We start from the raw sequence: 72,089 nt of genomic DNA on the forward strand, positions 1-72,089 counted from the left end.
CAGAGATGTGCCAGATGACTGACAATGTCCATGTTGTGTAAAAGCTGGTGTTCCTTTAGGAATCAGATTGAATGTTGTTTTCATCAGGCTGCAATATTCTTTTAGGCAGCAAAGCCGCCATTTTGTTTACTGTCCTTTGCGATCATCTCTGGGTACACTTTTAGAACACGGCGCTCGCGGTGGATTGGCTGAGACAAGCAGCAGACACACTTTAGTCTCACAAGCTGTATTTGAGTCCCTGTTATACACCGAGTTAGCTACAGTGCACTTAACAAGCAGCATTAGCCACAGGCATAGTCCAAAGGCACACATACAAACCAACATTTGATAAACCCTAGGTAATTCTGAATATGTATTACTATCTTAAATGCTTTAACCAGCAATATACGCCACACTAAGACCCAACAAATATTTCCATGGTTATGAATAGGCCTAAATATATTTACATCTATGCCTATTACACTGACTAAATATTATTGTGATAGGAATGGCATAAGAAAACAATGAAGTATTGCAGACATGCTTGAAGGCTTTTTCCAAATTCTTAAAACAGCATTACAGCATTTCAGAGATGGGTTTTGCAAGCCTCCCACAGGCTGGGGGGATATTCATGTAGGCGATCATTTAAAAACATACCCATGTAAGGCGTTTCCGAAAATCAGAGAGACATAATTATTATTAACAATTGGTAACGTTCAAAGAGTACCCATTGCGTTGCACCCTGCAATGGCAATTCTAAGAAGGCGAGTGATGTTGGAGCATACCGGTCTTCTGAATGGAAATCGAGGACGGATTATACAGATTGAGCAGGCAAACAAATTGGAAATCAATAATGTTTCATTGCATGCTTCAAATGTGTCTGCACGGAATTGCGTGCAAGGAAAAACCTGTTTAAATCAACCCTTCATTAAGGCTTCCAAATGTTATGTTTATGTTTGAATGCCATCCAGCTTTCTATCTCTCCTCTCTCTCTCTCTGTCTCTATCTGCCTCTCTCTCTACTTCTCTCGCTCTGTCTCTCTCTCTCCTTCTTTCTCTCTCCTTCTCTCTCTCCCATCCATCTTTTCCTTTCTTTCTTGATTTCTTCCCGTCCGAGCTTCCTTCCCACTTAACTTCCTTTCTTCTGCGCTTTTGTTCTATTATTCCTGTGTTAATCCGTTCTTCCATTCTCCTCCCTCTCTCCACCCGTTCCTTCTTTTTTTTTCATTCGTCCTTACTTCTTTACCTACACCCATCGATTTTCCATTTTTAGCTATGAAACGTACAGGGTTGCAATTGTATGAAAAGTTAACTTATTGGTAGTTTGCCATGCCACACCCGCGGATTCAACTTTTAAATCAAGCATTGGCAATGCCAATAAATCTGGATTATGAATGGATGTACCTCTTGTGTCACTGATGGGTATAGGGTTCCGATAGGTCATGCTACATGTATTTTGGCCCTCATCTTTACACTCATGCCTCCATCCATTGATTCATTCCTGCATTCACCTTTTTACACAATTGCAATTAAACATAAATTCAACAACGTGCTCAATAAAGAAAAAGAACACAAGTGGAAAAAAGAAAACCTGCTTGCAATATGAAAACTAAACATAGCAGCATCCAAATTCCCCGCGGTGGAATTTTTCTCCTGCGAGGCTCCAGAAACGTGAGCTGGCCAGTGTGAGCCAGATTTGGCATCCCCCACCTCGATTTTCTAATGTGGAAAAAGTCGTGCTCCTTCTCAAGTAGATTTGCTGCAGCTCGAGTCCATTTTCTAAAATTAACTCAAATGGCCACGTGCTCCTACACACCACATGGTGCAGTTCAAACTGATCTTTCAGCACTGCTTGTCCTACGGGTGATAATTTGCAGTTTTTGGAATGCCATGGAGTTTAAACTTCGTGAGTTCCGTCCACCCCTATTTATCATATGCTTTTCACAACTAAAACTCTTGGCCTCCTGCCTTTATTGTAATATTTCATAATAAGCAATCAGGCCTATGGCCTTTATCATTGGCATGTCACCATAACCAATGCAAGCTTATTGTAGTGAGCGCAAGCTTTCTACAAGGCAACTATCAGGCATACAACCATAAAAGTACAAACGTATACAAAATTACAGTTGGCAAAGCAAAATACTATTTCTACAAAGAAAGTCCAACAAATCTATGCATATCTCTTGCCTCTCACGGTTTAGGCGAATCATCAATACCAAAACCCTTGCATAGAATCCTAATCTGTGGAATCCCATGTAATAAAATACCTTCTTACAGGCTTTAGCAGAGTGTAATAACAATCCATTGTTAAAATCCTGTTATCTTTAACACATGCTTTTCACAATAAGTATGCTATTGGCTTTCTTATAATGGTTCATTACAAACAAATCAAACATATGAAATCTGGAATTACTTTTTACAATTAACTGATGAAGCCTTTACCCTTTACTATTGGTAAGACTACAGTTTACAAAACAGCATGCAATCCTTCTCAACAGGGACTAACAAGAGACATCACAGTGAAAAATCCCAGGGTTTTACAGATTGGAGGCTGTAGGAAAGTGCCCCTTTATGCATAGTTACTCCATAACTGTGCAGTAGTGTGGCTCACTGGTTAGAGGCGGCAGACCCGAGAGCAGAGGACGGCCCGGGACCAGGGTTCGATTCCCGACGCGGCAGGTTTCTGGACCAGGGTCAGCGGACTCGATAATTCTCTCGCCTCGGTGCCCACTCTGATCAGCGATCACACTCGGCAACTCTGGGCATAAGCTTGCCTCATCTGCACTAACGGCCCCACCAGACCGCCGGGGATGCCTGGTCTCACCCTGGAGATACCCATTAAGGGACCATCTCTCAGGGAAGCCAGGAAGGGTTTCGCAGCGGTCGAAGCGCGGAGATACTCCTCCGGGAGTCTATCCTAGCGCTATATAAACCCACAATTAATTAATTAATTAATAACTTTTTTTCCAGATCCCTTATACCAACTTGACTGAGTCAATCAATCAATCATTTGTAAAGCGCACTACTCACCCGTGAGGGTCTGAAGGTGCGGCAGGGGGTGGGTTGCTATTAATGTTCGAATAGCCAGGTCTTGAGTAGCCTTCTGAAGGACAGTAGCTCCTGGGTCTGCTGTAGGAGGATGGGGAGGGTGTTCTAGGTCTTGGCGGCGAGGTGGGAGGACGATCTGCCATTGGTGAATGGTCTTCGGATGCGGGGGACGGTGGCGAGGGCGAGGTCGGCGTGAGTCATTTTTCATTTCATTTATAATCTTTATTTCGGCACAATAGAGCCATAAAAGATACATAAAACAATCATTGCACAGTACAAAATCTATATAGAGGAACTAGTGATTTTTAAATATGGATACAGTTTGGAAATCAGTACAATAAAATCTTAATATAAATTAATTAAAAAGGCATCAATTTATAAAAAAGCACAATGGGAACATTGTTTAAATTCATATAATTATTTCCAATTGCTAATAGCTTTAAAATTGTCGATATATATAGAATATTTGGCTAACCCAGAAATAGCAGCAATCATTATATGTTCAAGATACAAAAAGAAAATTATATTGCATTTCCTTTTATAACTTCAGGCCCACTTTGTCTCGTACAAAGCTTATTGCAAATAGGAATCTGCTAACACCAAAAACTATCATCTGCCTAGTATCAGTCTTGATAATCCTTTCCGCTTCCTTATATGAGCGCATTCCTAAATTAAGACAAAAAAGCTTAATTCATCTTTTCCTGGCCGCCTCATAAACTGAACAAAAAAAGAGGATATGAGACTTATCTTCTTTTGCATTGCTTTGGCACATAATTCATTGATCACTAATCTTACCTATACAAGTGCTTGTCCACCTCGCTATGGTCTTGTTAGTTTTCAAAGTTCCATATCTAAATTTCATATATAGAGTTTTAGCCAGGGGTGGTTGAACCTTGTCTAAGAACTGTTCAAAACAAGGACTGTCTTTAAAAACAAGAAAGTTACATGTCAAGGTTCCACCCACTTGGGCATTTGACAAGCTATGATCGATGTATGCCCAAAAGGCAGTTTTCAACAGTTTTTTTGAGTTTTGTGTTAAGCTCAATGGCTCTCCTCAAAACTGTGCCTACCCAATCCTGTTTAACCAAGAACGCACGTGTTTAACCAAATATTAGAAGTATTCAAGTCTAATCTCATTATTTCTTCGAGGCCATTTTTAAAATCAACTAACTCTGGTGTACACCAGAGTCTCACCCATAATGATAATGGTCTCAAGGTAGCATAATGATCCGTGCGCTTCATGTTTAGGTCAAGCATTAGAGGTATTAGTGGTGTACTTGTCGGCAACCTTAAAAGAGTCCTATAAAATGAGTCGTCTGTTGAGGTATGCCGGTCCGGCGTTGTGGAGTGCCTTGTGTGCGTGGGTGAGGAGCTTGAAGGTGTTCCTCTTGTTGACGGGAAGCCAGTGCAGGTCTGTCAGGTGGGGTGTGATGTGGCTGTGGTGAGGGATGTCGAGGATCAAGCGTGCAGAGGTGTTCTGTATGCGTTGTAGCCGTTTCAGGAGTTTGGCCGAGGCTCCTGCATAGAGGGCATTTCTGTAGTGCAGCCTGCTGCTGACGAGGGCCTGGGTGACCGTTCTTCTTGTTTTGGTGGGGATCCACCTGTAGAACTTGCGGAGCATGCGGTGGGTGTTGAAACAGGAGAACGAGACGGCGTTGACTTGCTTGGTCATGGAGAGTGTTGAGTCGAGGATGAACCCCAGGTTGCCTGTGTGGTCGGTGGGGGTCAGCGCTGCTCCCAGTGCGGTCGGCCACTAGGAGTCGTCCCCGGCCAAGGGGGAGGAATCGAGGATGATGTCCTCTGCCTTATCCGAGTTCAGCTTCAGATGGCTGTTCTTCATCCACTCGGCGACGGCTTTCATTCCTTCGTGGACGTTAGTTTTGGTGGTGAGGGGGTCTTGGTCAGGGAGAGGATCAGCTGGGTGTCATCGGCATAAGAGATGATGTTGAGGTTGTGCAGTTAGGCAACGTGAGCGAACAGTGCCATATGGACGTTGAACACCATCGGGCTGAGAGATGATCCTTGGGGTACGCCGCAGATGATCTTGGTAGCTTCGCATCGAAAAGGGGGAGGCGGACGCTCTGGGTTCTGCTGGAGAGGAAGGATGTGGTCCGTTCCCGAGCCTTGTCTCTGATTCCTGCTTTGTGGAGGCGTGTGTGCAGGGTGCGGTGGCAGACAGTGTCGAAGGTGGCTGATAGGTCCAGGAGGATGAGGGCCGCAGTTTTGCCGTTGTCCAGCAGGTCCCTGATGTCATCAGTGGCGGCGATGAGGGGTGTTTCGGTCCTGTGGTTGCTGTGGAACCTGGACTGGGATGAGTCTAGTATGCTGTTCTCCTCGAGGTAACGGGTCAGTTGTCTGTTGAAGTTTTTTTCGATGACGTTCGCCGGGAATGGGAGCAGGGAGATGAGGCGGAAGTTCTTGAGGTACTTCGGGTCAGCCTTGGGTTTTTTGAGTAGAGCGTTGATCTCGGCGTGCTTCCAGCTCTCCGGGAAGGTCGCAGTCTCGAAGGAGATGTTGAAGGCCTTGCGGAGATGGGGTGTGATGGTGGCGCTGGCTTTGTTGAAGGTGTGGTGTGGGCATGGGTCTGAAGGAGAGCCGAAGCGGATGGTGTTTATGATTTTGATGGTGTCATCGCCGTTTATGCTGTTCCAGGTGAGCAGGGGGTCATTGTGGGTGGTGGCCGCGAGTTCAAGGGTCTCTGTGTCTGTCGGGTGGTCAGATTGTTGAAGCTGTTGTGGATGTCTGCAATCTTGTGATGGAAAACGGTGGCAAGGGAGTCGCACAGGTCTTGCGATGGTGGGATGTCGTTGTTGTTGGATCTGGGGTTGGAGAGTTCCTTCACGATGTTGAAGAGCTCTTTGCTGTTGTGCGCATTGTTGTCTAGGCGATCCTTGAAGGAGGCCCTTTTGGCAGATCGGATGAGGTGATGGTGTCTGCAAATGGCATTCTTGTGGGCTGCGTAGTTGTCCGGGGTCTGTTTGCGGTGCCATTTCTTTTCTAGTTTTTTGCTTGGAGGCCTGGAGGTCTGTGGTGAACCAGCTGGCTTTTTGTTGGTGCGTCTGTTGGAGGGTTTCTTGAACGGGGCATGAGTGTTGGCGATCCACTGTCTGAGGTTGCGGGTGGTGGTGTTGGTGGGTTTGACGGGTGGGCTTCGGGGGAGGGTTGTGTGTAGCTGGTCTTAGATGACTTTGCTCCAGCTGTGGCGGGGGATCTGTAGAGTGCGGTGGTGCATGGTGGGTTTCCGGAAGGTGAATTGGATGCAGGAATGGTCGGTACAGTGGAGTTCGGTGGTGTGGCTGAAGGTGACGTGGGAGCTTGTGGAGAAGATAGGGACAAGCGTGTGGCCGGCGGAATGGGTGAGTGTTGTGACGAGCTGGCTGAGTCCGAGGTTGGCGAGGTTGCCAATCAGGGTGGGTGAGTTGGTGGTGTTGTTGTTCTCGAGGCGGAAGTTGAGGTCCTCGAGGAGAATGTAGTCTGTGGAGGCAAGGGCGTGCATACTGACGAGGTCGGCTATAGAGTAGCTGAACTGAGGCCGGGGCCTGGGGGGTCTGTAGACGAGGGTTCCTCTGAGGGTGGTGCTCAGATCATTTTGGATCTAGAAGTGCAGGTGTTCAGAGGTGCTGAGGGTGTCGTTGGTGCTGGTCGAGACCCTGAGGGTGTTCCTGTGGATGATGGTGATTCCTCCTCCTGTTCCGTTGGTGCGGTCCCCGCGGGTGATCTTTTAGCTGCAAGGGATGGCTATGGCAATTTTGGGTGCCGAGGTGTGGTTCATGCAGGTTTCCGTCAAGAAGGTGACGTCTGGGGAGGTGGAGTCGAGTAAAATGCATTTGAGGTGGTTGCGTCCTTTCTCGGGGGTGGTTTCGCAGCTTGAAGGCTGGTGAAGCTGCAGCTCCAGCAGGAGAAGGGTCCTTGGGTGCGCTTCGGGGCAGCCAGGAAGCAGGTGTGTGATTGTCTGGTGTTGAGTGCATGGAGGTTGCTGGCATCGTAGCGTTGTCGTGAGTCGTGGCGTTCGCAGGGGCCAGGGGGTCTAGCGCTGGGCGCGGTCCAGGCCCAGACAGGCTTGCCTTTGGTGTGCCTTTGGCGCACCAGCGGCGCGGCCTCGCTGCGGCCGCCAATGTAAGGGGAGGTGGGAGGGAGGAGCAGCTGGGAGTCAGGAGCGGACTACGAATGGGCGAGCAGGGGGCGGGCCGCAGGGTTGGCAGCGGCAGGAAAAATGCACGCAAACACAGGCGCAGGAAGGGAAGGAGCAAAACAGTGGGGACAAGATACTAAATACAAAAATACAGTTGAAAATACAGTTAAAGCCAATTACAGTGAAGACAAACACTAAATACCAAGACAGTGAGCAGATGTGAAATGCAAAAATACAGTGAGTGAGGCAGGGTGCCTCGAACCTACGGCACCTCTGGAGGTAGCAGAGAGCAGAGGGACATGGCGCACAGGTGGTGCTGTGCAGCGTGGGGGAGCGACCTGCCTGCATCAGGGTCAAGTCAAATGTGTGTTGGAATCACGCTAACCAGGCCCCAGCATCTGTGTTGTTCTCTAAAACTGTGTATTTGTACACACAAGGGGCATCCCTCCGGGCCACCTATAAGTCCCTTGTAAAAGGTACCCCTGGTAACAAGGGCCTTGTAACCAGAGAGGGCCTCTTAGGGCTGCTGCATGTATTATGCCAACCTCAGAGATCCCCACCTTAACACCCCCACCCTGACAGTGTCGACTGGGTGTTTTGGTGCTGACCAAACTAAAGAACTGACATGGCACACATCCCTGTGTGAATATAGAGGTATTCAAGTCAAAATTTGTCTGAAAAACCTGTGTGCACAGCTGTATGTATTTAACATCATACATAACAGGCAGCTGGAACAGTAATTTGTCAATGTTTTTACATGCTATATTCAGAAGAATTTTCAACCACAATTTCTTAGATTGTTCATATGAATATATTTAATTCATATCAATATCAAAAAAATTTAATTAAATTTACATCAATATCGTTATTACAACATCATTCTGTTATCAATAATACATGCTTGTGTCTTCATCTGTACGGTCCACATTGAAGTTTATCGTTGCCCTATGCATTTTGGGATCCATTATCCCTTCTTCAGGGGACACTGTATTTATAAAAATAAAATAATCAAACGATTCAACAAATTAGACGACTACCAACATAAAACACAACCATCAGTGACACTATAGAATTCACCATGTTGAAATGAGTTAACTCATGACTACCTCCAAATGTAATGCTAACGGATCTAAAAATAGTGCACTAAGTGGAAACCACTCATGCACAAGAATGAAAAGAAACAACACTGCTTTGATCTTAAAAATTCTGCTCCACACATCTATCCACAAATACCCATATTGATCCATTATACTCACACAGAATGTGAACAAACATATCCTGAAATAATAACAACTACTAAATTATCCACTAAGTGCTCCTGTATGCCCTGTGTTATGAAACTGCTGGCATAACTCAAGGATGATCACACCTGATGATTCTTCTTAATCGTTTTGAGTTAGCGTAGTTCCTATACAACTACACCCCTCTGATGCTGTCGAACAAGAACAGAAAGTAATCAGTAAATAGTAGCCCTACTCAGACATCTTTGCAAGTAACTGCTGCAAAGTGCATAGTGACTCGTACCTGCAAGTTTTTTCTTTTCGGTACTTCCCAAACCGATGGGATCAATTCACTGTGCCAACTGACAGAAATAAGTGTTTCCCTCAGACTAAGTACATCGTACGTATTGCACCTTCCTCGTGAAATGCAGAAGATGGACATACAGACCAGGAAATCACCTCAATTCATATGGCCTCCTTCTTAAAACAGTGTGAGACAGTGTAACAGCGAATTACATTTCTAAATCAGTTTGCCCCGCTCCTGAAGAAACAAGTCTGAATGATCTTCCAAAGCTTTCTTCATACTTCATACAAGTTAACTGCTCACAAACGAATGCCGTCTTCCACGTGTATGTCCAAACGACATAATCACACCACTGGGCATTTTCATTGAGATGCAAAACCTGCGGTGTAAGAATTTAGGTTGTGCTTGACAAACACTCACACCCAGTCAGATGATCTCGGTTTAATCCATCACCGTTCTTTAGCCCACAGTCCAGCCCGAACTGCCAAGCCATGTCTTCCCTGGACCGGAAACAAGCCTCCGAGGACTGGTTTGCATATAGCAAAGTCTGTTTGATTGATTCAGATGCTCCGTCCATCACCACCCCCTTTTGTATCGCTTTTGGCCGTCATAAGTGTGGCAGGGTATGCTCAGACGTGAGTCCCTTGCTCACTTTGCCACTGGATTCAAGCAAGCCGGGCTGAAGACGGCTGGAATGCCAGAAACCGGTCCTCTTAAGCTTGTTTCTGGTCCAGGGAAGACATGGCTTGGCAGTTCGGGCTGGACTGTTCCCATGAGGCACAGGGTCAGACTGATTTGCATATAGCCATGTCTGAACTGGGGTGGCATAGTGGGCTAAAGAAAGGTGATGGATTAAACCCAGATCTTTTGACTGGGTGTTTGTGTTTGATTGATCCAGATCTTTTGACTGGGTGTTTGTGTTTGATTGATTCAGATGCTCCGTCCATCACCACCCCCTTTTGTACCGCTTGATTACATGTGCATTACTGCACACTGGGTCTCTTTTGCAGGGTCTTTTGCAGGGGTTAGAGACAAGTCAAGTGCAGTTGTTGACCTGGACACAGTTTTTCCAGCTTCTCGGAAACATGCAACATTAGCCATGTTTGCCATGGAGAAAACTCATACTGCAAAAAACATTTTGGATGAGTTTAACAGTAAGGTCTCTGAATGGCTGAAACCAAGAAATCGCATGGTTGGTTATGTTTCCACGGATAATGGCAGTAATATAGTTAAGGTCATGCAGGACGGTGAATATTTCAGAGTGCTGTGTTTGGCGCACTGTATAAACCTGGTTGTTCAAGATTTCTTGAAAACTGGAAGCCAAGACAAGAAGTTACTGTCTACCTGCCGAAGAATCTGCACACATTTCAGCCATTCTTTTAAGGCCCGGAAACAGCTGAGGAGCATTAAACATGTACGTAAAGTGCCAGTCAAAGGACTCATCCAGGAGGTGGCAACACGTTGGAACTCAAACTTTTAAATGCTTGAGCGTCTGTTTGAGCAGTGCATGGTAATCAATGACTATATCTTTACAGTAGGTTCTATTGACCCGAGGCTAGAGTTGGAGGAATGGCAGCTAGTTAAAAGCCTGACAGACATGCTTCGTCCCTTTGAGGTCTTCACGCGTGAAGTCAGCAGGGAAGACTGTTCTTTGAGCAAAGCTATCCCATTGTTGCACATGCTAGAGCACCAACTGAAGGCGGTGTCTTCAATGTTGATGGTGGAAAGCATGCTGCATATCTGTTGGCGGAGAACTTATTAAGCCGCCTAGTTGCCAATGAAAGGCTTCAAAAGATACATACAGAACAACATTACATTTGTGCCACTATTCTGGATCCACGGTACAAAAAGGCAGTGGCCAGCAAAGCATTCATTCCTTTTGATGAGGCAGATGTTTCAAAGTACAAACATTGGATAGCTGTGTCAGCCAGTCGGTTCGAAAAAGATCGGCAGAAATCTCAAGGAGCCGTCAGAAGTCCAACTGAATCAGCAGGCGATCCAGTGTCAAGCTCCACTTCTGAATCTGTGGGCGAAGGGAGTAACTTTCCCTTACAGCCGTTAATGACACCAGAAGCAACCCTATCATCATCATCATCCTCACCTGCACCAGGCACCAGGCCCAGCCATTATATTGTCGGAAGTGGAATGGCTAACTCATCAAGGGTTTGTTCATTCCAGTGCTGAGAAGGCCACAGATGGTAGGCAAAGTGGAGCAACCGTGGAGAACCTTGAGTTGATGGTGCAGGCCTATCTGGATGAGCCAACACAGGTCTTTGTTCATACTAACCCATTGCTGTATTGGTACAGGAAAATGGCTCTATGGCCACTGATCAGCAACCTGGCTCTAAATTATTTGTCTTGCCCACTCGCAACTGTATCTTATGAACGTGTTTTCAGTGCTGCTGGTGCCATTGTAACTTAAAAAAGGTCCAGCCTCTCGGCCAAAAATGTGGAGAGGTTAACACTGATCAAGATGAATCAGCACTTGATACCACCAGATTACAAAGTACGTGAATGCACGCAGGAAGAAAAGGATACCGACTTAGGTGACGGAAGTTCTTCTCTGTTACCTGACCTACTCCCGTATCAATTCATGGAGTTGGAGGACAAGCTCTACTTCCCTGACACCGAGCCCTGAAAATTACTTCCTTTTTTCCGTCCTTCTTCACTTTTATTCCTGTGTGTCTGTCTTTGTTTTGCAACTTTTACCACAACAAAACTCTAATCACCTAATCACAACAAGTCCATCAGCAGCACTGTCTCCCTCTTATATTCCTTATTGATTTGAAGGGGCCGCCGTCTGCATTCCTGAGGTTCACAAGTTCACAACTCAATCATGCTCCTTTATACTCCTCCCCCAGACTTGCCCTATCCATTTCCCTCAAGGCAGATGGATGGATTACGACGAGTCTCCTCAAGTGGGACTGAAATTACTGACTGACTACATGCTTGCTGATTGCTGACAGAGTTACTTATGATATTGACAGGAGAGGCTGCCCTGTGGGCCCTCACTTTCCTAAGAAGATGCGGACAAAAAATAGAACAGGTGATGAATAATTGAGAAGATGGCATGCACTGGACAGCAATGGCTGTCTGGCTCTGATGAAACCAATTGCTGTTTGTTTTTTTGTGCATGAAATGATGATTCATATGTTTTCTTGTCTTAGTTATTATCTAATCGTTCACACAGTAATTGTAACTCATGTCAACAACTCTTTTTTTTTACCTTGTTTAATTAAAATTGTACTTCAAATTCAGGGGCCACTATATTGCATTTCACAAAATATGCAAAATGTCCTTGGAGCGGACTCACTTGCCAATATACCATGATGATTGATTAAACAATATATCTTTTTTCTTGACTGTCACTCACTGGGATGGATGGATCATCAGCGTTGATTAACGGAAGAACTATGGCCAATTTGTGAGTGGCAAACAGGTAAACCAGTCTACAACAACTACTACAGCAGGACTACATGTCTCTCTATTCGTGGTATGTATTGGTCGAGGGCGAGGCTGTGTACTGTTGTTGTTATGCCAGGCAGAGTCCACTCCAGACAGCAGTTCATGTAAAATTGGGGCTATGTGGCTTGCTGCATACAATTAGATATGCTTTGTCTGTCTGACAAAGAGTCTATGTATGCTACATCAGGTTGCTTCACTCAGTGGTGCCTGCCTTGACCCTCTGCATGGCACTGCCTCAAGCTTGGGCCAAACATCCGTTATGTTTGCAAAATTTGCTGTTTTTTGGTATTTCGCAAATCTCGCAAAAGTACTGAAAAATCGCAAATTCTTGAGCGGAACGGATTTTTGGCCCATGCTTGTGGCAGGGCCATGCAGACTGTGAAGGCAGGCACCACTGAGTGAAGCATCCTCCTGATGTAGCATACCTAGGCTCTTTGACACAGACAGACAAAGCATATCTACCGTTTAGGGTTCAGTGCGTTTTACTAGGGTTTTTGGGTTTAAGTCGGTATGGTTCACGCTGATTCTAGGGCTCGGGTCTAATGCAGGCTCGTTCATAATGATGTTGGCAATGTTTTGGGGGTTTTGGTGTTCTTTGGTCCAGAATTGGCAGAATTTTGGCCTTTTCAGGTGTTTTGCGGGCGCGTGTGTTTGGGTGAAAACTAAGTGAAAACAAGTTGTATACCTTCTTCTTCTTCTTCTTCAAAGAGCGCAGTGGTTCGATTTTGTTCTGCCTTGCTGAGATTCTTGTGAATCGCTGGAACAAGTGACTGTCCAGGTGAGTTTCAAGAGGATCAAAGTAGTGGAAGTGCTGAAAACAGCAATGTTTTGTGAACAGCGCAATTTGCCATGTTTTGAATATACCAGTATTGCATGTTTTTGGGGAGCTGTTTGGGGGTGTTCTAGATTTGTGGGGGAGGGTGTGGGGGTCTGGGAGCACTGCTGGGATAGCATAGATTTTATTGGAAGTGATGTGAAGAAAATCCATGGTGGGAAAGAGGAGTTAGGGCCTAGCTGCAGAGCGCGTTTGGACCGATGTTGACTGGTTGGCTGAAAACGTTCTAAGTATGAGTTATTGCATTTTTGGTTTTTGCCTGTTTAGGGGTGTTCTGCTTTTTTGCAGGTGTCTGCAGGTGTCTGGGGGCATAGCTCGGAAGGTCTAATATCGGAATCAAGTGTTTTGGACCAGATCCATAGTGAAAAAGTTTTTGCGTTTTTGCTCACTTGCCTGACTTTGGGCTGCTGTTTGGGGGGCTTCCAGGTTTTTGTGGATGGGTTTTGGGGTCTGGGAGCACTGCTGGCACAGTCTAATGTTGATTGCATTTGTTTTTCAGGAAATCCATGGTGGGGAAGGGGAGTTAGGGCCTAGCTGCACAGCGTATTTGGACTGAATTGAAGGTAGGCCCATTTTTGCTTTTTGCCTGTTTGGGGGTGTTCTGCATTTTTTGCGGGTGGCTGCAGGGGTCTGGGGGCATAGCTCGGAAGGTCTAATATCGGAATCAAGTGTTTTGGACCAAATCCATGGTGAAAAAAGTTTTGCGTTTTTGCTCACTTGCCTGTCTTTGGGCTGCTGTTTGGGGGGCTTCCAGGTTTTTGTGGGTGGGCTTTGGGGTCTGGGAGCACTGCTGGCACAGTCTAATGTTGATTGCATTTGTTTTTCAGGAAATCCATGGTGGAAAAGGGGAGTTAGGGCCTAGCTGCACAGCGCATTTGGACTGAATTCCAGGTAGGCCCGAAATTTGCTGTCTCACTTTTTGCGGTTTTGATTTTTGCCTGTTTGGGGGTGTTAAACTTGTTTCCGCCCTAGTTGGCGGGTCTGTGGGCATTGCGGTGAAGGTCTAATAACGGATAAAAGTGGTTTGGAGAAAATCGGAGGTGAAATAGTTTTTCCATTTTCAGGAATTTCGCTCACTTTAGCGTTTTCGGGGGGCTGTTTGGGGGGGTTCCTGGTGTTTGTGGGTGGGTTTTGGGGTCTTGGAGCAACGCTGGGTATGGATACTTTTGATTGCAAGAGTTTTGACGTAAATCCATGGTGGCAAATGGGAGTTAGGGCCTAGCTGCAGAGCGCGCACGGAGTGATTTTGGAACTAGGGCTAAATATTTTTAAGTCCCCGTTTTTCTATTTTTGCTTTTTGCCTGTTTGGGGGTGTTAAACTTGTTTCCGGCTGTGTTGACAGGTCTGGGGGCATTGCTGTGAAGGTCTAATACCGGATAAAAGTGGTTAGGAGAAAAACGGAGGTGAAAAAGTTTTTCCATTTTCAGGAATTTTGCTCACTTTAGCGTTTTTGGGGGGCTGTTTGGGGGGGTTCCTGGTGTTGCTGGGTGGGTTTTGGGGTCTTGGAGCAACGGTGGGTATGGATACTTTTGATTGCAAGAGGTTTGTCGGAAATCCATGGTGGCAAAGAGGAGTTAGGGCCTAGCTGCAGAGCGCGCACGGAGTGATTTTGGAACTAGGGCTAAATATTTCTAAGTCCCCGTTTTTGTATTTTTTGCTTTTTGTCTGTTTGGGGGTGTTAAACTTGTTTCCACCTGAGTTGACGGGTCTGGGGGCATTGCTGTGAAGGTCTTATACCGGATAAAAGTGGTTTGGAGAAAATCGGAGGTGAAAAAGTTTTCCATTTTCAGGAATTTCGCTCACTTTAGCGTTTTCGGGGGGCGGTTTGGGGGGGTTCCTGGTGTTTGTGGGTGGGTTTTGGGGTCTTGGAGCAACGCTGGGTATGGATACTTTTGATTGCAAGAGGTTTGACGGAAATCCATGGTGGCAAAGGGGAGTTAGGGCCTAGTTGAAGAAAGCGTTTGACACTATTTTTAACTTAGGGTTCGTTAGGGTTAGCATGTGGTTGGGGGTGTTCGAGATTTTGGCAACTGGGTTCTGGGGTCTACTCTTGGAGCACTTGTTGAGAAATGTCTAATTTTGGTTGCAAGTGGTTTGAAGAAAATCCATGGTGGGAAAGTGGGGATTTGGGCCTACTTTACTTTCAAAGTACGTTTTGTCACCATTTTCCACTAGGCCTCAGACAGGTAGCAGTATCGCACGTTTTTTGTGGTCTGATTGGTGGTATTCTACATTTTAGCGTCTGTGTTTAAGGGTCTGGGAGCACTGCTGGGAAGGTCTAATTTTGTTCTAAAATCATAGTTTACACTACACCTATCTTGAGGGGAAAGATCCGCAAAATTCGTCCATACTTATTTATCCATGAAAAGGAGACACAGAGTACGCCCTTTCGAAACTATTGTACTGTCGATTCTGAAACTGAAAGTGTGACTTTTTACACTACACAGCGTACGTACCTTATATTTTATTCTCAGTGGTGTTTGAATATCACTTCCTGTTTTTCCATCAACATTTACAGGGCGGCTTTCACCCTGTGCAATGGAAAAAAGGATGAAGTCAGGCTTCACTTTAGCGACCGGCAATTCAGCATCCGCCAGTCAGGCAGTGGACAGGGTGTCTTCTGGTCACCAACATTGATCGACGGAGCGTCAGATGGAATGGAGGAGCACCGCAAATAAGAGGAATGGCTTGATGCATGCAACTTCCCAAATTCAACAGGACAAGTACAACAACAAACAGTAACAGTATCCATTCATTTCTACTTATCTTTTAAGTAATGTTATTGCTGTGAACTTCTATGAGTGTGACTCTGCATTTCTTTGCTCTCTGCTTCTAAATTTATCCCTCCAGCCATTGTATAGTTTTACTTTGCTATTTTTCAATCTAATTTAATGAACAAAGTGTTTCTCTGAGTGCTGAGATAGGCAAAAATGCATAATTACTGCAGGCCTGTACTGTCGCATTCTTGCATTCATTAGAAAGTACTACTTAGTTTAAGTAACCTAACCATCCATTGAGCAATCAACTTCATGCCTGCAGAAGTGCATGCACTTCCATTATGTCCCTTAAAATATTTAAGGATATCTTCGTATCCAAAGATTTGTTTATCTTCATTTGTTGTTTCTCCATGCTGTGTTTTTTTTTTGCCTCTCTCTACAAAACTTTCCCCAAAAACCCCATTCCCATCCAATTTCCAAACCCTAACCCTCTTCCCCCGGGCTGTGTGGTTTTCATTGATGTGTGAGTAAATGACAACAATATTCCACACACTTGCTGGGGAGGATAATGTCATAGCAACTGAAAAAGAACTACATTTCAAGGCTAGTGAAGGAATCGAAGGATATATTCTTACTCAGCTTGACACAGACCAATGACTATTGGCAAATCAAACCAGATTTTCATGGGCGTCATCAACTGGATTGATCATGAAGAACATCTCCCTCCTACACGTGGCAAATGATTACGCTGCTGTGTCCTTCACCTTCAGTACTATTTCTTGTAGTAGTAGTCAAATTCCACGCAAGTAGTAGTTATACTTTAAATACTTTAGCATTTGTAAGGCTACCTTTTGGCACTGTTCTAGTGTACTGTCACATGCTATAGTATCTATCGTACCGTTCTAATGCTCCGCTCAGGCCAATCAAGGTTTCAATTTCTTTTTTTTCATATGCTGCAACTGCCACTGTGTACCACCACTAGTACCACCGCAATGATGCCATTTCAACCGCCCAGGAATGCCATCCTTAATCGCCATTTGCCATGCAGCCAGCCCTGTGTCTAGCCCTATTTTCATACACGAATTACAGGTAAGATAAGCGTTTGGGGGGAGGAAGAATAATGGAGTAGTATGAGAGACGAGAGACTGGCGGTAGTACTAGTAAAGTCCTAGGACAATTGAATTCACTGACTCTGTAAGAGGCACTTACTGTTGTAACCATTTGGGCAATTACTTACACAATTTGAATCAAGGAGCCACTTAATTTTCAGGAAAACAAACTTACAGTTACCCCCCCCCCCCCCAGCCTCAACTGCAGCATAAACACGTATGCTATGTTTAAGTTGAAAGTAATAATTATTTATATCCCTAACAAAAATAAACTATCCCGCAAGACCCGACCCACCCCCCCTACCTAACGCCAATGAATGTACATGAAATAAAAAGTCCCCAAAGTACAAAAAACCCAACTCCCAATTCCCACCCCCCAAAAGTCTTTAAAAAAGGGGCAAGGGACAGTCTCTCCTTCTCTAATGCCGCCGGCGGCATACTTTTTGGGCCTGGTGGTCATGCTCATTGCGGAGGTTCTTGAGCAGGATTCTCAGTTTCTTCAGCTCCTGCTCCAGGTAGGACACCCTGAGGGTTAGGCGGTGCACGCGTGCCTTGCACCTGCTGTGGGGGGGGCAGCTGATTTTCTGGCTGCTTGGTGGTGGCGGGTGACTGCGGTACCACGGCTCTGTACGGCTGGAGGCCTGCGCTGACTGGCTGACCCAGGGAGCGCGGAGGAGGATGCAGCTGTCCCTGTGGATGTTGTGGTGGCTGCAACTGCGTGTCCTCCTCCTCCTGGGCCACCACCCGCCGATATTCGGCGTTAATCATCTCCAGTTTCCATTGCCGGGCCCGTCTAGCCATCTCCTTCCTTGACAGTTTGGAAGGAGCATCTATATAAAGAAAAAAAACATAGTCTGTAACCAATGCTCTTTAAGATTAACACAAAATAATTCAGCAGAAAGTTGTGTCACAGTAGAACTAGCAACTTGAAAGCACAGTACATAACATTTGTGGCCTGTATCTATCTAACCACCCACTTCTTCAGCCTTGCTCTAACATTAGTGGGAGTTTCAGGAATCAATTCTATGAGCACTATGGACTCAGTACATTAGAGTCAACTATGACAGTACACCAGTCGTATTCTTCTTCTTCTTCTCTCTTGTTTAGCGAAATTGGTACGCAAACTTCTGGAAGCCGGCATAATGCCAGCGTAGTCAACTTGCACGCCATGATGACACAGGCTTGCATTACTGTACCAGTCCAGTACATGCAGGTGGTGAAGCTCTTACTTTTCTATTATGGGTGGTACTGAGAATACTCTGTTACAAGGGCTAATGAATAATTAATTTAACTCTCACCCTACCGTGACAATGACTACAAGAATAGGAAAATGAAGAAGATAAATAATATGATTCTCTATCCCTTCACAGGATATGTATTTGATTACATATGGGATGACTTTAGGTGCTTTGTTTTTTATTGAGTGAACACTGATAGGCCACACATGAATGACAGAGTTGTACTAAAATTATTAACAGAGGTAGTGAGTGGCCCCCGTAATCGCCGGATATATGCTGTGCTTGCAATACAAAGTATTGCTACTATTCATGGTAGTATTCGGAAAAATGACAACTTCTTTTCCTTGCCTTTCCTACACTGGAACGGACGTGCGGGTGCGGTGTCACATGCTCTTCAAAGTAACACTTAGTTCATTCAGTGACCGTCTACTCTCTCTACATACACATATGCTATTTATGAGTCAGATAGTACCATGATCCAGGCATCCATCCATTCAAAGTAAATGTCAATCATTCATCTTAATGTCTCAAGTGGACAAACCTTACTTTTTCTCATGGGAAAAGAACATTTTCATTTTATTTTGGAAACCGCAAGCCATGCATCCGTGCTTGACTTGCTTTTGAATTTCAACCAAAGGATATATTACGCACACATACAGTTTCTGTTTCACCCATCCAGGCAGTCCTCTTTCCTTTCTCCTTCCACCCATCCTTGCTTCATCCTTCAACTGGACATGCATCATATTCCCAGCCACCTCGGGCAGCATTCAAAAACACGTATCATTCTTTGCCAGTCATCATTACTTTTAACTCGCTCGTCCTTCCACACTTACTTACACCCTTCTTTCCCTTTTCGTTCATACCATCCATTAAGTTCATCTCTGATCTGACTTGGATTCTCGAAAAAACTTTCACAGCTGAGTTGAAGTCAATTTAGAGGAGGCTACTACCTGGTTAATAAAAACTTAGTTCTAAATTTGTAAGTCTTCTTAACAGTATAGTATACTTGTACTGTACAACATATACTACACCCGTGCAGAGAGCGCACTCTGCAGTCTGCTATCTCAATAAGTAAGGTATAGAATAGCTTACCACTGTCCGCCACTACCGTGGCATCCCCCACAGCAGCTTCCGCTGGCTGTTGCACCGCCTCCGCCCCAGGAGTGCCCACCTCCGCACTGGCCCCGGCACCGGTGGATGGTTGTGCTGATGTTCCGCCTAGAAATTACATTTCAGATTCTTAGATGCCATATACACCACTCCCTAGTATTTTGTCTAAGAATGAAAAAATGTCACTACAACTACACAAACAAATGTAATAATTTGTGACTGTCTAGTCAAAACTAAAAATTGCACTTTTTTTCAGGGAAGGGTGTTGTCTTGCTACACTTTTTGGCACAACTGATGAATACTTTCTTTTTAACATGCACCGTTTTTCTCATAACAGACAGAAGCTTCCCTTCCAAGAACAAGAGCAACATCAGATCATCATCAGTAGGACAGAGTCAGCAACGATTCAGCACCACAAAGAAGACTTGAAGTTCCAACCAGGTGAGGGCTCAAACAAATAAAGTGTGAGATCACTAAGCACTTTTCCATTTTCAATCCACCGTTTATATTGTATGATGAACTTGATTTTAATAAATGTTTTTACTTTTAATAATGCTTTAAAACTTACGTAGACTCTGTGCTTTTTAGTCATGAGTGAGTGAGCGAAAGGGTTTGCAATTTGCAAGCATGAGTCCGTGGCTCTGACAGTTCAGGACTCTGACTCCATAGTCTTATGTCCTGGGTTGGATAATCATCACTGGGGATCAATCAACGATGAATTAGGGACCTAAATCACTCTGTCACACTAGTTAGTCAGTACGGAGATTGGGGGTTCAAATTCTGTTATGACTGAGGTATGTGGAAAGTCTAACTGCGCCTATTATAATTGATAAACAATGCACTATTTAGTGTCCATAGTTCTGTTTGTGCAGAATTGTCCCTGCAACAATAGTAGTATGGATTGTCCTCCTATCCAATCAAAAAGTAAACTTGTATCTTATTTTTTCTTGGTGGTCATTGACAGTTTATTGTTGGGAATTGTCAAAGCATAAACATTTAGAAGACTTCAAAAGACATTATGGACAACCCAGAGGACTGCACTCAGTGCATAGAGCTATTCCTGAATAGAATGGGAGTTTCGTTTAACACCTTTTGCCAACTGTGCAAGCTTAGTTAGCTACACAAACAGACTAATAATAATAATCTAGTAGTAACACAGGGAGTCATAGTAGAGGCAGTATAACAATTTAGAACAGTCTACAAGAAGATCAAAGACGATGTAGGAAAAATCGAATGTGGAACGTTAGTAAAAAATAGGTACTCTAAAAGATAGGGAAGAATAATTATTAATATTAACATGAAAACTTACTGGGGCCCGCAGAGGAGCCCTCGCCTGACCGATCCTGGCCTTCCTGGTCCTCGTCCGCCGGCACCGCTACCTCCTCTGCTGTCCTCTTGCCCCTGGGGGAGCTGATGTACAACATGAAAGAAAGACCCAAACATGGATGATTGTTGTCAACAAAATCAAACATTTCAAAATAACAATAACAAATTATTTCGAGGAAATAGCAAATAGACAACAATTGCACTACATTTATTAACCTATCTGATGTGGTCTACAAGGATATTAGTATTGCTGGATTCGCGGACCGTCGACTTGGAAAGTTATGTAACTCACTAAACAAACTACAAAAAGTTTCGACTAGGACTGGCAGGCAGCACTACGCAGCACACGAAGTGACAGACAAATTCCATTGTGATTGCAGACCAGTGAGAACACTAAAAAGTAAGTTTCCTACTATATAACCAGTCATTAGAATACTCAAACTATCAATCCACCCCCACTATCTCTTCTTAGTGGCAGGTGTACAAAGGAAGGACTGGACTTGAGTCTCTAGGGGCAGATTTACAAGTCCCTTACGGCTCTTTTGCTCCATCGTTGCGTGATGTTTGTGACGCAGTGGCAGCACTAAAGAGGCGCCATGGTGCGGGGTATATTAACAACGTGACGCATCTGGGAGATGCATCACGTTGTAAAGCCCTGCTCCATCAGGGGGCGTTCAGGCGCAAGGGAGTGCATTCCTGCGCAGGAACGCATCCTAAAAGTGGCTGAGTGAAATCTACAAGATTTCACTCAGTCACTTTTATGCCAATGCAGCGTAACTCAGTCAAAACCCCGCGCCTGCTTGAAGCAGACGTACGGCTTGACGCAGCATTGGAGAGATAGGGCACCCCGGAGCATTGCTGGAGCTGCGTCATGGTTGTAAATGCGGCGCACCATGGGTGGTGGAGGCAGGGCACACAATTACTGGTGCATCACTGCTAATTTGCAGGAATGCGCCAGTAATTGTAAATCTGCCCCTTAGTGTCTAGCATTACGCAGTTCTCATACATAATTACTCAGGCCAATGAAATGAGGAAAAAAAAACGAAAACAAATGAGCATAGTTGCACCGCCACTGAGCAGGAGAGCAGTGCACCTGAAATGCAATCACAGAACATTTTGAAACATAATTTAGCTACAAACTAATCGGCAGCATTATTGCTCTTCGGAAAAAACAAAAATTTGCAATATGATAACACATAGAGCAGGAGAAAACAGAGTAGTGATTAAATAGCTACTACTACTCACCAAGCCCGGGGATCTCGACGACTAGCAGGTCAAGCAGGTCGCGTTCTCGGTCCAGGAGGTCGGACCACCGGTGCGTGGCCTGGTTGTAGGTGCACCGGAGCCGAGAGTGTTGATACATGGCCCGGCACACCTTCTCCCACCGCTTCCGACGCTCCCGGAGCCCGTATCCGCTAGCGAGCCTGCCGCGATGGTCTTGGGGAGGTGGCGCTGCACATAGTAAACCAGTGCGGCCACCTCCTCCATGCTGAAGATCTCCCGGGGTGTGACTAGCTCCCCCCGCAATCGCCCGCATGGGAGCTGGGTACGGGGGGCCGGACCCTTCCCCTTCTCCTTCCCGGTTCCCTTTGCCATGGTCCTGTACAGCAGTAAGAAACAAAGGAAAGAATAGGGAAAAAGTAAAGTAAAAAAAAGTTTTAAAAAGTAGCTTTAAAAGTAACGAAAAGTTGAAAAAACCACAAAATATAGATCTAGAAAAAAGAGGGATAGATATAGAGTAGAAAAGATAAAAAAGTCCAAAGAAACAAAGGATTGCACAGATGAAAAGGAGGATTAGAAAGCATGCACAGAACCATAGCAATGAATGAAAAACAAGATGGCCGCGCCCATTGAGGACCGCGTGGGTAAGTTCGCACGATTTTTCCCGCAAAAACACGTGCAAACTGGTAATAGCGCGCCGCACACAACGCGACATTGTCAATAGGGCCCGGAAACAGAAATACACAGCGCGCACAAGATGGCCGCGCCCATGTACGATCGCAAGGGCAACCTCGCGGTCGATGCGCTGCAAGCGGTCTGCAAATAAGCAAAAAAACGGGCGAACACGCAAAAAAAAGAAATCCGCAAATTCGCACAAATTCGTGGATTGCAAGATCGATTTGGAGAGAATTCGTGCCCCACGAATCTCGCAAAATTGCAAAAATCGAATTTAGCAAAACTGAAAGCACTTAGCAGGTGCAAAAGTTCAAGCTAATTTGTAACCATTCCCTGTAATCCTTCCTGAGGGGCCCCTCCAGAGTTCAGTTGCCTACTTGCAACTATTCTCTGACCCGGCTCTGACCCTCAAAGCAGGGTCAGAGAATAGTTACAAGTATGGCACAATGCTCCTGTAAAAAAAAATTAAATTGCAACAGGAAGCACTTACAGCTAAGGAAGCAGGTGCCAGACTTAAAGCTCAAATTCAGTGACACATTAACCAGCCCCAAATGAATTCATCTCAGTTGAGGCTGGGAAGGTGTGCTTTGCTTTCCCCCCATAATCTACAGTGGTGAACAAGAGGGTGGTAGTGGTGAACCAGAGGGTGCTGTAATAAACCATAGGGGGACAGTGATGAGCCAGAGGGTGGCAGTGGCAAACCAGAGGGTGGCAGTGATGAACCAGAGGGTGGCAGTGGTGAACCAGAGGGTTATGAACCAGAGGATAGCAGTGATGAACCAGAGGTTGGCAGTGGTGAACCAGAGGGTGGCAGTGATCAACCAGACGGTGGCAGTGATGAACCTGAGTGTGGCAGTGGTGAACCAGAGGGTGGCAGTGATGATTCAGAGGGTGGCAGTGGCAAACCAGAGGTTGGCAGTGATGAACCAGAGGGTGGGAGTGATGATCCAGAGGGGGGCAGTGGTGAACTAGAGGGTGACAGTGGTCAACCAAAGAGTGACAGTGGTGAACCGGAGAGTGGCAGTGGTGAACCAGAGGGTGGCAGTGCGGAACCAGAGGGTGGCAGTTATAAACCAGAGGGTGTCAGGGATGAACCAGAGGATGGCAGTGATGAACCAGAGGGTGGCAGCCTTGAACCAGAGGGTGGCAGTGATGAACCAGAGGGTGGCAGTGATGAACCAGAGGGTGGCAGTGATGATCCAGAGGGTGGCAGTGGCAAACCAGAGGGTGGAAGTAATGAACCAGAGGGTGGCAGTGATGAACCAGAGGGTGGCAGTGGTGAACCACAAGGTGATGAAACAGAGGATAGCAGTGATGAACCAGAGGGTGGCAGCCTTGAACCAGAGGGTGGCAGTGATCAACCAGAGGGTGGCAGTGATGAACCAGAGGGTGGCACTGGTGAACCAGAGGGTGGCAGTGATGATCCAGAGGGTGGCAGTGACAAACCAGAGGGTGGCAGTGATGAAGCAGAGGAAGACAGGGATGAACCAGAGGATGGCAGTGATCAACCAGAGGGTGGCAGCCTTGAACCAGAGGGTGGCAGTGATCAACCAGAGGGTGGCAGTGATGAACCAGAGGGTGGCAGTGATGATCCAGAGGATGGCAGTGGCGAACCAGAGGGTGGCAGTAATGAACCAGAGGGTGGCAGTGATGAACCAGAGGGTGGCAGTGGTGAACCACAAGTTGATGAACCAGAGGATAGCAGTGATGAACCAGAGGGTGGCAGCCTTCAACCAGAGGGTGGCAGTGATCAACCAGAGGGTGGCAGTGATGAACCAGAGGGTGGCACTGGTGAACCAGAGGGTGGCAGTGATGATCCAGATGGTGGCAGTGGCAAACCAGAGGGTGGCAGTGATGAACCGGAGGGTGGCACTGGTGAACCAGAGGGTGGCAGTGATGATCCAGAGGGAGGCAGTGGCAAACCAGAGGGTGGCAGTGATGAACCAGAGGGTGGCACTGATGAACCAGAGGGTGGCAGTGATAATCCAGAGGGTGGCAATGGTGAACCAGATGGTGGCAGTGCAGAACCAAAGGGTGGCAGTGATGAACCAGAGGGTGGCAGCGATGAACCAGAGGATGGCAGTGATCAACCAGAGGGTGGCAGCCTTGAATCAGAGGGTGGCAGTGATCAACCAGAGGGTGGCAGTGATCAACCAGAGGGTGGCACTGGTGAACCAGAGGGTGGCAGTGATGATCCAGAGGGTGGCAGTGGCAAACCAGAGGGTGGCAGTGATGAACCAGAGGGTGGCAGTGATGATCCAGAGGGTGGCAGTGGCGAACCAAAGGGTGGCAGTAATGAACCAGAGGGTGGCAGTGATGAACTTCAAGGTGATGAACCAGAGGATATCAGTGATGAACCAGAGGGTGGCAGCCTTGAACCAGAGGGTGGCAGTGGCAAACCAGAGGGTGGCAGTGATGAACCAGAGGGTGGCAGTGTTGATCCAGATGGTGGCAGTGGCGAACCAGAGGGTGGCAGTAATGAACCAGAGTGTGGCAGTGATGAACCAGAGGGTGGCAGTGGTGAACCACAAGGTGATGAACCAAAGGATAGCAGTGATGAAACAGAGGGTGGCAGTGGTGAACCAGAGGGTGGCAGTGATGATCCAGAAGGTGGCAGTGGCAAACCAGAGGGTGGCATTGCTGAACCAGAGGGTGGCAGTGATGAACCGTAGGGTGGCTGCGATGAACCACAGGGTCGCAAACAGGCTGGACACGTAGAAACAACATGGTTGCGACCGTTGCGACCCCAAAAGTAAGTTCGCATTCCTGAACTTGTAAAAAACCCTCGCGAACTGACAAAAACAGCAAATTTGCAAATTCGCGAATTTTGCAAGTTCGCTTTTGCACGAATTTGCAAATCATGAATTCGCAAATTTCGCCCATGCTTACTTTTTACAACACTCTGCAGTGCAGCTCCGTGGCGCTTACTGGAGCTACCTGGTGGACTAGTTGGCCCCCAGGGACCCTCAGAATTGAAGAGGAATTAATTCCCCAACTTAAAACGCACCACAGGGCGTGTTTGCACACATGCCACCTCAAGCCCCGCCCCTTCCCTTCACCAATGTGCAAACACGGCCCGTGGTGCCTTTTAAATTGGGTTTGAATCCTGAGGGTCCCTGGGTTGCACCTAGACCACCAGGTACCTCCATTAAGTACCACAGAGCTGCGTTGCAGAGAGGTGTGAAAAGAGGAGTGGCCTCACATCACCTCTCTGCAACGCAGCTCCCTGGTGCATACTGGAGGTTCCTGGTGGGCTAGTTGACCCCCAGGGACCCACCAGTATTCAAGGGGAAGTAGTTCTCCATCTCCAAGCGTGCCAGGGGTGCATTTGTAGAGTGCTGGAGGGAGGGGGCAGGGCCTCCGGCGCGATGCCGGTCTTTAAAAAACTATATATTTTTAAGAAGGGGGGCTGTGTGGCCCCCCTTCTCCCTGAGGACCCAATCCCCCAGGACCAGACCCCCTTTTTTTAATAACAAATTTGGGAAGGGTGCCGCGTGGCCCCCCTCCCTAGGCCATTATCGGCCCCAGGTACCCCATCCCCCGGGGCCGGCATTTCTGCTTCTTTTTTTCGTTTTTGTTTTCATTATAATTTGTGAGCGGGACCGTGCATGGCCCCCTCCTGGGCCACTTATGGCCCTGGGGAGCCCATCCTCCGGGGCTGGCCCTATCCGTTGGAGACCGTGGAGGGGTCCCCAATCCCCCCACGGTCCCGCCAGCTCCTCGCCTCCTGCGGGAGCCGGTATTGCTTTTCCACATGCAGCTCCCCATGTGGAAAAGCAATTGGCTTTGGTATCTGGAAGAGAGAGCAGGTTTCCTGTTCTCTCTTCCAAATACCAAAGCAGAGTTTGCTATGACAGAGCGGGAGCTGCGAGGCTCCCGCCCTGCCATAGCAAACTACACTGTCCCTGGGGTGCGCATCCAGGGACAGTGCCCTGGGGTGTGGCGGTCCCCAGGGCCATGGCAAGGCTCCCACAATTTAGAAAGCCCCGGGGGGTGGTGGTCCCTGGGGCTGAAGGGTCCCTCACAGACCCTCCAATTTTAATATTTAGAGCCCTGGGGTGGTGGCGGTCCCATGGGCGTGTTGGGGGCTTGAGCCCCCCTCACAGGTTTTTTTTATTAAAGAAAACCAAGCCCCCGCAAATATTTAAGATAAGCCCTGGGGGGTGGTGGTCCCTAGGGCTTGGGGGGGCCTTTGAGCCCCCCACACATTACATGAAAAAGCCCTGGGGTTGGCGGTCCCTACTGCTGGGGGGGCTGTGTGCCTCCCACAAATATAATCAGAACACCCCAGGTTTGGCACGCCAACCATTTATTTAAGAAGCCCTGGGGGTGGCTGTGGGCCCCCCGCACATATTACTTAAAAGCCCCAGGGGGTGGCAGTCTCTGGGGCTCGGGGACCCCTAGGGCCCCCTTACCATAAAAATATTGCCCCCGGGACTTGGCCCACCCGGGGGCTAAATAGCCCGGGTGCGCGGATCCTACGCACATCCCACAGTTAAAAAAATATATACATTTTTTTGGGGCCCTCTAGGTCCTTTTGGGACCCCCTGAGCAGGCCTAGGGGGTCAGGGTGCGCGGATCCTGCATGGCCATAGATATCAAAACTTTTTTACTTTTGATTTTCTCAGCTACTACTGAACAGATTTACAGCATTTAGCAAAAAAGGTTTCTTTCTGAAACAAGAACTACCTTTTTTACCAAATTTGGTGTAATTCCGTTCAGCAGTTCGGGCTGTAGCCGTGTCTAAAATTTCCTATGGGAAATTGTATTGGGAAAACATGTTTTGGGAACCTCTTTTTTCTCAGCCCCTGCTTGCCGCATCACCCCAAAACTTTCAAAATAGTAGCGGACTGGAGTGGCCGTATGTTTTGAAAATTCTGCGAAGATTCGTCAACCGGCACCAGAGTTATTGGGAAAAGAATGTTGCAATTTTCCTACGGAAAATAGGTCCTAACTATAACTACCTACTGGCGACCGCCAGTAGGTAATACACACACACACACACACACGCACGCACACACACGCACGCACACACACACACACACACACACACACATATATATGTATATATATATATATATATATATGTATATATATATATAATATATATATATATTCACTGAAAAAACCATATGTTTCACACACGTTATAGTTAGGAATTAGCATTTAAAAAACCTTGCGAATTCATTGAAAAAACTATAGGTTTCACACGTTATAGTTAGCTGAACATTTCTCTCATACAAAACCTTTCACTATAACTTGCGCGCCCGCATGCACTGCTGATGACGTCACATATTACATCACTGATGACATGGTCAGTGACATCACTCATGACATCTCAAATGACATCCCTGATGACATCATCCAGTGAATGCGTGTCTTTCTGAAAAAAAAAATGTTTATATATGTATATCTAAAGGTCGATGGAAGAATAAATGGGTGAATAAGTGTCTAAATTGATTTTTTTTGTAAAATTGATTGTATAACTGACTTATTAAGTATATCTTAGTGAATAGGTGTACTAGCGAGTAATATTTAAATATTTAAATATCTGTATCAGTGTCCCACTTTGTATATAAGTGGCTGCATGGGTTGGTGAGTAGCTACATGAGTGTGTATATGGGTTATTAGTTTTTTGAGTACCAAAATGAGTGTTTGTATGGTTCGGTGGCGAGTATTACTTAGCGCACAGATGCATGAATGATTGACTCAGTGTTTGTATGTGTTTTGAAGACAGCATGTGCAGGACTGTATGGGTGGATGAGTGTGTGTATGGGTGTGTTAGTGAGTGAATGACTGTCTCAATAGTATCTTTATGAGTAACTACGTATGTTTTAAACTAGTATATGTGAGTATTGATGTATATAAGTGAGTATATTTGAGAGCGAGTGATTCTAAGACTTCCTGTATAAATAAGTATGTGTTTCTATAAGTGATTGTTTAGGAGAGTAAGTATGTCTATGATTCTTTAGAAGTTAGTGTAGTGGTGGGTGTATAGCTGTACATGCAAGTAAATAGATATTTGATAGTTTATTTGCATGTGTGAGTATTTGTGTGAGTGACTCTATAGATTAGTGTCAGCATATAAAAGGATATATAGGTGTATGAGTACGTATGATGAGTCAGTACATGTATGACTGACTATATAGAACTGTTGGTGAATGAGTGGATGTGTATGCAGATTTTGGGATTACTCAATAGGTTGTTCTAACTGGAATTGGTATCTCCATTTTTTTGAAAATGTTACTTTCTATTTTTGATCGTGTGTATCAAAGGTTATAGTACAGTAAGAGGAGGTGTGCCACAAGGATGATGTCATCAGTGATGTCATCAGGGATGTCAATTTCAATTTCAATTTCAATAAGCTTTATTCGGGTCATTAAAAATAACCATAATAGCAAATACAAATACATCATCGGGTAAAATTCCTTCCAGGCATTATTTGATTATAAAATAAATACATCAGTTAAAAAGGGGTACAATTAAAACATGCTTTTCCTTGCTTCAACAGATTTAAGGAGGAATGTTGCTGTAAGAAAACATACATCCAATTCATTCATTGAGACAATTAACCTCATAGCAGCATCAATTGTAAAAGTGCGATATTTTAAAAATAATGGTTTAAGAAAAGCTACTCGAAGATTCCTGAACAATTCACAAACTAGGAGGAAATGCAATGTACTTTGTTTGGTGTGACCATCACACGGACATGGGGAGGCTGGATATTCTTTGATCAATGGAAAAGCTACCAGTTGGTGCGCAAGCCCAAATCTCAGCCTATTGAGGACATATCTATTGGACGGTCTGGTTACCAGGCTCAGGTAAGTTTGAAAACCTACTGCATCTGAGTACCAAGAATAGAATTGACAGGTAGTTAGATGTTCAATGGTACTATTGTTCCCCCTGTTTCTATAGGATAAGAACAAGTTCTTAATTTCTAATTTTGTCAATTCTAGTATTGCAGCAGGGTCATCCTTGATATTTAATTTAAAAATATCATTATAGCACTGTACAGTATATTTTAGCCAGGGGATCTTAAACCAGTTATCCAACCGGAGACAGTCTTGTATAATTAATCTAGTAAATGCTGTCTCCTCCTTACACCATATTAGTCTCCAGGTCAATAGAGGCCTAAGCGCTATTTTATCTGATAGGTAGCTGATGCCAACTTCCCTGTGGATAAGTTCTGTTGATGCCGAAGTTGGTAAGCTAAGTAGATTTTTTAGAAACTTATTTTCCACTATTTGTAGTTGATTATTGCAGCCGTGACCCCAAACCCCCGCACCATATAATGCAATGGATGTGCTTCTGGATAAATAGATGTATAACATGTCCTTAATTCGACGGTCACCCAATTGTGCTGCAAATCTAAACATACCATGTGAGCTTTTGGACATTTTAGCTTGTACATTTAACTTTTCTTGTGTCCATGTGCCGTTCCCAGCAAACGTTATCCCAAGATAACAGAATTTATCAACCAACTCAATCTTCTGTCCTTCTATAAAAAAGGGTTTACATGTTTTCCAGTTTTGACCACATACCATAGAATAGGTTTTGCTCTTATTGATCACCATTTTCCTCCCAGTCATGAAATCAACAAATACTTTGAGGAGATGCTGGAGCCCAAGTGGGGTTCCTGATAAAAGCACTGTGTCATCCGCGTATAACAGCACTGGGACATCTATTCCATTCGCCTGGGGTGCATCCGATTTAACCTATTTTAGAATTGAGTCAACCCCATTTATAAAAAGTGTAAATAATAATGGGGCCAAGACACATCCCTGTCGGATGCCATATCTTACCCTAAATTTAGGAGTACATTCTCCTCCCTGGCCAAACCGAACAGATGTAAAAAGTCCTTCATAAAGCCTGGCCAGGAAGAAAATTGTAGGCTCTGAGAATCCAAGTTCTAGTAGGGTTGGCCATATGATGGAATGGTCCACTAAATCGAAAGCGCTACTGAGGTCAGCAAAGCACAGATAAAGTGACCCTTGCTTAGCGCGAGTATATTTTCCTATACGTAAATCTAAATCAATACATTGTTCAAGGGTACCTCTCCCTTTTCTAAAACCATATTGTGATTCAACTAAAATCCGGTTATCCTCTGCTCATTCTTCTAATCTTACCAGTAAAATCCTACTCATTATCTTTATGGAGGAATCTAATAGTGAAATTGGTCGATAGATTTTCGGGTCCGATTTTGCCCCTTTTTTATAAATTGGGATTATTAGTGATTCTCCCTGTTAGAACCGGCTGTCTCTAGTTGGCAGAGGTATACACTTCTGACAAATAGGGACACTCCTTTTCTAGTCAGGGCAAGGGGATCACACCCTTCGATAACCCCTGCTCACCCCCTTGGTAGCTTGGCAGAGCAGAACAGGCTTATCTCAGAGGCTGTGTGTTAAGCAATTATGACCACATACAGTAATAAAGTGAATACACTACAAATGGACACGACACAGAAGTATTATAAAAATAAGTATCTTTATATAAGACTTAGCACAAGACCAAATAACGGCAAAACTGTACACAATTGGAATAAATAAGTTCGGGAAGGAAAAAGGATAGTTCAAAGGTTGTTTCTTCTTTAGCACAAGAGTCTTTTATATCAAGCAAATCTTCTTCTTGGAAACAAAGTTCTTAGCAACAGGGTAACTCACACGGGAGCTACACAACGCTGGGGCAAAGATAATCCACAGGTTGGGCGTCGACCGCGAGGAGCGCTGCGCCGGGCCTGGAGTCACACGGACCCCCAACAACACAGTACCTTAGGAAAATGAAGCACACGATGATCAGCGGCGTCGAGCAATCCGGCGTCGCGTCTTCGGTGTCGATCAGGCCACAGCAGGCGTTGTCGATGATGCAGTTGCACAGAGTGAGCAGCGCTCACGGCGTCGAAGGGCACACAGTTGATGCGATCAGCAGCAGGGCAGACACGAGGTCCTCTGGAGTTAGAGCCGTACTCCTACTCATTGGCGTTGCTGCTGGCGTCGGTCGGGCCCAGCGTCCGATCGTCGTGGTTGCTGGTCCTTTCAGAGGTGCTGGATTCACACTTCCAGCGGATAGCACTTTTTAGCAGGTGAAGTCCTTTAGCCCTGTGACTTCGGCAGGAGACTGGCACTCTTCCAGTCCTTGGAGATTTTCTTAGCAAGCGTGAGAGTACACACACAGTTCCTTTCTCCTGGTTCCTTGGCAAAAATAAAGAAGCACTGCAGGATTCCCCCAACAACAGCACACTGGCAGAAGGGGTAGGCAGTCCTTTAGATCAGCAGGCTTCTTGTCCTTGGTTACAGGGTTCCTTGTCAGAAGTGATCTGATTTCCTAGTTCAGGGGTCCTTCTCTTATACCCCTTTTCGTCTTTGATCCCTTTGTCTATGCCGGGGGTTTCCCAACATCCTGGGTCTGCGGTGGGTGGAGCTAGGCAGTCGCACCTGGCCTATTCATTGAGCCGGGCCGGGTCCTCAGACGCCCCGCAGGAGGTGGAGCCAGCATTGATACTGGCAGGAGCAGAGCTATCGCCCTCCTGGCAGGAGGTGGGGCTAGGATCGTCCATGGCAGGCACAGAGCCATCAGTCGCTTGGCAGGAGGTGGAGCCAGCATTGTATCAGGCAAGGCAGGCTATCAACAACTACTCTCCCCCTACTCGCAACGTAAATGTCCCACTCATCCCACACTGACTCATCCAGACCTCTTGGAGCCACCCAGCTCCTGTCACACACACGTAAGACCAGCAGAGACCAGATATGGTTAGACAAGAAAATAGACACTTTCTAAAAGTACTACTTTCGAACCCAGAGTCCAAAAACCATCCACACCAACGGATGCGTAATTAAACCCCGAGCTCAGGGATACCAAACTCGACATTGCACCGTACTCTCCGAGTCAGCTAGGATCATAGCATTAATAATCCCGGCGGCCCATTCTATCCAACGGAGAGCAGGCTACCTCGCAATAGTGAAGTCCTAAGATGGCGGCACTTCACCATCAGGACATGCCAACTTGGTCAGGCTTGTCCTACCTTACACTTACAATGCACCCTGCCCATGGGCCTACCATAGGGGTGACTAACATGAAGTTAAGGGAAGGTTGGAGGGGCTGGCAAGTAGGTATACCTGCGCAGCCGACGTGACAGTGCAAGACTGCACGTGGGTCTCGCAATGACCGACCCGTAGACATTCTTTTACAAGGCCGCTCCTGTGGGTGGCACAATACGTGCTGCAAGCCCACGAGCGGCATTTGTATTTACAAGCCCCGGCACTCCTGGTGCACTAGACTAGGGACTGACAGTAAACCAAATAAGCCAAACATGGATACAATCGATACATCATTTTAACAGAGGGAGCACTTGCGCTATGGCACTGATCAGCAGTGACACGGCGCCCAAAGCATATACCAGCAAAACATCGTAAAACAGTAGAGGCAAACAGAAAAATGGAGGAGAGACTCAAGCCAATGATGTCAGGTCTAACACGTGTCCCCTCCAGCTGAAATGTGGGGAGAACTACCCTTAACCTAGGGAGTCCTCATCACTAAGGCGGAAAAATCTGGACAGACCATCAGCATTGGCGTGATCTGTACCAGGGCGGTGTTCCACCGTAAAGTCCATCCCCTGTAGAGCAATGGACCACCTCAACAGTTTTGGATTCTCACCCCTCATTTGCATCAACCATCTGAGGGGCCTGTGGTCTGTCTGAACCCGGAAGTGAGTCCCAAACAGGTAGGGTCTTAGCTTCTTCAGCGCCCAGACCACAGCTAATGCTTCTCTCTCTATCGCACTCCACCTCGTTTCCCTGGGAAGTAACCTCCTACTGATGAAGGCTATAGGCAAGTCTCGGCCCTCTTCATTCACCTGAGCTAGAACAGCCCCCACGCCATGCTCTGAAGCGTCCGTCTGAACAATGAATTCTTTCGAAAAGTCGGGTGCCTGGAGTATAGGTGCTGTGCACATTGCAGTTTTCAGGGTGTCAAAGGCCGTTTGACAGGCATCAGTCCAGATCACGTTTCGTGGCTGCTTCCTGGAAGTCAGCGAAGTCAAGGGGTGCACAATGTTACCGTAATCCTTGACAAACCTCCTGTAATAACCCGTGAGTCCTAAGAAGGCTCTCACCTGTGTTTGGGTTTTGGGCGGTGCCCAAGCCAGGATGGTATCAATCTTGGGTTGCAGGGGGGCAACCTTGCCGCTCCCTACTTGGTGCCCTAAGTACACCACAGAACCCTGCCCAATCTGGCACTTACTGGCTTTGATTGTGAGGCCTGCTCCGCGCAGGGCCAACAACACTTCCTGGAGGTGGCGCAAGTGTTCCTCCCAGCTGGCGCTGAACACTGCGATGTCGTCCAGGTAGGCGGCGCTGAATTCCTCCAGTCCAGCCAAGACCTGGTTGACCAACCTCTGGAAGGTGGCAGGGGCATTCTTCATCCCAAAGGGCATCACCCGGGACTGGTATAGCCCATCTGGTGTGGAGAACGCTGACCTCTCTTTTGCCCCATCAGTCAAGGCGATCTGCCAGTACCCAGACGTTAAGTCAAACGTACTAAGGTACCGGGCAGCCCCCAACCGATCGATGAGCTCATCAGCTCTGGGGATGGGGTGCGCGTCAGTCTTCGTGACCGAATTGAGTCCTCGGTAATCCACGCAGAACCGGAGTTCTGGTGAAGCACCAGGCGCTGCAGCCTTCGGGACCAAGACCACTGGGCTGGCCCAAGGACTGCTAGAGGACTCAATCACCCCTAACGCGAACATTTTAGAGACCTCCTCCTTAATGTACGCTCTGACCTTGTCAGTCACCCTGTAAGCCTTGTGCTTCACAGGAGGGCTGTCTCCGGTGTCAACGTCATGGACACACCAATGCGTGACACCCGGAACCAAGGAAAACAGATCCGGGAATTGTCCCAACAGGTGGCGACAATCCTGTTTCTGCTCAAGGGTCAGTGTGTCAGAGAGGACCACACCATCCACTGACCCGTCTTGCTCTTTAGCATACAGGAGGTCAGGAAGAGGCTCACTCTCCTCCTCCGTTCCATCATCTGTGGCTAAGAGCATGCCCACTTCGGACCTTTCTAAGTGGGGCTTCAAACGGTTGACATGCAGGACCCGCAAGGGGTTCCTGGGAGATTTCAAGTCCACCAAGTAGGTGACATCGCTCTTTTTCTCCACAACCTTAAACGGTCCAGTCCACCTGTCCTTGAGCGCACAAAGTTCCACAGGGGACATGACCCACACTTCCTGACCAGGCTGAAGCTCTACCAGAGTGGCATTCCGGTCGTACCATCGCTTCATCTCCTCCTGGCTGGCCTCCAGATTTGCCTGAGCAAGTTCTCTGAAGCGCCGAGTCTGGTTCCGAAAGGCCAGCATGTAGCTGTATATATCCTGGGGAGGTTTCCTGGGAGATTGCTCCCAGCCTTCCTTGACCAGACTCAAAGGTCCTCTTACCGGGTGACCGTATAAGAGCTCAAAGGGGCTGAACCCTAGAGCCTTCTGCGGCACCTCACGGTAAGCAAACAACAGGCATGGCAAGAGGACGTCCCATTTCCGCCTCATTGGTTCTTCAAGACCCATAATCATGCCTTTCAGGGTCCGGTTGAATCTCTCAACCAGCCCATTTCCTTGAGGGTGGTAAGGAGTGGTGAACTTGTAGGTTACCCCACACTCCTTCCACAGAGACTTCATATAGTTCGAAATGTAGTTGGTGCCTCGGTCGGACACCACCTCTCTGGGGAACCCCATCCGGGAGAAAACACCCATCAGTGCCCGTCCCACCACGGGGGCCGTCACTGTCCTGAGAGGGATGGCTTCCGGGTACCTTGTGGCATGGTCCACCAAGACCAGGATGAAACTGTTGCCCAGGGCTGTCTTGGGGTCCAGGGGCCCAACAATGTCAATACCCACCCGGTCAAAGGGGGTGCTGACCACCGGAAAAGGTTGGAGGGGAGCCTTCTGCTTCCTTCCGCTTTTCCCACTTGCCTGGCAAGTGCGACAAGTCTTGCAATGGATGTCTACATCCCTACGCATCTGAGGCCAATAAAAATGGGTGACAAGCCTGTCATAGGTCTTGTCCTGCCCCAGATGTCCAGCTAACGGTACGTCATGAGCCAAACCCAGTAGGTAGGCTCGGAAGCGCTGGGGTACCACCAGCACACGGGCTGACCCTGGCTCAGCAGCCTTAGGCTCGCTATACAGGAGGTCGTTCTCCCAGTACACAAAATGTGACCCTGACTGATCACCTGAGGATTGGGCTGAGGCCTGCTGCCTCATGCCCACAAGAGAAGGGCACACCTTCTGTTCCACACAGAATTCCTCCCTGGAGGGACCACCATCCTGCTGCCAGTGGGTCAGCTCGGGCAAATCTCCCAGTTCGGCAATTTGTTCCCCTGTGGGCTCCAGGGCATCCCCCTCAGGGTCTACCTCCTTCTGGACCACGGGAACAACGCGGGCCGGTTTCCCGCGCCTCCTGCCTCTTCTCTTCACAGCTGGGTCCTGGGCCGTACTTTCAGGCTCCGGGACCCCATCAACACCCTTACTCGCTGTCATGGATCGAGTGGTTGCACACACCCACTCTGGTACACCCAACATTTTCAAGTGCGCCGCTCGCTCCACCTTAGCCCAAGGGGAGTCTTCCAAATCATTGCCCAGGAGACAGTCGACAGGCATGGCGGGCCTCACAGCAACCTGAAGAGTACCTGAAACTCCCCCCCCCATTCAAAGGAAACCTGAGCCACCTCACACTCTTTCTGGGAGTTATCGGCAGCTATCACGGGGTAGAATGCGTGGGGAACCACCTGCTCTCTGGACACCAAGTGACACTTGACAGCTGTCACACTCGCTCCGGTGTCTCTGAGAGCTTCCACTCTATGGCCATTAATGGTCACCCACTGCCTATATTTACTAGTGTTACTAGGCAGAGGGGGTGGAGGGACCATTTGCATGTCTCCTAGCGAGACCAGGGACATTTCTGCGGGACCCCTCCCACCATGGACAACCATCTCCTCCCCTCCCAAGGCTACACTTGCCAACTGACGAGGGGGTGCACGCGGCGGTGCATTCGAATCCTTCTTGGGACACTGGGGGTCATAAAACCGGTGTCCCACCTGCCCACAACCGTAGCAGGTTAGGGGGCCCCTATGAACAGGTTTACCCGTCGGGGCCCCTGGCTTCTTCTCAGGGGGAGGCTGGGAACCTTTCCCTTGGTTCCCTTGGGGATTACTTTGGGGCCCTTTCTGAGACTCCTTCTGTTTACCCTTGTCCCCCCCACTCTTCTGCTGGGGACCCTGCCCACCTTTGGGTGAGTCTCCCACTGGACCCTTGTGGACCCTGGTACTGACCCAGCGGTCCGCCTCCTCAGCAAGTTTTCTAGGGTTAGATATCTGGCTATCAATCAGGTGCTGGCGCAGCTCTGGAAAACAGTTATTAGACAAGTGCTCCCACGCAAACAAATCATAGAGAGCTTCATAACTTTCCACTTTGCTGCCCTTTACCCAACCATCCATGGCTCTGCAAAAATAAGACACATATTCAACCCACGTCGTACCAGGCAATTTCTTACATTCTCTAAAATCTTGTCTGTACTGTTCGGGGGTTAAACCATATCGCAACATTAAAGCATCTTTCATATGAGCATACGACATCCTATCCGCAACAGGCATGTCTAACAGGGTATCTCTTCCCTCATTCACAAAGCGACCCCACAACCCCGCTCCCCAATTCTTATCAGGGACCTGGTGGGCCAACAATGCTAACTCATATGCTTTAAACCATTGACCAATATCTTCATTCTTATTATAATCTTTGATCACATCTTTTGGGAAGTAAAACTTACTTTCTGCAGGCTCGGATGGAATGCTGCCACCAGAGGGATTCAACTCTAACTTTTTAGCTTGGATATCCAGTTCCCTCAACCTGGCCTCACGCTCCAAAGCTAACTTCTCTCGTTCAAACTCCAACTTTTTGATCTCTAAATCAGCTTCCCTTCTACCTCTTGCATTTTCTAACTCCAACTGCCCATTTATCTTTAGCCTTGCCATCTCCATGTTGTAAGCTCGCTCTTTCGCCCTTTCTTCTCTTTCTTCAGGGGAAAGACCTTTGGAGGAAACACTGCTTCCGGGAGAGGGCACAGGTCCATTCACTGGCACCTCCTCATCCCCTTCCTCTGTGGGTACCACCACCACATCAGAGGGATTTCTGGATTCCCACCAGGCCTGTAATGCTTTATAAAAATCATCTTTTCTCGAGAGGCCGGTGGTAGGAACTTCGAACTGGTTGCAAAAGTGTTTCAGCTCATCTTTCTTGTATCTTTTTAGCTTACTCCTCTCGAACTCTTCAACAACAACGATAGCAGGGGTAGTGACTCCGTTGTCACTCATGGTTAAACTGGCAGTGTTCAGAAAATCAAGTTTCAGGAAAGCGGAGAACAAAAATAGGATCCTTCCGAATCAGATTGTGACTGCGTTATGGTCTGCTTTCACTACGTAGCGCACACTAATCACTGTACATGGGTCATAAATGCAAGGTCCAAATCCTCACCGCTGCATCCAATGTTAGAACCGGCTGTCTCTAGTTGGCAGAGGTATACACTTCTGACAAATAGGGACACTCCTTTTCTAGTCAGGGCAAGGGGATCACACCCTTCGATAACCCCTGCTCACCCCCTTGGTAGCTTGGCAGAGCAGAACAGGCTTATCTCAGAGGCTGTGTGTTAAGCAATTATGACCACATACAGTAATAAAGTGAATACACTACAAATGGACACGACACAGAAGTATTATAAAAATAAGTATCTTTATATAAGACTTAGCACAAGACCAAATAACGGCAAAACTGTACACAATTGGAATAAATACGTTCGGGAAGGAAAAAGGATAGTTCAAAGGTAGTTTCTTCTTTAGCACAAGAGTCTTTTATATCAAGCAAATCTTCTTCTTGGAAACAAAGTTCTTAGCAACAGGGTAACTCACACGGGAGCTACACAACGCTGGGGCAAAGATAATCCACAGGTTCGGCGTCGACCGCGAGGAGCGCTGCGCCGGGCCTGGAGTCACACGGACCCCCAACAACACAGTACCTTAGGAAAATGAAGCACACGATGATCAGCGGCGTCGAGCAATCCGGCGTCGCGTCTTCGGTGTCGATCAGGCCACAGCAGGCGTTGTCGATGATGCAGTTGCACAGAGTGAGCAGCGCTCACGGCGTCGAAGGGCACACAGTTGATGCGATCAGCAGCGGGGCAGACACGAGGTCCTCTGGAGTTAGAGCCGTACTCCTACTCACTGGCGTTGCTGCTGGCGTCGGTCGGGCCCAGCGTCCGATCGTCGTGGTTGCTGGTCCTTTCAGAGGTGCTGGATTCACACTTCCATATTTACAACAAGGGGTGGTTGATTCACACTTCCAGCGGATAGCACTTTTTAGCAGGTGAAGTCCTTTATTTCTGTGACTTCGGCAGGAGACTGGCACTCTTCCAGTCCTTGGAGATTTTCTTAGCAAGCGTGAGAGCACACACACAGTTCCTCTCTCCTGGTTCCTTGGCAAAAATAAAGAAGCTCTGCAGGATTCCCCCAACAACAGCACACTGGCAGAAGGGGTAGGCAGTCCTTTAGATCAGCAGGCTTCTTGTCCTTGGTTACAGGGTTCCTTGTCAGAAGTGATCTGATTTCCTAGTTCAGGGGTCCTTCTCTTATACCCCTTTTCGTCTTTGATCCCTTTGTCTATGCCGGGGGTTTCCCAACATCCTGGGTCTGCGGTGGGTGGAGCTAGGCAGTCGCACCTGGCCTATTCATTGAGCCGGGCCGGGTCCTCAGACGCCCCGCAGGAGGTGGAGCCAGCATTGATACTGGCAGGAGGTGGGGCTAGGATCGTCCATGGCAGGCACAGAGCCATCAGTCGCTTGGCAGGAGGTGGAGCCAGCATTGTATCAGGCAAGGCAGGCTATCAACAACTACTCTCCCCCTACTCTCAACGTAAATGTCCCACTCATCCCACACTGACTCATCCAGACCTCTTGGAGCCACCCAGCTCCTGTCACACACACGTAAGACCAGCAGAGACCAGATATGGTTAGACAAGAAAATAGACACTTTCTAAAAGTACTACTTTCGAACCCAGAGTCCAAAAACCATCCACACCAACGGATGCGTAATTAAACCCCGAGCTCAGGGATACCAAACTCGACATTGCACCGTACTCTCCGAGTCAGCTAGGATCATAGCATTAATAATCCCGGCGGCCCATTCTATCCAACGGAGAGCAGGCTACCTCGCAATAGTGAAGTCCTAAGATGGCGGCACTTCACCATCAGGACATGCCAACTTGGTCAGGCTTGTCCTACCTTACACTTACAATGCACCCTGCCCATGGGCCTACCATAGGGGTGACTAACATGAAGTTAAGGGAAGGTTGGAGGGTCTGGCAAGTAGGTATACCTGCGCAGCCGACGTGACAGTGCAAGACTGCACGTGGGTCTCGCAATGACCGACCCGTAGACATTCTTTTACAAGGCCGCTCCTGTGGGTGGCACAATACGTGCTGCAAGCCCACGAGCGGCATTTGTATTTACAAGCCCCGGCACTCCTGGTGCACTAGACTAGGGACTGACAGTAAACCAAATAAGCCAAACATGGATACAATCGATACATCATTTTAACAGAGGGAGCACTTGCGCTATGGCACTGATCAGCAGTGACACGGCGCCCAAAGCATATACCAGCAAAACATCGTAAAACAGTAGAGGCAAACAGAAAAATGGAGGAGAGACTCAAGCCAATGATGTCAGGTCTAACACTCCCCAAGTAGCGGGTGGACCTTCCATGACAGCTGTATTAAATACAATATTCAGGAACGGGCCCCACAAGGCTGGTAATGTTTTATATACATCGACAGGGACCCCTTCCGGGCCCGGGGCTTTACCCTCTTGCTACTCTTGATAACTTTTACCCAGGGATGTCATTTGAGATGTCATCAGTGATGTCATGAGTGAACTCACTGACCATGTAATGAGTGATGTAATATGTGACGTCATCAGCAATGCATTGCAGGCGCGCAAGTTATAGTTAGCTGAGCTAACTATAACGGAGGAATTTCAAAGGTTTTGTATGAGAGAAATGTTCAGCTAACTATAACGTGTGAAACCTATGGCTTTTTCAATGAATTTGCAAGGTTTTTTTAAATGCTACTTCCTAACTATAACGTGAGTGAAACCTATGATTTTTTCAGTGAATTTCATAGGTTTTGTAAGCGATAATTTATAAATGTATTAATTATTATGTCTTTCTTTTTATACTAATTTCTTATATTTTTAATATAAATATTTATATATATATATTTTTTAGATTGTATTTCATATTCTTATTATAAAATAATAACAAAACTAAATTGCAAAGTAATTTTTGGATGAATTATTGCTTGACGTCGGTTGCAAGCATAACAGAGCTCCAGCAATTCTCTTGGGGCCCTATGCTCACAATGCTGTATCAATCCTTCCACCTGCTTCAAGCATGTGCAAGGTTTTGACGCAGCATAAGCTCAAAAGTCACTGTATAAAATGTTATACATTTCACTCAGTCACTTTTAGGAGGCCTTGCAGCACCCCCTTCTGCACAAGAAAGTCTCTTCTGGCGCAGCACTTTACAATGTAATACACCCTCCAGATGCCTCACATTGTTAATAGCACACACCATGGCACATCTTTTGCACCACCGCTGTGTCACAAAAGTGACGCAACAGCTGTGAAAAAGAGGACCAAGGGGATTGTAAATCCGCCCCTAACACATGCAAATTCACCCAGGCACTTTCACCAGCAGCGCAAATTGAAACATGGACTTGTAACATATTTATGTACATATGATACATTCAAGTGCTTCGGACATACTACAGTATACTATAGTTAAACACCTTATAGATTTATGCTGTAGCAGTTCCTTATAGTTCTGCACTTTCACATTCTCCATACATTAGTAACATATTCATTCATTCCTTTATGAACTACACATTCATTCTGACAAACTTTTACACACTAACATAGAAATATAGCTCTTTCTTTGACCAGTGAAGGTAGTTCTAAAAATAACAGTTTTTTTTGTTTTGTATTTTTTTGTGTTTTCTAAACAAATTCCAAGCGGAACAAAAGAATGAAAAAAAGAACAACTAATGTCGAGGACAGCAATGATCCTGCATCCTGCGTTTCATCAAGTCTACAGACTGTTCCCCATAACACAAAAGGTTATCGCAATAAATGCATAGAATTTTAACTTTAGCAATGCCAGAATCAATATGTGGGTGTGGGCTGCTTGCTGAAAATGCCGCTGTCACTGTTGATGTGCTTGGTGCACAAGCAGGTGGGTTCTCGTGCAACCTCCGTCTTGCAGCTCGAGCAAAGTTCTTGGGGTGCAAGTTCTTCACGTGTCTCACCATATTTGCTGTGCCAAAGAAGTATTTTTTACATGGATCACCCCTTGAAAGAGTTGTTTCGCAAATTTTACAAGTTACTTTTGGAGCATTAACCTTTTTTTGACCTTCTGGAAAGTGAAAAACTTCCAAATTAGAGCTTCTTTCCTCTTCTTTGGAGGCTCTTCAGGAATGAAATCTCCCTCTGAAGAACTGCTGGGAGATGACTCCATTGCTCTTATTATGGTGATCTTCCTTCTATTTAAGAAGATTCTCAGAACAAATGCTTCTTCTTAGAAAGTTAAAGCCGAATAATTATTATGGGACGGAACTTTTAACAGTCGCAATAGGAAAAGTTATGAACCAATCAAATCTTTCTTTTTAAAGTCACATGGCTTTGCGTACGCTTATGATGCGCTTGCGCTGCTCTTTCAATTCGAGTACACATGATGTTCTACCGCGATTTGTGTAATTCTTTTTAAAAGTAATATATGATTATTACAAGTATTAAAAAAATTCATACTTATCCCAAATGTCTGCCCTTAGTATGTACATTAAATACATACATCTTTTAAACCAAGTAAAAACGTTGCCCCCTTTCGCATACAGAACGCCGTACATGACGTCACACCGAAGCTTTAATGCGATGCATGACGTCAAAGCAAATTCGTACCGTATGCGCGGGTACACGCTGAGTATGATAAGCAGTACAAACTATGGTGCGATCACCCACTCAGTGACAAATCAGAGCTCAGGGCGCGTTAAGGAGAATGATTAGAAGTGCTGACTCATTGCAGATCCGATTCTGGGCCTGCCTCTGCGTACATTATAACACTGCCCCCATCTCTCTCTGTTGTTAATTGTTAGTGCACACACTCGTACTTACAGATGCGCGGTGCGCGCCCGCCCACACTACCCACAAGCCACCAACTAGCATGCTTTCCATCATTTAGCCTGCAAAACAATACATTACCCAATGGCATGTCCCCCAGGGCCATCATTCTTGCAGACCGCGAAAACGCTACCAATGATGGCCATGGACTTGGTTTGGTCAGCCCCACGGTTCCCATATAATGCGGGCACTGACGTGAGCACGCTCTCTTTTGCCTGCCTCTGCTGCAGTGACAGACAGACTGTCGAAAACACCCCTGACTCAGCGAAACCGCAGCCTTTCAAGACACGACAAAAGACGACAGAAGCCAAGGTAAGAGAAGACGTCACAACATCAGCCTCCACTGTAAATTGTATATGCATAATGCTATTTTTTTATCCTTCATATGGCTTTCCTACCCCTCAATGGTTTTAAATTGTACTTACATAATTGAAAATTTCGTTATAAGTCACGAGGTCCTATACACCTCTAATCTTAAAAATTATGCGTGCATACATTTCTGTGTCGTATTTCTGTACTACGCCACGTGCTTAGGCCTCTATTATTATTACTTGGGCGGCCATGATAGTATTTCTTTTCTGCGCTACGAGGCCGTCCCAGGCCTCTATTAACTTATTTATCTTCCTTTCTTTGCTGGAGCTGCAACAGTCTTAACTACGGAATATTAAGAACCCACATTAAAATTCACTTTTCATAGTTATGCAACTCAGTTTACGATGACTAATAAAAATTTCCTTTTGTTTCCTTCAGCAAACATCGTTCAGAAGCAACCACTGCATATCGAGCAACAGCAATGGAATTCTCTGCAACTTATTGAATATACTTTGACGTACAGAAGCAGAGTTCAAGTCGAGTGGTGACCTCCGATGGCCGCACTGTTTATACAAGGTAAGCACAACAGCCTACATATACAATGCCATCATAGCAATGCATTAGAAATAAGTCGCCATAATGGCCGTCAGTAACGCAGTAGGCACTTCCAAATAGACACCACTTGAACGCGACACTATAACAACTGAAATATACCAGGTACACTGCACTCGTAAAACTGTAGTGTTAGCTTTATTTGTGAAACGAGAGAGGGCCATATTATCAAGCCTGTACGACTAAATTATCGCCACTTTATCGGCAGGAAAGTGCTGCTAAAGTGGCGATAATGGGTTTGATAATATGCTCTATGGAATTCCAATCGAAGATCATGTTACATGTGAAGGACATCAGACATGAGCTTCGATTGGAATTCCATAGAGCATATTATCAAACCCATTATCGCCACTTTAGGGACACTTTCCTAATGATAAAGTGGCGATAATTTTGTCACCCAGGCTTCATATTATGGCCCAGAGTGCGTACTGTACAGCAGCTTCTCTGCAAAATCTATATTTACCTCCAAGCAGGGACAACAGATAGCTTACGACAGTCTGACAAACAGATGCAAAACCTTATTACGCCACTTTTGAGTCACTTTTAACATGGGTAAAGTGATGCAAGGAGCTAGTAAATCTACGTCTGACTTTTCAATAAAAAATCTGAACTCCAGACTCTGCGACACAGTTTTAATGTTGTTTTCTCTCTCTTTCTCTCTCTCACTCTCTGTGACATCATTTCTCTTTCTCTCTTAAACTTAGACACTACTGTCTGCTTGGACGTGTAGAAGAATTGTTGGAATCAAGTTGTCAATCCAACTGCCTGAAGTGTTTGGCCACAAGGTTTATACAACGGTAAGCACAGATGCCTAGAACAACAAATCCTTCATAGGAATGCATTTGAAATAATTAGGCATAACGGGCGTTAGTAACGCAGTAGGCACTTCCATATAGACACCACTTGAATGCGGTACTATAACAAGTAAAATGTACCAGGTACACTGCACTCGTAAAACTGTAGTGTAACTTTTATTTATGAAAGGAGAGAGGGCCATAATATCAAACCTTGGCATCAAAATTATCGCCACTTTATCAGCAGCAAAATGCCGCTAAAGTGGCCATAATAGGTTTGATTATATGCTCCATTGAATTCCAATCGAAGCAGATGTTAGATGTGAAGGACATCTAACATGAGCTTTAATTGGAATTCCATAGAGCATATTATCAAACCCATTATCGCCACTTTAGCGACACTTTCCCACCGATAAAGTGGCGATAATTTTGTCGCCCAGGCTTCATATTAAGGCCCAAAGTGCGTACTGTACAGCAGCTTCTCTGCAAAATCTATAATTACCTCCAGGCAGTGACAACAGATAGCTTACAACAGTCTGAAAAACAGATCCACAACCTTATTACGCCACTTTTGAGTCACTTTTAACATGGGTAAAGTGATACAAGGAGCTAGTAAATCTACGTCTCACTTTTCAAGAAAAAATCTCAACTCCAGACTCTGCGACACAGTTTTAATGTTGTTTTCTCTCTCTTTCTCTCTCTCACTCTCTGTGACATCATTTCTCTTTTAAACTTAGACACTGCTGTCTGCTTGGACATGTAGAAGAATTGTTGAAGTGAAGCTGTGAAGTCTACTTCCATATGTGTTTGGCCGCAAGGTTTATACAACGGTAAGCACAGAGGCCTAGATCTACAAATCCTTCATAGGAATGCATGAAAAATAATTAGGCATAACGGGCATTAGTAAGGCAGTAGGCACTTCCATATAGACACCACTTGAACGCGGCACTATAACAAGTAAAATGTACCAGGTACACTGCACTCGTAAAACTGTAGTGTTAGCTTTATTTGTGAAACGAGGGAGGGCCATATTATCAAGCCTTGGCGACAAAATTATCGCCACTTTATCGGCAGCAAACTGCCGCTAAAATTACTATAATAGGTTTGATAATATGCTCTATTCAATTCCAATCGAAGCTCATGTTAGATGTGAAGGACATCTAACATGAGCTTCGATTGGAATTCCATAGAGCATGTTATCAAACCCATTATCGCCACTTAAGCGAAACTTTCCTGCCGATAAAGTGGCGATAATTTTGTCGCCCAGGCTTGATATCATGACCCAGAGTGCGTAGTGTACAGCACCTTCTCTATAAAATCTATAATTACCTCCGAGCAATGAGAACAGATAGGTTACAACAGTCTGACAAACAGATCCACAACCTTATTACGCCACTTTTGAGTCACTTTTAACATGGGTAAAGTGATGCAAGGAGCTAGTAAATCTAAATCTCACTTTTCAAGAAAAGATCTCAACTCCAGACTCTGGGACACAGTTTTAATGTTGTTTTCTCTCTCTTTCTCTCTCACACTCTGTGACATCATTTCTCTTTCTCTCTTAAACTTAGACACTGCTGTCTTGGACGTGTAGACATGTAGAAGAATTTTTCAGAATAAGTTGTGACACCAACTGCCTGAAATGTTTACCCGCAAAGTTAATACAACAGTAAGCACAGAGGCCTAGATGTACAAAGCCTTCATAGGAATGCATTAGAAATAAGTTGCCATAACGGGCGTCAGTAACACAGTAGGCACTTCCATATAGACACCACTTGAACGCGGCACTATAACAGAACTGGAATGTACGAGTCACACAGCACACGTAAAACCGTAGAGTTACCAAAACTTTATTTAAAAAATTTTTTTTTTTAAAACCTTTATTATGTAAAGAAATGACAGTTACAGACCCACAACCACAGAGGCTGGTCAGTCGAACATAGTAACATCAACATCAAGTTACACAGCTCATCAGCCGACAACCCGGGGGTACGGCAGGGATACTTCATGATGACGTACAAGCCTGTGGTATAGCCAGGATCCGCGAAAGGTTTCACATTTTATATTTTATTTAAATAAAACCACAAACAAAAACACAGAAAAGAAAAACGAGGCATGGCTATGTATAAACTGGCAGTTCCCTATGGCAGTGGGTGACGGGTGAAAAACGCGTGTCAATGAGAATGAGGAGAAATATCGGGGAGGGCAGGGGGGGGGAAACCTGGTAGCAACCAATACAATGCAATCAACAAGAGCTGAGAACAGGAACGCACGATCAAGGAAGAAGGAGTGGATCCGGAAGGTCGGTGAACAGAGGGGTACAAATCTCACCCCGGTATGCATTCCATTGTCCCCATATCCTACTCCATTTCTTGGGCCTGCCGCGGGAAACATACACAACTTTCTCTCTGAACATGGACCAGTCCATATTCTCCTTCCAGCGCAGGAGTGTTGGTGGCCTTGGGGAACCCCATAACTGGGCTATGTCACGTTTAGCAACCATATTACCCAATATGACCCATTGAGTCTGAGCAACAGTGCAGTCATTCGGTTCCCAAACATTCAACAGACAGCGCCTGGCCTCAGGCAACAACACTATTCCCGTCACTTCACCCATAACCACATGCACTCAATGCAAAATGCCGCCACCTCCGGGCACTCCCAGAGGATGTGCAAAAAGGTAGCTAGCATACCACATCCACGCCTACACAACCCATCCACAGAAAAACCCATATGCATCAATCGTGGGCCTGTGACATACACCCGATGCAATATTTTAAGTTGCACCAATCTAAGACGCGCCGGAATCGCAACCTCCTTAGGAGAGGAAATCGCCGCCTGCCAATCTTCATCATCCAGGTCCAAATAGTCCGCAATTGCAAAAGGAGATCCGAGCAGTCGTTAATCAGTTTCTTGTAGATGAGAGATATAGGGCCAGATGTAGGTCGGTCGGTAACGGCCGAAAATCGGTATTTTCGGCCGTTACCGACTGGTTTACAAGATTTGGCATGTAGGGGGCAATATTTTACCGAATCGGTAAAATTACCGACTCTGTAATTTTACCGATTCGGTAAAATAAAACATCGGTAAATTTACCGATTTGAAGCCACCGATATGTAGGTGGGACTCTTCAGAGTCCCAGGAGCCCTAACGAATCAGTATTTTACCATCAAAACCAATTTGATGGTAAAATACCGATTCCGGTGTGCATGCACATGTGTGCATGCACACCTATGTCATGTGACAGGCAGACCTGCCCTTAGGGCAGGTATGCCTGCCACATGGCACCTGTGCCTGTTTTGGGGGTGCCAGAGGGTGTCAAAGTGACACCCCCTGCACCCTTGTGAATTCATTAATTACCGATTCGGTAAATACCGAATCGGTAATGCCTAATCATTCCTATGGGCTTCAAAGCCCATAGGAATGAATGGGCATTACCGATTCGGTATTTACCAAATCGGTAATTAATGAATTGTTAAGGATTCGGTAACGAATCCAGATGTTGGGACCTACATCCCATTTACCGATTTTGAAATACCGAATCGGTATAATTCGGTATTTCAAAATCGGTAAATGGGATTTACCTACATCTGGCCCATAGTGCTATCGGGGACGTGCCCATCAAGCACCCTATCCTCAAGAGGGGAGGCCTCCGGAACAGAAGCATCAGCCGGAAAAACCAAGTGGATCGCATGACGGACCTGGAGGTACCGGAAATACTCCCTGTCACTCAATTTATATTCACGCTGTAGTGCCTCGAAGGTCTTGATTGCACCCTTGGCCCAGAGGTCGCCCACCCTGCTGATACCAATGAGGTCCCAGCTGTCGAAACCCTTTGATTTCCACAGACCACCTAGCGCTTCCGAGGCGTACAATGGAGTAGATTTCGTCACCCTATCCGTCCAGCCCGTGGCGGCGGTCGCGTTCCCCAAACTTGCACAGCCACTGCCGTAGGGCCCATGAGATGCTTGCGGTCGGCTCTGGAATAGAGTGCCCGATTGTAATCTCCCCGAGTTACCAAAACTTGTAGGGACATAGTATCAAGAACGGCGATAAAATAATCGCCTTTTCACTGCAGGAAACTGCCACTAAAGCGGCAATAATGGGCTTGATAATTTGCCCTTCTGAATTCCCATAGTAGCCCAGGTTAACACCAGAACCTAGACTGCTATGGGAATTCACAACAGCATAATATCAAGCCCAATATCGCCGCTTTAGCTGCAATTTCCTGCCACGGAAACAGCAATAATTTTATCGCCGTTCTTGATAATATGCCCCGTAATGCTCCAGCTCATTTACTCACATCTACATAATTCTAAACTCTAATTTTCTGTTTTCTTTTGCAGATTACCAATCGGACACCTTTTGGAATCCATTTCACAATTTGTTCATAACATTGTTTAAGTTATTTTTCCAGTTCTAATATAGTTATAATTGAGTTTCGTTTATATTTATTGTTTAATAAAAGTTAATTAAAAAAACGACATACTTCTTTTATTTTGTGGTGGAGGGGTATGACAGACCACAATAAAAATAATGTTGAAATACCATAGTAAGATATTTGTTAGAATTGGGGGTCTCTGGTTGGCGCAGTACAGCACTGGCGACAAGCAGGGACCCTCTCCTCTAAATCAGGGCAAAGGATTACTCCCAGAAATAACCCCTGCTCACCCTCTAGGTAGTGTGGCACAAGCAGTCTTGGCTAAACTCTGGAGTACATAGGGTTAAACATTTGCAGCATCACACACAATAATCATCAACCCACCACACAATGACACTAGACTGTATTCTTGCAAAAATATATCTCTTTATATAGATTCAAAGCAGGCTTGTAAATACAGTCTTATGCACAAAAATGGTTCCAGTTACTCTTTATCTCTGCCAAAGTTCTTAATCAGCTTCTTATAGTTTCAAAAGGTATTCTTTGGGGCCTTCTGCCCAGTTTCCCCAAAGTACAGTGTTTTTAGCGCTTCAGCGCGGTTCCCAGCGCCTCTGTGCGCCTCTAGTGAGAAAATCGGGCCCGGCCTGCCAAAGCTCACGCTTCTCGCGTGAGCGGCGAAAGGCACGACCGGGTCTGGCTCTTAGCGCGAGTCACACTGCTGTGTGGGGCTCGATGCGGAGGGGCGCCGGCCACGGGGAGTTTTAAGGTGGGAGCCTCGGGGGGCCAGGAGCGGTGCGAGCCTCGCTGAAAGGGGCGGCTCGTACCGCGGTGCAGACTGCAGCTGCGAGGCTCCGGGGCACAGAAGGTAACACAGAGCGGTGCGAGCTTGGAAGGTAGGATGCTCGCACCGCGGCTAGGGTCTCACTCTGCGGGGCTCCCAGGGGCTGCACAGATCAGAGGGTGGTGCGAGCTAAACAGGCAGGACGCTCGCACCGCGGGGGCAAACACAGTACCTTTAAGATCCTTGTAGAGGGTCGAGGCGGCTCGGCGTCCCATGTCGCAGTGTCTTCCTTCCTGGGCTGGAGAGAGCGACGGCTCGGCTCGGGCTTGAAGGTTGGCGTTGCGGCGCGGGCCGGGTCAGGGAGACAAAGCACCTCGGGGTCCTTGAAGAGGGGGGCACACGCTGGGTGCGGCGAACTGCAGGGCACGTCAAGGGGGTGAAGACGGGCTTCTCTGCAGAACGTGCCGCAACCGCTCACAGACAGCGGCAGGCACTTTCCCGGGCACAGGTCACGAAGGGGCAAACGGGTGCAGGGCGAGGCCTCTCCTCACGGTGTGAGCTACGGCTCATTTGGGCGACAGTCACGGTGCTGGGGCCAGCGAGGCTGGTCTTTGCGGTGCTTCTGGGGCCTTGGCAGGCGGCAGTCACGGTGCTTGGAGGGACGATAGTGCCCTGTGCCTCTCAGGGGGCACGGTGGATGATCACGACGCGCTCCTCTGTTCCCAAGTAGAAGTGCAGGGGAAGGCGGCACTCACAGCGGTTCCTCTTCCAGGGGGGGGGTAGCGCCCACTGTTCCTGGGGCGAAGTTCAGGGGACAAGTTCCACAGCAAGCCCTTGGAGATCTTGGTAAAAGTTTGGCACAAGTTGAAATAAAGCAAAGTCTTTCAGTCTTTCTTCTCCTGCTCTCCTTCAGCAGCAAGGCACCCACCACAGGCCAGTCTCTTGTGGTCAGAGTCAGTGCTTCTCCATGCAGCTTCCAGGGTCCTTCTCTTCAGGCAGAGCTTCTTCTTTGCGCAAACAGGATCTGATTTACAAGGAGCAGGGCTCCTACTTTTACACACCATGTCCTTTGTCTTTTCAGGCCAGGGGGGCCTCTACATAATTCCTTTCAGTCTCTGAGCACTTGTTGGGTGTACTCTGGTGTCTTCTTTCAGTGTAAGGGGCAGGCACATCAGACGCTCCTCAGGAGGTGGAGCCAGCATTGTGTGGCCAGGGGCAGCCAGGAGTACCTTGATGACAGTGCTTCGCCCTTCCTGGGCCAGGTGCCGGCTGAGTCATCAGTCGCTCCCCAAGGGGCGGAGCCAGCATTGTGGTGGCAGAGCACAGCCTGATTAAGAGTCCAGGGGCACTCCTACCTCCCACTAAGGTGTAATCCTTAAATCCACCACCTGTCATCACCCAGCCCTGTCACTCACATCCCAGACAGTCAGATACACGTACCAGCAGAGGCGGGCTGAAAGGGTTAGGCAAGCAAATGCTAACTTTCTAAAAGTAGCATTTGCAAACCCAGGATATTAAAATAAACTTTACTAAAAGAAGTATTTTATTATTCTGAGTTCATGCATACTAAACTTTATTTTCTACCATGTTCCCTGAGCCTGCTGGGATTATAGAGTGTAATAATTCCAGCAGCCCATCTGGCCCAAAGAGAACAGGTAGCCTTACAATAGTGAAAAACAAATTTGGCTGTAATTCACTATTAGGACATGCCTCACACATCAGGGCTTGCCCTACCTTACACTTACAATGCACCCTGCCCTTGGGCCTACCATAGGGGTGACTAATATGAAGTTAAGGGAAGGTTTATGGGCTGGCAAGTGTGTGCACTTGCCCAGCCAGCATGACAGTACCAGACTGCATGCAGGTTCTGCAATGGCAGACCCTAGACACATTTTAAAATGCTGCTTCTGTGGGTGGCGCAACCAGCGCTGCAGGCCCACTAGCAGTATTGGCATTTACAAGCCCTGGCACTCCTGGTGCACTCTACTGGGGACTGATAGTAAATCCAATGACCCAATCAGGAATATCAATCATAGTTACACTTTGCATAGGGAGCACTTGCACTGAGGCACGGATTGGCCGTGGCGCAGTGCCCTGAGCAGCGGACACCAGCAAAAACATCTGAGGCACATCAGCAAAAAGTGGAAGGGAAACTCACGCCAAGGTGCCAGGTCTAACAATATTCAAGACTAGGATTGAAAACTACTGAGTTCTAACTAACAGATATTATAAAAACAACGGTGAGAAACTACGAAAATGTCGATGGACGGATTACGAAATCAATGTTTGGCGCCTCGGCACTACCTTTCAAATAAATATATAAAAAATATGACTTTTAATACTGTACAAAACTACAGCAGCAGATGACACACACAAACCGGGAAAAGAAAGCGACAGATTTACTAACTGATACAAAGAAAGGTTTGCTTGTTGAACTTGAAGAAAAAGAAATCGTGGGCTTCGAAACCACGCTGAGCATGCGAAGAGAGTACAACTGCTACACCACAAAAAAAAGGAAAGCTTTACATACTATCATAGAAATTAAGGAGCATATTATCAACAAAAGGCAATACATTATTGCCGCTTTTATCGACAGGAAACTGCTGATAAAGCGGCGATAATGTGCTTGATTATAGGCCCTTGTAACTTCCCATAGCAGCCCAGGTTCTGGTATTAACCTGGGCTCCTATGGTTATTCACAATTGTTATTGTTATTGTTATTGTTATTGTTATTGTTATTGTTACTTTGGTTTGTATAGCGCCAGCTCACCTACAGGTCTTGAGGCGCTTTAGACCAAAGGAACCACACCATATTCTTACCAGCAGGGGGGATGAAGTAGTGTACATACTATCATATAGATCTAAAGGCCTCCCTAAACAGAGTAGTTTTCAGCTGCTTTCTAAAGCGAAAAAGATTAGCCTCTTTGCGCAGGGAAACTGGCAACTTATTCCACGACAGTGGAGTAAGTATAGAAAAGGATCTTCCACCCTTTGTAGCCATTTTAAAACGAGGGCAGGTCAACAGCTGAGCATCACACGATCTTAGAGATCGTTTCGGATTGTAAGGCATCAAACGATCCTTTTTATAGACAGGTGCCTGCCCATATATTGCCTTATGTGCTATGCACAAGCTTTTGAACTCCACCCTCTGTTTCACGGGGAGCCAGTGAAGCTTGAGCAATAGAGGGGACGCATGAGATCTTCTAGGAAGCTTGAAGACTAAACGTGCAGCGTCGTTCAAAACAACCTGCAGTCTGTTAATCAGGTTCTTTGGCAGGCCTAAATAAAGGACATTGCCATAGTCCAATCTTGATATTATTGTGGCCGAAACCACAGTCTGAAGCATAGATTCGGATAGGAGAGGGACTAATCTACGCAATTGCCTGATTAGGCCGATGCAAGTTCCCACGACGGTTGAAATCTGGGCAGTCATTGACAATTCTTTGTCAATTTTTATACCCAGACTTTTTACATTTGACACTGGTATTGGAGTGGGCCCAAGTTCTTTTAGCCAAAACAGGTCACCCCAAGGTGATATGCCAGTTGACACCACTAGAACCTCCGTCTTCTCAGGGTTGATTTTCAACAGGTTATTAGTCATCCAGCTGACTGTATACCTAAGAACCTCTTGCACATGTATCTGTGCCCCATTTGAGTTCTCAATACTAAATAACAATTGGGTGAGGTCAGCGTAGTTAAACACTGGACAACCCATGTGTACCAAGGACTCAATAAGAGGTTGCAGGTAGAGGTTAAAGAGCAGTGGTGATAACGCAGAGCCCTGCGGGACCCCACATTCCACATTGCCCACCTCGGAGATCTCCTCTCCCAGTTGGATCCTCTGCCGCCTCCCTATCAAAAAGGACTCTAGCCATTTATAAGCTATGCCCTTTATTCCAAAGCCAGCCAGTCTGTCCAGGAGCAGATCATGGCTGACAGTATCAAATGTCGCTGATAGGTCTAAAAGTATCAGGGCACTTGGTTTCCTACTGTCAGCCATGTCTCTGAGCTCATCCAGCACCGAGAGCATCACCAGCTCGGTGCTGTGGTGTGCCCGAAAGCCTGCTTGACGCCCCTGGAGAAGATTGTATGACTCCAGAAAGGCAGACATCGACTGCAGCACATGCTGTTCCAGAATTTTGGACATAAATGGCAGCTGAGAATTCGGTCGATAGTTTTTTAGATTTGCTTGGTCAGCTCCTGGTTTCTTTATCAGAGGTCTGACCCGGGCCTCTTTAAGACTCATTGGGAGATAGCCCATCTGCAGTGAGCTATTTAAGAAGGAGACGATGTGGTCTGCCAAGATAGGATGCGTTACCCGGAAGACACTTGGGGGACAAGGGTCCGCCGGTGATCCGGATTTTATGGAGGACATGAGGTGCTCAAGCTTAGTAGAATCAAGCTCTGGAAAGGTCGAGATAGTACAGTCCTGAGGAATTTCGGCATTCTGCCGCGGGATTAATTCTTTCATCTGGTTGTGTTATTTTGTCCATTGTAGCGCCGGGACGCCACTTTGCTGTGGCAGCTGAGCGCTCTATAAATGTTATAACATAACATAACATAACATAAACCCGCTTACTGTATTGGGCATATTATCAAGCCCATTATCGCCGCTTTATCGGCAGCTTCCTGCCGATAAAAACGACGATAATGTATCGCCTTTTGTGGATTATATGACTCATTTCTCTTTTTTTGACCAGTAAACTTAGGTTCATATTATCAAAGACTGTATTACAATTATCGCCGTTTTATTGGCAAGAAACTGCCGATAAAACGGCGATAGTGACCATGATAATACGGCCTTGTTCTTTCCCGTAGAAGCCCATGTTAACACCAGAACATAAGCTTCCATGGCAATTAACAAGGACGCAATATCAAGCCCACCCTCCCAACATTAATAAAAAACTAAAGGCCCTTGTAATTCCCATAGCAGCCCAAGTTTTGATGTTAATCTGGGCTGCTATGGTTATTCACAAGGGCATATTATCAAGCCCATTATCGCCGCTTTATCAGCAGTTTCCTGCCGATTAAAAACGATGATAATGTATAGCCTTTTGTGGATAATATGGCACATTGCTCTTTTTTATGACCAGTAAACTAAGGTGCATATTATCAAAGACCGGTGTTACAATTATTGCCATTTTATTGGCAAGAAACTGCCGATAAAACGGCGATAGTGACCAATATAATACAGCCTTGTTATTTCCCATAGAAGCCCGTGTTAACACTAGAACATAGGCTTCTATGGCAATTAACAAGGAAGTAATATCAAGCCCACCCTCCCAACATTAATAAAAAACTCCAGACAATGCAGGTACCCGGAGCTGGAAGGTAATTTTACATATCACTGCCCCAGAAATGTGGCGTTCCCCGCGACGTGTACGGGGAAAGAGAGAGAGAGCTCAAAACATATATTTTTTTTTAAAAGACCCGAGGGGTGCCGCTCACCGAGACTGCGGGGAATACGACCGTAACCACCCCTGCATACTTCAAAATAAAACCAGAGGAGTGCCGTTCCCCAGTGCTCGGGGCACCTTACAAGCCCCCATTATGCAGAAAAATTGTCCCTGTAATTTGCCCCCCCGGGACCTAATGAATAAAACGGACTTCCACTTTTTTTCACCTTTTCCACCGCGTACAAGTACTGCACGAGTACCCCGCCATTTTATATTTTGTAAAAAATAAAAATTGAGCCTAAAGATCCATGTACCACTCCCTGACTAAAACTATAGACTCAGAATCTTTCCACCCTGCCCCGTTTCCTTATTTCTCAACTTTGTTTTACTGTTTTCTTGTGACTCTGCTCTCCCGACAAACAACATGGCTGCCAACACTTCCTGGTTTGGAGTATTGACAGCCAATCAGCATGCAGCTCCTGCTCATAATTGTACGTTTTTCCATACATGTACGCCGCGATTTTTCTTTAAAAAATAAAAATAAAAAATAGAGCCTAAACATCCATGTACGACTCCCTGAGCAAGTCTAGAGAGTCAGAATGTCTCTACCCTACCCCTTCTCTTATTTCTCAACTTTGTTTCACTGTTTTCTTGTGACTCGGATCTAGCGAGGCACAAGATGGCCGCCAACACTTCCTGGTTTCGAGTGTTGACAGTTCACAGCCAATCAGCATGCAGCTCGTGCTCGTAATTGAACAGATTTCAGTACGCGTACTTAACTCCATCTCTAGATACCTCTCTGCCAAATTTCGTGTAATTCCGTTCAGCCGTTCGGGCTGTAGCCCTGGCTAAAGGTCCCTATAGAAAATTGCATGGGGAAAACACGTTTTGGGACCCCCCTTTTTTCTCGGCCCCCACTTAATGAATCACCCCCAAACTTTCAGGGAAGCAGCGGAACTGAGCAGGCCATTTTCTTGGAGAAATTCACGAGGTTTCGTCCACCGGTGCCAAAGTTATTCCAAATAGAATGTTGTGGATTTCCTATGGAAACTAGGTCCTAACTATAACTATATATATATTTATGTATAAATACATGCATATATATTATATTGGCGCCGCTTGACAAATCTACAGAAAATCTTCACAAAACGTCCGCTTTTTGATACAGCAAAGGGGGGGTTCCCAAATGGGTTGGCTGTATTGGAGAGTGTCTGTGTGAATGGCTGTGTGTGACTGAGAGAATATATGAGGGCTTGTATTTGTATGTGGATAGTGATGTGGGTGTGTGAGTGAGTGTGCGAGTGTTTGCATGGGTGAGTGAGTGGCTGTGTTGAGAGGTTGTATGGGTGAGAGAGTGGGTGTGTGAGTGACTGTGTAGGTAAATAGGTGTGTGTGTGAATAGCTGTATGAGTTAGCGTGTGGTTATGTGAGTGGCTGTTTGGGTGAGTGACTGGTTGTATGAGTGAATATATGGGTGACTGAATGGTTGTGTGAGTGCTGTACAAGTGAGCAAGTGGTCCTGTGAGTGCCTCTATGGAGGAGTGAATGGGTTTATGAGTACTGGTATGGGTCTGTGAATAGGTATGTAAGCGGTTATGTGGGTGTGTAAGTGGGCGTATGAGAGGTTGTATGGGGTCTGAGTGGGTGTGTGAGTGGTGCTGTGGATGATGTCATCAGTGATGGCATTTAAGATGTCACCAGTGATGTGATATGTGAGGTCATAAGCAGTGCATTGTGATGGTGTAAGTTTGAGTCAGGTCGCTAAACTATAACTGCTAAATTTCATAGGTTTTTTATGACTGAAATTTGAGCCTAACTATAATGTCCCTGTAACCTTTGTTTTCTTTTTTGTGAATTTCTGAGATTTTTAAAATTCTGTTTTCTAACTATAACACCCCTGTAACCTTTGTTATAGGGACTACTATGTTTTTTAACCAGTAGTTACGCTTGCAGAGTGGTGGAGAAAGGGGGCAGGCCTCCGAACAGCTCTCAGGAATCCTGCTGTATCTGACTTACTGGAGGTAACAGTAGGGCATATATATCAAAGGAGAGAGAGAGGACTGAGAGTCTGTGGGGGCTAGTTAATTTCTTCTGGTTAGAATTACAAGTATCAATAAGAACTAGCTCACACTTTAGAAGCTAAATGTTTGTGTTTGGAAAAAATATTAGTTTTTTATGAAAACCCTCACCCACCAACCTAGTTGGTGGCATGCTTCATCATCGGGTCCCACCCAAAGTGCCAAGTGCACCCTGGGTGTACTACAATGCCTGAACTACAGTGGAGCTGGTTTGTAGTGAGGTGAAAGTGCAGTGATGTTACCAAGGTGAAGTTAAAAACTGTCCACGGGGTCCCCTTTGAATAAAGTTAAGTATTTAATGGTGAGCCCTCTGGCAGTGCATAAAAAGGGGTGGATATTTGTAGAATATAATTATGGCTCTAATATCCAAGAATGATGGGTCAGGTCTACATGCTTCAGCCAGACTGCGACGTATGCTGGCTTTTGTCAGGACCTATGTGTTCGTATATAAGTGAAGAGTGTGATGGTCAGATGCAATTATAGTGACCGTAAGTGATGTCACACTCGCTAAGGTGCCAAGGAGACAGGAGCTTTCCTTCTGTGGCCCCCCAAGGACACTCTAGAGCCAAGGGGACTTCCTCCCATAACTAACAGTGCACAGGAGGTGCGTTTGCACTGTACTGGAGAAAGGAGACATGGCCTTCAAAGTCCTCCCAGCAATCGTGCTCTGCGGGACCTACTGGAAGTAACATGTGAGCTTGTTGGCCCCCAAGGACACTCTGCAGCCAAGGGGACTTCATCCCCCAACCAGCAGTGCGCTAGAAGGTGCGTTTGCAGAGTGATGGAGAAGGGGGCGTGCCTCAGGCAACTTGCAGATCTTTTTATTCATTCAGGGAAGAGGGCCATATATAGTTCCAGGAGCTGGGCCGCGTGGCACCCTTCTTTGCTTTTTCTGGGCCTTCCCCAGGGAGGTGGGGGTCTCTGGGGCCATTATCGGCCCAAGAGGGGGGCCAAGAGGCACCCTGTAGGAAGCTAGCTCTGTATATACTATAACAAAATGAGATATAGTCTGCACAGAGTCCAGTGGAACCCCAAGGGTAGGAAGAGGTAACGATAACTATAGATAGCACCTTACTCTCTAAGAAGAGGGGAGTTGGCCTAACAGCTAGGGCAGTCGACCTCAAATCTGGGGAACCGGGTTTGAGTCTCGGCAATGAAGCTGAACACCCTGTGATTCCGTGAAAATCACTTAATTTCACTGTGCCTAACAAAAATGAATGTCCTCATGCAACGCAACTGGTGCTATGTAAAGCGTTCTGATACCCGAAACCTTCAGGTCAAGTTTGCGCTTGTGGTAGTGTGGGCGAGCAGCAAGGCTTTATCAGAGGGTAGTGTTAAACATTTGTTGCACACACTCCATCAGCAAATAGTTGCACACACTCAAAGACTGTACTTCAGACCAATTGGCTTTGTATAAAAATATTCTTTTAGTTATTTTATTTACTAGAACCAAGAACAGGCACAGGTAAGTGATTTATACTTTGCAGTAATAATACAGTTTTGAATTGCAGTTGTATATATACTTTGGTTTGATCACTGTAGAATTATTGGTAATCCAATACTTTGAAATATTGTACATATACTTTGTAATGACTTTTCAATAGCAAGTCATGTAAATTACTGTGCAAATACTTTTCTTACACATTGCAGTATACCTGGATACAACACTGGGAAATTTCCTGTAAACAGGTAAGTTAAAGCATTTTGGTTATTTGAATACAGTTTTAGAGACTTTTATAGATTTTCCAACTCCACACTTAAAAACTTTTTCATAGAATTGAGTGAATGTTATCCTACGGGGGAAAATAGTGTTATTGGTTCAGAGGTAAGTATTTTGTTTTGGGATCTGGGTTTCTGGGGTTAGAGTTAGGTGTCCTCCAGAGTCGAGGATGCAGTCTCAAAGCACCCTCAGCAGCACTAGGGAGGCCGGGTGCAGAGTGCGGAGGCCCAATGTTATCCAATGGGGGATAGGGGGCCTCCGGTTGGTGGCTGCTTACAAGCAGGCCACAAGGTTGTGAGAGCAAAGCTCCTGGACGTAAGCTCAGACAAATGGGGATTCAATTTAGCAATAAAGGTACACCTTCAGCGGCACTAGGGCGGCCGGGTGCAGGATGCTGTTTTGTCGTTGGGTGCCCTGTTACTTTCAATGGGGATTCTCCGGTTTGCAAGCACCCTGCAGGGTTGTGGACCAAGGTCTTTTGGGAGCAACCACCACTTGGAGAGGTAAGTTAGGATGCTATGGGTTGGGTAAACACCATAGGTTGGGCAACACAAGGCTGTGGTGCATCGAGTGCAGGGGTGTCTTTTAGGGTCAGATCTTCTTACCAGCTCCTAGTCATGCTTGGGGGGACCTTCCTAATTTAGGATGCAGTTGTTGGCTTGAGGCTTGAGGCAGGTCAGGAATCACTGGATCTCGCGTCAGGATTGCCGGGGGGACATCCTCGTGGTGTTGAGCCACTCGAACTTGGACCGTGGGCGACGGGTGCAAAGTGGCGTAGACTCGCTGAGTTTGCTGGAGCTGGAGGCTGTGGGTGTACAAATCTAGTGTTCATGGGAGACAAAGTCTTTTCCTTGGAAGGCAGGGAAGGTCCTCAGGTTTCTTGAGGTTGCTGGCTGCAGGACACACCGGAGTTTCGCTTCTGCCAGTTCGAGGTGGGGACAGGCCTGTAGGGCTGGGGCCAAGTAAGTGGGCATCCTCCTCTTCTTAGCTTTGGCATGGCTGTTTGGTCGTTCTTCTTATCTTCGTGGTCATTGCTGTTCTGAGTTCTTGGTTCAGGGCTACCCCTATATAGTGTATTTAGGAGGCGTTTTAGTGGTCTCGAGCTCAGTGGCTACTGGGCTACTAACCTTAGGGTGACTACACACTTGGTGTGCCCCCCATGTAGGCAAGTGAGCACAATCCCTAATGCTGATTGGGGAGTGCCTGCCATCTGCAAGATGGCAGGCATTGAAGAGTGGGCTTCACCTCGCCTCTCCCACCTGAGGGTGGGGTTGGCAGAGGTGGCCACATCTTCTAGGCTGGCCAATTTTTCCCACCTGTCTTCCCGCCAAAAAGGAGAGGAGAAGGGGGCCTGCTCCTGATAGCAGGAGAGACTGGGGGACGTGTTACAAAGGCTGCAAGGCCATTGAAGCTCCCATGTCACCAATGGCTCTTCCTGGCTTGGGGGAGGGTCCAGAAACATGTGTTGTGGTGACAGGCTGGTGTTTACCAGTCAGGGAACCCACCAGAGGCAGATCTTTTTTCAGCGGGCATCTGTAAGATGCCATCTGAGTGCATTTTTCAGTAAATCCCATACTGGCATCAGTGTGGGTTTCATGTTCTGAGAAGTATATATATATATATATATATATATATATATACATATATATATATATATATATATATATATATATATATATTCCAAGGATAATCCGGCTGCAAGGCAGGCTCAGCTCGTCCTGAAAACACGGACACGGACCCAAGTTTTGTGCAAGGTGGTTTATTTGGTGTTGGTGCTCCCAGCCATCATGACGCGTTTCGCGCTACACAGAGCGCTTGATCACATGACACAGGTAAGTTTTTGGCATTGGTTTAAATACATTGCTGACGTTACAGGTATTGGCCTACAGGTTACACAAACATAGAAGAAATCCTGGTTTGTGAACTACAAAATCTTTTTCTTTTATCAGTTCATTTTGAATACCAAAGATACTATGTATGTAAGTTTGGCCACTGAAAATAAATGCAAGCCTGTGTACTAGTATAAAAACATACAATGCCTGATTTTGGTGAAGGTGAGAAAAAGTAAATAAACGTGAATAAAATAAATAAATTCATTATTGTTAAATCTCAGTGCGGCTTAAATCCTGATAATTGTACTAAATCAATAGACTTAGAATATAGCAGCATATTTTCATTAAATCCCTGGGTGTATTTTTGGGTGGATCAGTATGGAGCCCCATACGCTTGAAATGTCCAATAATTACAGGTCCCAAAGGGATGGAGATAAAGTGCAAACGGGCATAAAAGTTAATCGCCGAAAGAGCCACTTATAATGTGAAAGGATGTAGTGCCATTGAAATACCATAGTGGTAAAAGACTGGCCACAATTTATGTGCAAAACAATGCATATCATATATGGATCTAGAAATTCATATCTATAAATGAATTTCAATCTGTACATTATAAACCATCAACAGCAAAATATACACAAGCAAATCAATTAATTATTACACCCATAAAAACCTAAATGGTATATAAAGGCTAAAATTGATTTATAATTTAAGTATATCTAAAATGACCATCACAGTAAATTTCATTGCTAAAAGATGGTGTTACAAAACAGATAAAAAAAATCTTCATCAGAATAAATATGTATCTAAAATCCATAAAATATGCTAAATGATAGTGCAAATGAAGTAAATCCTATGCCTCTAGTGCCTCAGGTTTACCCACTATAAACATGTGTAAAGATCTTCGGTAATGTTAAGACCTGAAGGATGCTTGGTATTAAGCGCAAGTATATAATGGGTCTCAAGGCGGCGAAGTTTGGCCTCTCGGTTGCCACCTCGTCTACTTGCTGGTACGCAGTCTATTGCATAGTACCTGAGTTTGTTGCTCTTAGAGTCATGCTTGGCTTTAAAATGTCTCGCGACAGGATAGGTATTGTCTTGATTGTCAATTGCTCTTAGATGTTGAAGGATTCTTTTATGTACGGGATGTTTGGTACTCCCGACATAGAGCAGTTCACAAGGACATATCAGGACATAGACGGCGTATTCGGTTTTACAAGTTAACACCTTGTCTATTTTGTGTTCCCTCCTGTCAAATGGCGAGAGGTAGCAAGATTTGTTGACTGCTTGTTGGCAAGCCTTGCATACCTTGCAATTAAAAAAGCCTGTATGTGTTTGGTACCATACTGTTGACTCTAAGACTTCTGGGCTGGTTTTTACCAGCTCGTCCCTCATAGACTGCCCCCTGCTGTAGGTAATAGAAGGTCTTTTTGGGAGATCACTCCCTATCACTGGGTCACTGAGGACTAGTGGCCAATTCTTGCTGATGATAGATTGGATTTGTTTAAATTGTGCGCTGTACTGCACAATTATTCTGAATTCAGGTGGCCTGGTGACTATGGCTTCCCCTTCGAGCGGTAACCTGGTGTGTCCTGACAACAGTTCGGATCTGTCTCTTTGTGCAGTTTTTTGTATAGCTGCATCTATGATTTTATTAGAATACCCTCTCTGTAAAAATCTGTTTTTGCTCTCTCTTTGGGCGTCCTTCAGGTCACTCTCCCTACTATGGATCCTCTTAAGCCTTAGCATCTCCCCATAAGGGATGCTGTTCACTAGGTGTTTGATATGTGAACTTCTGGCGTGTAAGGTAGAGTTCCCGGCGGTGGATTTGCGATGCAATCTGGTCTCTAGTTTGTTGTGTCTAAAAATGTAATGGATGTATCGCTTATAGTGTCAGTAAATTGGAGGTTCAAGTTGTTGTTATTGATGTTTGTTATAAATGTTTCTGCAGATATTGTATCACCCCTCCACACAATAAACAGGTCATCAATAAAGCGCAACCAGGTTACCACCCTGTTTTGCACTGTCTCTACGTGTTCCACCATGAGGACCAGCTCCTCCCAATAGCCCATGTGCAAGCACGCGTAGCTAGGAGAGAAGCTGGCCCCCATGGCAACACCCTGTAGCTGCCTATACATCATGTTGTTGAACATAAAAACATTGCTGTTTAGACAAAACTTCGCCATGTCCACCAACATATTGTTGTGCTCTGTCATGTTTGGTTGTGCTCTCTGCAGGTAGAAGTTCATTGCATTAAGGCCGTCTGAATGTATGATACTTGTGTATAATGAACACACATCCAGTGCAATTAATAGATAGTCTTGTTTCCATGTTAGGTTCTGGATTTTCAACAGAAAATCACTAGTATCACTTATGTATGACGGCAGTTTCTTTACTTCCTCCTGCAGGAAAAAATCCACATATTGTGACATGTGCTCAGTGCAACTGTTTCTATATATATATATAACACACACAAACAGGAAACCCTTTGAAGAGACGTGCCACACGAAGGTTGATCAGCTCTCTTTATTTGGTTGCCTGCCAGCAGGAACTCACGAGGAACAGCTTTTCAAAATTAAAATGCCAGACGCGTTTCAGGTAAGACCTTTCTTCAGTGGCATGTGGTTGTAAGAGACTGCAAGCGCTTCGAACTGCACAGTTTATAATTTCCAGCACCTGTCCTTGTGGGCGTGGTCATTTGCATGGCCTTGTGGGTGATGTAGTGCAAATCCTGTATTACCCCAGTGGGTTCGCTGTTTTTGCAGTCTCTGAATGAACTCATAAGTCTTGCATTGTCCAAGATAGTGCCTGCCGAGCTTTTTAAAACCACCAAATTGTAGCTTGCGAGCTGGCTCCCTCCCTGCAAAGGCTCCAGCTCACCTTCGTTCACAAACGCTGCAGCATCCAACGTGGTGCCGCAGCTGACCCGTCACAGCGGTGGGCTTCTCTTCGCGACCGGGTCACGGCCGCCTTTACATAACACACACAAACAGGAAACCCTTTGAAGAGACGTGCCACACGAAGGTTGATCAGCTCTCTTTATTTGGTTGCCTGCCAGCAGGAACTCATGAGGAACAGCTTTTCAAAATTAAAATGCCAGACGCGTTTCAGGTAAGACCTTTCTTCAGTGGCATGTGGTTGTAAGAGACTGCAAGCGCTTCGAACTGCACAGTTTATAATTTCCAGCACCTGTCCTTGTGGGCGTGGTCATTTGCATGGCCTTGTGGGTGATGTAGTGCAAATCCTGTATTACCCCAGTGGGTTAGCTGTTTTTGCAGTCTCTGAATGAACTCATAAGTCTTGCATTGTCCAAGATAGTGCCTGCCGAGCTTTTTAAAACCACCAAATTGTAGCTTGCGAGCTGGCTCCCTCCCTGCAAAGGCTCCAGCTCACCTTCGTTCACAAACGCTGCAGCATCCAACGTGGTGCCGCAGCTGACCCGTCACAGCGGTGGGCTTCTCTTCGCGACCGGGTCACGGCCGCCTTTACATAACACACACAAACAGGAAACCCTTTGAAGAGACGTGCCACACGAAGGTTGATCAGCTCTCTTTATTTGGTTGCCTGCCAGCAGGAACTCACGAGGAACAGCTTTTCAAAATTAAAATGCCAGACGCGTTTCAGGTAAGACCTTTCTTCAGTGGCATGTGGTTGTAAGAGACTGCAAGCGCTTCGAACTGCACAGTTTATAATTTCCAGCACCTGTCCTTGTGGGCGTGGTCATTTGCATGGCCTTGTGGGTGATGTAGTGCAAATCCTGTATTACCCCAGTGGGTTCGCTGTTTTTGCAGTCTCTGAATGAACTCATAAGTCTTGCATTGTCCAAGATAGTGCCTGCCGAGCTTTTTAAAACCACCAAATTGTAGCTTGCGAGCTGGCTCCCTCCCTGCAAAGGCTCCAGCTCACCTTCGTTCACAAACGCTGCAGCATCCAACGTGGTGCCGCAGCTGACCCGTCACAGCGGTGGGCTTCTCTTCGCGACCGGGTCACGGCCGCCTTTACATAACACACACAAACAGGAAACCCTTTGAAGAGACGTGCCACACGAAGGTTGATCAGCTCTCTTTATTTGGTTGCCTGCCAGCAGGAACTCACGAGGAACAGCTTTTCAAAATTAAAATGCCAGACGCGTTTCAGGTAAGACCTTTCTTCAGTGGCATGTGGTTGTAAGAGACTGCAAGCGCTTCGAACTGCACAGTTTATAATTTCCAGCACCTGTCCTTGTGGGCGTGGTCATTTGCATGGCCTTGTGGGTGATGTAGTGCAAATCCTGTATTACCCCAGTGGGTTCGCTGTTTTTGCAGTCTCTGAATGAACTCATAAGTCTTGCATTGTCCAAGATAGTGCCTGCCGAGCTTTTTAAAACCACCAAATTGTAGCTTGCGAGCTGGCTCCCTCCCTGCAAAGGCTCCAGCTCACCTTCGTTCACAAACGCTGCAGCATCCAACGTGGTGCCGCAGCTGACCCGTCACAGCGGTGGGCTTCTCTTCGCGACCGGGTCACGGCCGCCTTTACATAACACACACAAACAGGAAACCCTTTGAAGAGACGTGCCACACGAAGGTTGATCAGCTCTCTTTATTTGGTTGCCTGCCAGCAGGAACTCACGAGGAACAGCTTTTCAAAATTAAAATGCCAGACGCGTTTCAGGTAAGACCTTTCTTCAGTGGCATGTGGTTGTAAGAGACTGCAAGCGCTTCGAACTGCACAGTTTATAATTTCCAGCACCTGTCCTTGTGGGCGTGGTCATTTGCATGGCCTTGTGGGTGATGTAGTGCAAATCCTGTATTACCCCAGTGGGTTCGCTGTTTTTGCAGTCTCTGAATGAACTCATAAGTCTTGCATTGTCCAAGATAGTGCCTGCCGAGCTTTTTAAAACCACCAAATTGTAGCTTGCGAGCTGGCTCCCTCCCTGCAAAGGCTCCAGCTCACCTTCGTTCACAAACGCTGCAGCATCCAACGTGGTGCCGCAGCTGACCCGTCACAGCGGTGGGCTTCTCTTCGCGACCGGGTCACGGCCGCCTTTACATAACACACACAAACAGGAAACCCTTTGAAGAGACGTGCCACACGAAGGTTGATCAGCTCTCTTTATTTGGTTGCCTGCCAGCAGGAACTCACGAGGAACAGCTTTTCAAAATTAAAATGCCAGACGCGTTTCAGGTAAGACCTTTCTTCAGTGGCATGTGGTTGTAAGAGACTGCAAGCGCTTCGAACTGCACAGTTTATAATTTCCAGCACCTGTCCTTGTGGGCGTGGTCATTTGCATGGCCTTGTGGGTGATGTAGTGCAAATCCTGTATTACCCCAGTGGGTTCGCTGTTTTTGCAGTCTCTGAATGAACTCATAAGTCTTGCATTGTCCAAGATAGTGCCTGCCGAGCTTTTTAAAACCACCAAATTGTAGCTTGCGAGCTGGCTCCCTCCCTGCAAAGGCTCCAGCTCACCTTCGTTCACAAACGCTGCAGCATCCAACGTGGTGCCGCAGCTGACCCGTCACAGCGGTGGGCTTCTCTTCGCGACCGGGTCACGGCCGCCTTTACATAACACACACAAACAGGAAACCCTTTGAAGAGACGTGCCACACGAAGGTTGATCAGCTCTCTTTATTTGGTTGCCTGCCAGCAGGAACTCACGAGGAACAGCTTTTCAAAATTAAAATGCCAGACGCGTTTCAGGTAAGACCTTTCTTCAGTGGCATGTGGTTGTAAGAGACTGCAAGCGCTTCGAACTGCACAGTTTATAATTTCCAGCACCTGTCCTTATGGGCGTGGTCATTTGCATGGCCTTGTGGGTGATGTAGTGCAAATCCTGTATTACCCCAGTGGGTTCGCTGTTTTTGCAGTCTCTGAATGAACTCATAAGTCTTGCATTGTCCAAGATAGTGCCTGCCGAGCTTTTTAAAACCACCAAATTGTAGCTTGCGAGCTGGCTCCCTCCCTGCAAAGGCTCCAGCTCACCTTCGTTCACAAACGCTGCAGCATCCAACGTGGTGCCGCAGCTGACCCGTCACAGCGGTGGGCTTCTCTTCGCAACCGGGTCACGGCCGCCTTTACATAACACATACAAACAGGAAACCCTTTGAAGAGACGTGCCACACGAAGGTTGATCAGCTCTCTTTATTTGGTTGCCTGCCAGCAGGAACTCACGAGGAACAGCTTTTCAAAATTAAAATGCCAGACGCGTTTCAGGTAAGACCTTTCTTCAGTGGCATGTGGTTGTAAGAGACTGCAAGCGCTTCGAACTGCACAGTTTATAATTTCCAGCACCTGTCCTTGTGGGCGTGGTCATTTGCATGGCCTTGTGGGTGATGTAGTGCAAATCCTGTATTACCCCAGTGGGTTCGCTGTTTTTGCAGTCTCTGAATGAACTCATACGTCTTGCATTGTCCAAGATAGTGCCTGCCGAGCTTTTTAAAACCACCAAATTGTAGCTTGCGAGCTGGCTCCCTCCCTGCACAGGCTCCAGCTCACCTTCGTTCACAAACGCTGCAGCATCCAACGTGGTGCCGCAGCTGACCCGTCACAGCGGTGGGCTTCTCTTCGCGACCGGGTCACGGCCGCCTTTACATAACACACACAAACAGGAAACCCTTTGAAGAGACGTGCCACACGAAGGTTGATCAGCTCTCTTTATTTGGTTGCCTGCCAGCAGGAACTCACGAGGAACAGCTTTTCAAAATTAAAATGCCAGACGCGTTTCAGGTAAGACCTTTCTTCAGTGGCATGTGGTTGTAAGAGACTGCAAGCGCTTCGAACTGCACAGTTTATAATTTCCAGCACCTGTCCTTGTGGGCGTGGTCATTTGCATGGCCTTGTGGGTGATGTAGTGCAAATCCTGTATTACCCCAGTGGGTTCGCTGTTTTTGCAGTCTCTGAATGAACTCATAAGTCTTGCATTGTCCAAGATAGTGCCTGCCGAGCTTTTTAAAACCACCAAATTGTAGCTTGCGAGCTGGCTCCCTCCCTGCAAAGGCTCCAGCTCACCTTCGTTCACAAACGCTGCAGCATCCAACGTGGTGCCGCAGCTGACCCGTCACAGCGGTGGGCTTCTCTTCGCGACCGGGTCACGGCCGCCTTTACATAACACACACAAACAGGAAACCCTTTGAAGAGACGTGCCACACGAAGGTTGATCAGCTCTCTTTATTTGGTTGCCTGCCAGCAGGAACTCACGAGGAACAGCTTTTCAAAATTAAAATGCCAGACGCGTTTCAGGTAAGACCTTTCTTCAGTGGCATGTGGTTGTAAGAGACTGCAAGCGCTTCGAACTGCACAGTTTATAATTTCCAGCACATGTCCTTGTGGGCGTGGTCATTTGCATGGCCTTGTGGGTGATGTAGTGCAAATCCTGTATTACCCCAGTGGGTTCGCTGTTTTTGCAGTCTCTGAATGAACTCATAAGTCTTGCATTGTCCAAGATAGTGCCTGCCGAGCTTTTTAAAACCACCAAATTGTAGCTTGCGAGCTGGCTCCCTCCCTGCAAAGGCTCCAGCTCACCTTCGTTCACAAACGCTGCAGCATCCAACGTGGTGCCGCAGCTGACCCGTCACAGCGGTGGGCTTCTCTTCGCGACCGGGTCACGGCCGCCTTTACATAACACACACAAACAGGAAACCCTTTGAAGAGACGTGCCACACGAAGGTTGATCAGCTCTCTTTATTTGGTTGCCTGCCAGCAGGAACTCACGAGGAACAGCTTTTCAAAATTAAAATGCCAGACGCGTTTCAGGTAAGACCTTTCTTCAGTGGCATGTGGTTGTAAGAGACTGCAAGCGCTTCGAACTGCACAGTTTATAATTTCCAGCACCTGTCCTTGTGGGCGTGGTCATTTGCATGGCCTTGTGGGTGATGTAGTGCAAATCCTGTATTACCCCAGTGGGTTCGCTGTTTTTGCAGTCTCTGAATGAACTCATAAGTCTTGCATTGTCCAAGATAGTGCCTGCCGAGCTTTTTAAAACCACCAAATTGTAGCTTGCGAGCTGGCTCCCTCCCTGCAAAGGCTCCAGCTCACCTTCGTTCACAAACGCTGCAGCATCCAACGTGGTGCCGCAGCTGACCCGTCACAGCGGTGGGCTTCTCTTCGCGACCGGGTCACGGCCGCCTTTACATAACACACACAAACAGGAAACCCTTTGAAGAGACGTGCCACACGAAGGTTGATCAGCTCTCTTTATTTGGTTGCCTGCCAGCAGGAACTCACGAGGAACAGCTTTTCAAAATTAAAATGCCAGACGCGTTTCAGGTAAGACCTTTCTTCAGTGGCATGTGGTTGTAAGAGACTGCAAGCGCTTCGAACTGCACAGTTTATAATTTCCAGCACCTGTCCTTGTGGGCGTGGTCATTTGCATGGCCTTGTGGGTGATGTAGTGCAAATCCTGTATTACCCCAGTGGGTTCGCTGTTTTTGCAGTCTCTGAATGAACTCATAAGTCTTGCATTGTCCAAGATAGTGCCTGCCGAGCTTTTTAAAACCACCAAATTGTAGCTTGCGAGCTGGCTCCCTCCCTGCAAAGGCTCCAGCTCACCTTCGTTCACAAACGCTGCAGCATCCAACGTGGTGCCGCAGCTGACCCGTCACAGCGGTGGGCTTCTCTTCGCGACCGGGTCACGGCCGCCTTTACATAACACACACAAACAGGAAACCCTTTGAAGAGACGTGCCACACGAAGGTTGATCAGCTCTCTTTATTTGGTTGCCTGCCAGCAGGAACTCACGAGGAACAGCTTTTCAAAATTAAAATGCCAGACGCGTTTCAGGTAAGACCTTTCTTCAGTGGCATGTGGTTGTAAGAGACTGCAAGCGCTTCGAACTGCACAGTTTATAATTTCCAGCACCTGTCCTTGTGGGCGTGGTCATTTGCATGGCCTTGTGGGTGATGTAGTGCAAATCCTGTATTACCCCAGTGGGTTCGCTGTTTTTGCAGTCTCTGAATGAACTCATAAGTCTTGCATTGTCCAAGATAGTGCCTGCCGAGCTTTTTAAAACCCCCAAATTGTAGCTTGCGAGCTGGCTCCCTCCCTGCAAAGGCTCCAGCTCACCTTCGTTCACAAACGCTGCAGCATCCAACGTGGTGCCGCAGCTGACCCGTCACAGCGGTGGGCTTCTCTTCGCGACCGGGTCACGGCCGCCTTTACATAACACACACAAACAGGAAACCCTTTGAAGAGACGTGCCACACGAAGGTTGATCAGCTCTCTTTATTTGGTTGCCTGCCAGCAGGAACTCACGAGGAACAGCTTTTCAAAATTAAAATGCCAGACGCGTTTCAGGTAAGACCTTTCTTCAGTGGCATGTGGTTGTAAGAGACTGCAAGCGCTTCGAACTGCACAGTTTATAATTTCCAGCACCTGTCCTTGTGGGCGTGGTCATTTGCATGGCCTTGTGGGTGATGTAGTGCAAATCCTGTATTACCCCAGTGGGTTCGCTGTTTTTGCAGTCTCTGAATGAACTCATAAGTCTTGCATTGTCCAAGATAGTGCCTGCCGAGCTTTTTAAAACTACCAAATTGTAGCTTGCGAGCTGGCTCCCTCCCTGCAAAGGCTCCAGCTCACCTTCGTTCACAAACGCTGCAGAATCCAACGTGGTGCCGCAGCTGACCCGTCACAGCGGTGGGCTTCTCTTCGCGACCGGGTCACGGCCGCCTTTACATAACACACACAAACAGGAAACCCTTTGAAGAGACGTGCCACACGAAGGTTGATCAGCTCTCTTTATTTGGTTGCCTGCCAGCAGGAACTCACGAGGAACAGCTTTTCAAAATGAAAATGCCAGACGCGTTTCAGGTAAGACCTTTCTTCAGTGGCATGTGGTTGTAAGAGACTGCAAGCGCTTTGAACTGCACAGTTTATAATTTCCAGCACCTGTCCTTGTGGGCGTGGTCATTTGCATGGCCTTGTGGGTGATGTAGTGCAAATCCTGTATTACCCCAGTGGGTTCGCTGTTTTTGCAGTCTCTGAATGAACTCATAAGTCTTGCATTGTCCAAGATAGTGCCTGCCGAGCTTTTTAAAACCACCAAATTGTAGCTTGCGAGCTGGCTCCCTCCCTGCAAAGGCTCCAGCTCACCTTCGTTCACAAACGCTGCAGCATCCAACGTGGTGCCGCAGCTGACCCGTCACAGCGGTGGGCTTCTCTTCGCGACCGGGTCACGGCCGCCTTTACATAACACACACAAACAGGAAACCCTTTGAAGAGACGTGCCACATGAAGGTTGATCAGCTCTCTTTATTTGGTTGCCTGCCAGCAGGAACTCACGAGGAACAGCTTTTCAAAATTAAAATGCCAGATGCGTTTCAGGTAAGACCTTTCTTCAGTGGCATGTGGTTGTAAGAGACTGCAAGCGCTTCGAACTGCACAGTTTATAATTTCCAGCACCTGTCCTTGTGGGCGTGGTCATTTGCATGGCCTTGTGGGTGATGTAGTGCAAATCCTGTATTACCCCAGTGGGTTCGCTGTTTTTGCAGTCTCTGAATGAACTCATAAGTCTTGCATTGTCCAAGATAGTGCCTGCCGAGCTTTTTAAAACCACCAAATTGTAGCTTGCGAGCTGGCTCCCTCCCTGCAAAGGCTCCAGCTCACCTTCGTTCACAAACGCTGCAGCATCCAACGTGGTGCCGCAGCTGACCCGTCACAGCGGTGGGCTTCTCTTCGCGACCGGGTCACGGCCGCCTTTACATAACACACACAAACAGGAAACCCTTTGAAGAGACGTGCCACACGAAGGTTGATCAGCTCTCTTTATTTGGTTGCCTGCCAGCAGGAACTCACGAGGAACAGCTTTTCAAAATTAAAATGCCAGACGCGTTTCAGGTAAGACCTTTCTTCAGTGGCATGTGGTTGTAAGAGACTGCAAGCGCTTCGAACTGCACAGTTTATAATTTCCAGCACCTGTCCTTGTGGGCGTGGTCATTTGCATGGCCTTGTGGGTGATGTAGTGCAAATCCTGTATTACCCCAGTGGGTTCGCTGTTTTTGCAGTCTCTGAATGAACTCATAAGTCTTGCATTGTCCAAGATAGTGCCTGCCGAGCTTTTTAAAACCACCAAATTGTAGCTTGCGGGCTGGCTCCCTCCCTGCAAAGGCTCCAGCTCACCTTCGTTCACAAACGCTGCAGCATCCAACGTGGTGCCGCAGCTGACCCGTCACAGCGGTGGGCTTCTCTTCGCGACCGGGTCACGGCCGCCTTTACATAACACACACAAACAGGAAACCCTTTGAAGAGACGTGCCACACGAAGGTTGATCAGCTCTCTTTATTTGGTTGCCTGCCAGCAGGAACTCACGAGGAACAGCTTTTCAAAATTAAAATGCCAGACGCGTTTCAGGTAAGACCTTTCTTCAGTGGCATGTGGTTGTAAGAGACTGCAAGCGCTTCGAACTGCACAGTTTATAATTTCCAGCACCTGTCCTTGTGGGCGTGGTCATTTGCATGGCCTTGTGGGTGATGTAGTGCAAATCCTGTATTACCCCAGTGGGTTCGCTGTTTTTGCAGTCTCTGAATGAACTCATAAGTCTTGCATTGTCCAAGATAGTGCCTGCCGAGCTTTTTAAAA

This window comes from Lissotriton vulgaris, chromosome 6 (assembly GCF_964263255.1).
Source record: "Lissotriton vulgaris chromosome 6, aLisVul1.2, whole genome shotgun sequence".
In the NCBI taxonomy this organism is placed as follows: Eukaryota; Metazoa; Chordata; class Amphibia; order Caudata; family Salamandridae; genus Lissotriton; species Lissotriton vulgaris.